This window comes from Rhinopithecus roxellana, chromosome 19 (genome assembly GCF_007565055.1).
Source record: "Rhinopithecus roxellana isolate Shanxi Qingling chromosome 19, ASM756505v1, whole genome shotgun sequence".
NCBI classification, from domain to species: Eukaryota; Metazoa; Chordata; class Mammalia; order Primates; family Cercopithecidae; genus Rhinopithecus; species Rhinopithecus roxellana.
This window is the reverse complement of record NC_044567.1, coordinates 47716195-47788283: the sequence shown is the minus strand read 5'-3', so window position 1 is coordinate 47788283 and position 72089 is coordinate 47716195. Positions and strand designations below refer to the sequence as shown.

The 72089-nt window shown below is 46.3% G+C and overlaps 1 pseudogene; it reads left to right on the top strand.

Moving 5' to 3' along the window:
* Positions 1 to 59526: 59526 nt before the first annotated feature.
* Positions 59527 to 66611, top strand: LOC104678512 (annotated as a pseudogene).
* The last annotated feature ends 5478 nt before the right edge of the window (positions 66612 to 72089 follow it).

Here is a 72089-nt window from a genome sequence, read left to right as displayed (position 1 = left end):
CAGAAAGCCTTTTCTGATAAACTAGCAGAATGAGCTAATTAAACTTGAAGCTTTACAGAAAAGAATTCTCACTTGGGTCTTTATTGAGGATGACAGGCAAGCCTACCTGGCAGTGTTCTCTAGAAATTATAATGGGAGAGTTGAAAGGTGAGCCAGAAAGCCAGTCTATGTGTATAAGTACTTGGCTCGGTATGTTGTATATAGTCATTAATGTGCTTACTTATAGGATGGTACCCAGGGGTGTGCTCAATTACAATGAGGAGAATGCCTTGAAAGAAGTAATTAACAAGAGTATTGAGATATCTCTCCAGACAGATTTTTGAATTAATGAAAAATTACTGTGTGATGGGTACAGCCCTGGGTGAAGTGTGGTTTTAGTTTTACCAGTGTTCTTGTCTGTTTTCATTGTCATTAGTAGTTTTAAAAATATAACATCAAATTCTTTCTCCTTACAAAGACTGCTCTTTTTTTTTGAGACAGGGTCTCACCCTGTCTCCCAGTTTGGAGTGCAATGTTGCAATCTCAGCTCACTGCAACCTCCACCTCCCAGGTTCAAGCGATTCTCCCACCTCAGTCTCCTGAGTAGCTGGAACCACAGGCGTGCACCACCACACCTGGCTAATGTTTTGTATTTTTAGTAGAGATGGGGTTTCACCATGTTGCCCAGGCTGGTCTTGAAGTCCTGGCCTCAAGCGATCCACCTGCCTTGGCCTCCCAAAGTGTTGGGATTACAGGTGTCAGTTATGGCACCCAGCCACAGACTGCTCTTACGGTGTGTGTTTTGAGCGACTGTGGTCCCACTGGCAACTCTCTTGTCATTTTTATTCAATGCCTAGTTTCCCATTTTCTCCCTTATATCTTTCTGGCAAAATGTAATAACCTGTTCAAAGCAAATCAGAGAACTTTTCACAATGCTAACAGGCATAACGGTCAAGTGCTTGAGGTACTTATTGTCTGTCTTCCTCAGTAAAAGAGCACAGAAAATGCGGGACCTCCAGCTTAGTCTGTCAGTTGGCATATTAGTTTCCTATGGCTGCTATAACAAAATGCCACAAATTTAGTGGCTTAAAACAACACAAATGTATATCTTATAGTTACAGAGGTCAGAAGTCCAAAATCAGTTTCACTGAGATTTAGCCAAGTGTTTGCAGAAATGGCTCATTCTGGAGGCTTCAGAAGAGAATACATGTCCTTGCCTTTTTCAGTTTTGCAGGCTGCCTGCAGTCCTTGCCTCATAGCTCCTGCCTCACATCACTCCAACCTCCCGTTTCCGTGGTCACATCTCCTACTAATCATTCCTACCGTCCTGCCCCCGCCCCCGTTATAAGGACCCTTGTGATTACATTGGATTTCAGTCAATCAGGCCCACCTGGATAATCCAGGATCGTCTCGTCATCTCAAGATCCTTAATTTAAATCACATTTTCAAAGTCCCTTTGTCGTATAAGGTGATATTCACAGATTATGGGGATTAGGGATTAGTCAGTCTACTACAGGTGTCAGGAAAGCAAGTTCTAGCTTTGGCAGTCAATGAGGACTTTCTTAGAAGGTTACATAGAGAAATGATTAGGAAATCAATAAAACCAACAGGCATTTGAGATACAAGGCAAATACCTGGTTATCTTGCTGTCCGCTCAGCACAGGTGCCTATTGCTGCAGACTCTAGACTTCTATCTTTATTGTGACTGTCTTCACTTCCTCTCTGACTGATGATTCTAGTATTTCTAGCAGTCAAACTGAGTCAGCCAGAGCCCATCCTGTAGAGGGCGCCCCTTTTCTGCCAGGCTATTTTACAAGGACATCTCATTGGCTGCTGTTTAACCTACAGATGGCAGCTTTTTCATCAGTTCCTAGTCCTTGGTCCGCTCAGCTTTGGCCAGGAAAGCTGGGCCACAAGACACAAAATATGTACAGGAACCACGGGCCTTTGTCTCTGAAAGGCGCTGGGAAGTTGCAACAATTCAGAGACTGTTAGACTCTTCTCCAAAACACTGTCAGTGACAAAAGAGTTTGGGCAAAATTTTTTGCTTCCTGATTTTTGAAACTGGGATGCTTGTAGGTGCTTGTTACAAATGGATTTTGGTTAATATTTACAAAATGTAGTATTCCTAAGAAAACAAATTAGAAAGATCTAAAAGTAAAGAGTGCTTTGGAAAGCTAAAGGCTTGTCATGATGGCCTGTAGTCTAATCATAGACTCTAATTACAGGAAAAGATACACATTCAACAAAGGAAGTCTTCTAGGTCAAAGGTCTTTATGGTACTTCAAATTATATAAAGCAACACACTGGAATTCCCAAGCTCTGAGTCATCCATGAAAAAAATAGCTCATATGGCTTCCAGGACACTGAGTTGAATTCAGAAATCATTTTATAAATGTCTACTCTCTTTCATAGAGGAGATTTAGGAAAGGAGAGAAGTAATCTGGAGTGTAGCAGAGAATTAAACTGAGTTTTCTTTAATGGAGTCATAGAGCCTGTTACACTGTGGATTCTTGGATTGTGTCAGATAATCATAGGTTCAGCCACTGGATTAGTCATATCATGAATTTCATAATCACTATATAATTGACACAGACCTTTAAACAGTTCTTTCTCCTGGAAGCCAGTTTATTGCTGGAATTAAATGAACTGTCCCTCTCTGCAGAAAATGGAACCAACTTTTCACTTGGTTCACCTTGGCAGTAATTAGGAGCTTTCTAGGAGTCAGCACTCTTCCTCGCCAAGCTGTCCAACTGGAAACAAGCAGATTATCCTTAAGAATGCAAAGGCTCAGCCGGGCGCAGTGGCTCACGCCTGTAATCCCAGCACTTTGGGAGGTCGAGGTGGGTGGATCATGAGGTCAGGAGATCGAGACCATCCTGGCCAACATGGTGAAACCCCGTCTCTACTAAAGTACAAAAAAAAAAAGAAAAAAAGCCAGGTGCAATGGTGCGTGCCTGTAGTCCCAGTTACTCGGGAGGCTAAGGCAGGAGAATCACTTGAAGCCAGGAGGCAGAGGTTGCAGTGAGCCGAGATTGTGCCATTGCACTTCAGCCAGGCAACGGGGTGAGACTCCATCTCAAAAAAAAAAAAAAAGAATGCAAAGGTTCTCTCTCCAAGTGGGAGACCAGAGCAAAGGTAAAGGAGAAAATATTTAATGTTCAGCCTGTGAAGAAAAGTAATTAACTGATTGTACTATGTGTATTTCCACTTCGTAAACACCAACAATTAATTAAGCCATTATACAGCTCAGGCACATCTAACTCTAGGTTGGACTCTGGGGCCAGAAGGACTGCTCAAATCCCAGTTTAGCCACTTACTGACAGTGTGATTTTTGGCAGATGGGACCGACAGGGGTGCATGTTCCATGGGAATGTTGTGACAATTAAAAGCAGATGAAATTCACATGGCAAATTATGTGAGTGGGAACCCTCACTAAGCCTTACCTACTTTTTGTTATTCACTGTTCACTCTCACCATTCCAAATCTCTAAGCACTATCCAGAGTCATGTCACACTCAGAAGCCGCCTCAAACCACCAGGCTACCCCTCTCTTCTTTGAAACTCAGTTTTGGAATCTATTTGGATTTATTTGGGCTTTCCAACCCTCCAGTAACACTTTCTAATACCTAAACGTAAGTCTGGAGTTTAGCTTTTGATGATATCTTCTCCTCCCCTATGTTCTAAGCAACTTCCTTTTATTCAAGATTTTCCTTCATTCTTTCCCTCCAATTTTTCATCCCTGGTCTTCTCTTTCCCTAATTTTCTCTCTCCAAGGCCAGAGATTGAGGAGGAAATTCCCATCAAGTTTAAAAAATATGAAATGTGTTCAGGCTGGGGGAAGGAGAAAGGGAAGAAATCATACCCTTATGATTCCTTTATTTCCGCCCCACACACACATAAGTTCAGCCCCTGGTAAATAATTCCCTTCCCTTTCCTGGTCTGCAGTTTCTCAACCTTCTTGGAATCCCCTTTGAAAATATAAATATTTCCTTCCATACCTCACCCCAATTTTATTCAAAACTTCAAAATAAATGTGACATGACTGAAAACATATTAAAACAATGGTCATCTTAGAATATGCCTATCCAGACTACACAAGCACCCTGAGAAATGTGAAATCTCTCCCATGGCCCCCTCTCCACTCCCAGGCAGTTGGCAGTCACCGCCTGGGTTTCATGATCTTCAACAGAATGTGCTCTAAATTGGTGAGTTTCCTGGCCACAGCTGGCTCTTTGGGTGTAAGCTTCCAAAACTGGTGACCATTTCTATCTAATTCTGTTTGTGTTTCATCCAGAATAGTACCTTGTCATAGAAGCACTTAAGTCTGATTCTTGATACAGATTTCTTGGCAAATATTGGGCATGGTTAAGAGAACTTGTTCTGGAGTCATACCACGCACAGGAGAGCTACCTTTCCTGGCCTCTGTGGCAATCATGTTAGGACTAGGTTGACACGGTTCTGGCCATTTGACAGGCGTAGATGTGATGTATGTCACTTATAAACCTGTTTTCAAAATGTCTCAGCCGGGCGCGATGGCTCAAGCCTGTAATCCCAGCACTTTGGGAGGCCGAGACGGGCGGATCACGAGGTCAGGAGATCGAGACCATCCTGGCTAACACTGTGAAACCCCGTCTCTACTAAAAAAAAAATACAAAAAACTAGCCGGGCGAGGTGGCGGGCGCCTGTAGTCCCAGCTACTCGGGAGGCTGAGGCAGGAGAATGGCATAAACCCGGGAGGCGGAGCTTGCAGTGAGCTGAGATCCGGCCACTGCACTCCAGCCCGGGCGACAGAGTGAGACTCCGTCTCAAAAAACAAACAAACAAACAAAAATGTCCCACACTGTCTTCCTTCACTAGTTGGGCAATCACATAGAAAAGATCTAGGAGAGAACTTCAAGAAGGCTCTGGGGGGTTATGGAGCTACAAGATAGAGCCTGGATCCCTGAGTCACAGCTAGAAGGAGATTGCCTGAAAGGGCGGCCCAACTCACATTCACTGTGAGGTGAGGGAGAAATGAATCCTTGTTGCATTAAGCCACAGAGATTTGAGGATTCTTTGCTATAGTAGCTAGTGTTAATTAACCTAACACATTTTAAAAGTTCTTAGAACATAATAAGGGCTAAGAAAAAGTTAGTTTTTACTAGCTTATTATTTGTTCCATCCACTAATATTTATTGTGTATTACTGCATATGTTTCCCACAACACCTTAGAAGGTGGGTGCCCAGGCCTTGCTCTCTCTCACCAGAGGGCCTTTATCTATGTTTTCTCTGGCTTACCTGTTCCATCCTCCCCTCTCCGCATAGTCAAACACTACTCATCACTAAGATCAAAGCTCAGGTGTGCTCCTACTCATCAAAACCCTCCCTAACTCCCTAGACTAGATCAGTGTTCCCTATTACGAGATCTCATAAATCCCTAAATGTCTCCTGCAGGGTACTTAAGACAGTTTGTCATTACATGACTGTAATTCTTTTTTTTTTTTTTTTTGACACAGAGTCTTGCTCTGTTGCCAGGCTGGAGTGCAGTGGCACAATCTTGGCTCACTGCAACCTCTGCCTCTTGGGTTCCAGCGATCCTCCTGCCTCAGCCTCCTGAGTAGCTGGGATTACAGGCATGCGTCACCACGCCCAGCTAATTTTTATATTTTTATTAGTAGAGACGAGGTTTCACCATGTTGGCCAGGATGATCTTGATCTCCTGACCTCGTGATCTGCCCGCCTAGGCCTCCCAAAATGCTAGGATTACAGGCATGAGCCACTACGCCCGGCTGACTATGTAATTATTTGGTAAACATCTCCCTTCCTAGACATAGAGTAAGCACCAAGATAGCAGGGGCCATCCTAGTTGATTCACTGTGATATTCCCTGTGCCTAGCCTGATGCCAGACACACAAGATGTGCTCAAAAAGTATTTAGGTGTATCTGGCAGGATAGGTCTCACAGGCTTTCTGCTTCTTGGTGAGGTCAGCTGTCAGTGTTGGATCTGGTCCTTATCTTTGCAAGTTTAGAAACTTAATTTTTCATGGAAGGCCAGCACCTGGAACAGGATTCCCAATAACTACACTTAGAGGATATCTGCTTCCTGACTGTGAGGTCCCTGAGAAAGTAAATTAGTGAGTATTCAGAAGCCATTTGATGACAAAAGAAAGCTTGGCTTTGAGAGGAATTCGCTTCTTTTAGGCTGGAAAATTAACCTTGTTTTCTTTTAGTGCATATTTCTTCCAGATAAAGTTTTCTTTTCACCATTAGAGACCATTGAAATAATCCTTAGTAAGGTCATGGCATATAATAGGAGCTCAATAAGTATCTGAATACATATCTGTGGGTCGTATTTGTTGAATGACTGACACATGGCCTTATGCTTTGGCTCTCCATTTCTAGACCCCAAGTAGTGATTGCCTTTTGTTACAGTGTCACTTGTCCTTGAATCTCTACCATGGAAGTTTGAAAAGAACTAGTGACTATGAACCAGACCTACAAGATTATAAATTCCTTGAAGTTAAGAATCATCATCAAGGCCGGACACAGTGGCTCACGCCTGTAATCCCAGCGCTTTGGGAGGCCGAGGCGGGTAGATCATTTGAGGTCAGGAGTTCAAGACCATTTAGTAACTCCATTTTACAGATGAGGAAATGAAACCCAGCAATGATAAAAGACCAGGTGAAAGGTCGCCCAGCTAGTAAGTGGCAGAGGCAAGATTTGAACTGAAGCCTGTCTCACACAGAGCCTGTATGCTCATGCGCTGTGTGTAGTGCATTCCAGACTGCATTCATCTTGGTATCCCTACAGCACCTGAAAAATCAGCATTATGTTATGCCTTCCAAACATGTCTATATAGTCAATTGTTGGTTGCAAGCAGCAGAAAACCACTCTGATTATTGTAAGCAGAAAAGCGACTAAGAGGACACTTTGAATTAAATAGTTTCAAGTTTTTATGAGGCCTCAAAATATGTAAGAAGCAACAAACAGATTGTAAGAAGGTGAAGAATGAAGATAGGGATAGGGTGTACAGTATGGGGACTATGATTGATAATAATGTACTGTCTATTTGAAATTTGCCATCACACACACACACACATACAGAGAGAGAGAGAGAGAGAGAGAGAGAGGTAATTATATGGGCCAAAACCCAATAGAGACAGGGGCCCAAGGGGCAGAATACAAGATAATCATCTTTGAGCAGGAACAAACCTACCAGCATGCCTTGGTCAGATCCTTCCAATGCACATGGATTCTTTTTTTTTTTTTTTTTTTGAGACGGAGTCTTGCCCCGTCACCCAGGCTGGAGTTCAGTGGTGCGACCTCGGCTCACTGTAGCCTCTGCCTCCCGGGTTCCAGCAATTCTCCTGCCTCAGTCTCCTGGGTAGCTGGGATTACAGGCGCATGCCACCACGCCCAGTTAATTTTTGTATTTTTAGTAGAGACAGGGTTTCACCATGTTGCCCAGGCTGGTCTTGAACTCCTGACCTCAGGTGATCCGCCAGCCTTGGCCTCCCAAAGTGCTGGGATTACAGGCGTGAGCCACCATACCCAGCCAATGCACATGGATTCTAACTTTCCATTCATCTTTGCCTCACATCACACATTTATTCACAATGTAAAGTCTAGGGTGAGAGCATCTGATTGGCCAGCCTGTCATTTGCCTCTGTGCTAACTAAAAGCATGCTGGGGAAGAGGTTAGTCTCTAGACCTTCCTACTTCCCTAGAGGGAGGCGTAGCTTGCTGTGACTGACACAGTGGGAATATCCCCCAAATGGAGGGCATGGATGCTAGGCTGCTACAAACACTGACAAATGTCCCTCACAACAGGGGTGCGTTAACTCAGGCCTACAGCCATCCCTGAATCGCAATTTATGTCACGTTCTAGTCCCCTTGCTGATACTAGAGAAACCCCAGAAGCACGATTCCAAGTCATCATTTAGCACAGTTTATGCAAATGATTCATTTTCATTTTCATTATTATTTTAGAAGGAGCCATTTTCTGACCCACCTTGGAGATGTGCCCTCTGAGGAGCCTGCAACCTCCTGCACCTGATGAAAGTGGCCCACTCACGAAAACGCCCAGGCTCCCAGTTGGGGAGAACCATCTCCACCTGAGGGGGATCCAGATCCAGTGAGAAGAACTGCTTTTTGATTATTTTTAGATAAACTGTCTTCAAATAGTGCAGCACGGGCACTTCCTGCCTCGATGGAATTTCAGCACACCAAGCCTTCCTGCTGCTCACCCGCCCCATCTGTATTTACCTTCTGCCTAAATCGTGTGAAGGCCAAATGGGTAACGTGAGTGCAGCTGGGTTAGCTGTGACTGGGGGGCAGCAACAGCTCCATGTTTTGAGGGCAGATGGAGGCTGCTGTGGTCTAGCGGGTGGACGGGAGCCAGTGGCTGCTGTAGGCCTCCCTGTGTGGAGTGCGTGGAGCTGCAAGTAGAAGCAGGGCCCAACTTGGGGCGCCACTGGATGAAGTACACCACCCCATCCAAGAGCCTGCTCCTAATGTCCTCAGTGAGCTCTCTTTGTTTCTGTTTCTTCTCTATGTATACATATCAAATGTGTGTGTATTTGTGTGCGTGTGTGTATGAAACAGAAGGAAACAAAGATTTCTTTGCTCTTTTATCAAAGATATTCACTTGTTAGGGACACTAGAGCAGTGACTCTCAATCCAGGCTGCATATAAACATCAGCTGGGAAGCTTTTATAAATTAATGCAACTATAAAATAGTTGCAGAGGGCCATGGAGACCTGTAGTGTAGGTGTCTTACAGGCATTTTCAGGTTTTTATGAGGCCTCAAAATATTTTATATATATTTTACATTTTATATAGTTTGAGGCCTCATAAAAACGTGAAAATGCCTGTAAGACACTAGACTATACGGGTCTCCATGGCTCTGTGCAAAATATGACCAAGCTCAAAAAGACAAGCAAGGTCAGAAGACACCACAGATTTGGCAACAACCCATGATCCTTGGGTTCATCTCTACTCAGAGTGGCTCCTTAAAGTGACACTGGCACTTTTCTGAAACGCTTTCCTGCAGGTTCTTGAGCACATTCTAATGGAACCTCTCTCTCAGAATTATGCACATGAGAGTGTCATTGTGAAATTCTTTTTAGCACATCCACCACAGGTATAATGAAATACAGGCTACGTACTGATAGAAAGGAAGGACCAAATGAAATAAGTCTCTTCATATGCACTTGTGTGTCTCTTTGCATCTGTGGTTTTCAGACTTTGCTGTGCATCAGAATCTCCTGCAGGACTTGTTAAACACAGATTTCTGGGCTGCACCCTCAGAGTTTCAGATTCAGTAGGTCTGAGATGAGGCTCCTGGAGTTGCAGCAAGTACTCAGGTCATGCTACTGCGTCACCTGAGGCCCATTTGTGACAGTCTCTCTGTTCTGTGTAATAAAAAAGATCACATTTTCCTCTTCTCTATGTCTGATGTGAGGCTGGCCTGTCTTACATTGGACACCTCTGGGGAAATATCAGGAAAAAGACGGACAAAGCAGAAGTGCCTGAAATGATATTCATTAATTGGGGTTCTGAGTAGCTAAACTGAAACTTGGTTGTGCCCTTACCTCCAGCTCCTCCTGGGCCTGGAGCAAGGACAGGCTACATCTGAGGCAGCAGGCATTGGAAGGAGTAGGATTGGGTTAGGGTTAGTTTTAGGGCAAATGAGGTACCTCCATCCTCACCACCCAGCTATGTAGTAATGAATTAGCCTCTTCTAGATGGTCTGCAGTCTATTACATTGTTATAAAAGTTTGGCTTATATAAGTGTTTCTAAAAATGTTTTATCAGAAAAAGTGTTAAACACCTGGAAACTTAGAATAGTGCAGTGAACACCTATCTGTACCCAGGAACAAAATTCAATTATTAAAATTTTACCTATTTGTTTCCTTTTGAGACAGAATCACACTGTCACCCAGGCTGAACTGCAGTGGCACAATCTCGGCTCACTGCAATCTCTGCCTCCTGGGTTCAAGCAATTCTCATTCCTCAAGCCTTCTGAGTAGCTGTGATTACAGGTGTGCGCCATCATGCTGGGCTAATTTTTGTTTTTTTTTAAGTAGAAACAGGGTTTCTCCATGTTGGCCAGGCTGGTCTCAAACTCTTGGCCTCAAGTGACCCACCCACCTCAGCCTCCCAAAGTGCTGGGATTACAGGCGGGAGCCACCACCCCCGACCAATTTGCTTCATTTACATATCATCTATATGTTTTGCTGACATCATCTCCAAAAAAGCAAGGACATCTTCTACATAATCACAATGTCATTATTACCTAAACATTAACAGTATTCCCCAATATTGTCATATGCCATTTCTTCCTTTTATCCCCAAAATATCTTTTATGGATATTGTTTCTTTGAGTCACACATAGAACTTAAGCAATGTCAGGGCTAGGATGAGTTAAAAGGGCCCCAGAAAACTCAGTAATCAAGAACAATAATATTGTAATGCAACATTTCAAAAAGTCAGATGAGGCTGGGCGCGGTGGCTCAAGCCTGTAATCCCAGCACTTTGGGAGGCCGAGACGGGCGGATCACGAGGTCAGGAGATCGAGACCATCCTGGCTAACACTGTGAAACCCCGTCTCTACTAAAAAAAAATACAAAAAACTAGCCGGGCGAGGTGGCGGGCGCCTGTAGTCCCAGCTACTCGGGAGGCTGAGGCAGGAGAATGGCGTAAACCCGGGAGGCGGAGCTTGCAGTGAGCTGAGATCCGGCCACTGCACTCCAGCCCGGGCGACAGAGCGAGACTCCGTCTCAAAAAAAAAAAAAAAAAAAAAAAAAAAGTCAGATGAGCTACCTATGCCTGTAAGCCAACTGTGTGTTTTTGCAGGAAAAGTTTTACGGGGCTGGGATTAGCATGAGATGAATGAGGCAGGGTTGTACAAATGTAGGCTCTTTAAACTTCTGATATTTTGTTCACCATGGGTTTTTATATTAATTTTGATTTTTTAAAATATTGCATTAAAATTGTATTGCTCTTGATCAATGAGTTTTTGGGCATTCCCTTAAACTTTGCACTTAAAACAAGTGCCTCACTCACCTCACCTTAGTAGTGCCAGCCTGACTCTTAATGCTCTGTTCATCTCCACTTCATTCACAACTTTGACTTTTTAGATTCTTTTAGTGTCTATAGAGCACACAGCCAGCCAGGCAAAATGCTCTGCAAATTAAATTAGAACCTCTGATCTAAGAAGGATATGTTCTAATATCAAACATGATGACATAATGTACAGAAGAAGCAACAAACGACACAGAACAAGAACAGGGAAAGAAGACAGGGACATTTCCCTCGTCCATGCCTAGCTCAGGATCTTACTGATCCCCAGCTGAGGAAAAACTGGAAATGAAGAACAGAAAAAAGCCTGCCCGTGTCTCCTCTTAGCTCCTACTTCCTCATTTTTCTGCTCCCTTCACGGCCAAACTTCTCAAAAGAGTATAACTTAGACTTGTTTCCAGAGACCACACCAGTTGTCTTCCGGTCTGCCCCAGGCTCTGAGCTTGCAGACTTCTCTCCTCATGGTGTCACAAAACTTCTTCGTTGATCTCCTGTATTCCCCCGAAAATGGAACCTAAAGGCTTAACAAGATTCAAGTTAAACATTTTGGGGATGATTACCTTAGATGTGACATGGTGTGCCTCGTGTTGCATCACCTGAATAGGTATGTGGTGTGTGATTGTCCTGGACTTGTATAGTTTTAATTCCATCAGTTCTGAGTCTATGTGGCTTGGATTCCGAGAAGGAATATTCTATTGACTGCACTATCAAGGCAAAGGGAACTGAAGACTCAGATGAGAACATCATCATACTGTGGAATTTCTAATAGGTAAGAATATTTTGTTTTGTTTTGTTTTTGTTTTTGAGACGGAGTCTCGCTCTGTTGTCAGGCTGGAGTGCAGTGGCGCGATCTTTGCTCACTGCAACCTCCACCTCCCGCGTTCAAGCGATTCCCTTGCCTCAGCCTCCCAAGTAGCTGGGACTACAGGTGCAGCCACCATGCTCAGCTAAGTTTTGTATTTTTAGTAGAGACGGGGTTTCACCATGTTCGCTAGGATGGTCTCGATCTCTTGACCTCATGGTTCGCCCACCCCTGCCTCCCAAAGTGTTGGGATTACAGGCGTGAGCCACTGCGCCCGGCCGGTAAGAACATTTCTTATTCATTTTATGGAACAATGTGGATGTCTTGCACAAAATTAGTTTACGTGTTGAAAACCCTCATGAATTGAACGTCATTTATAAAAGTTATTTATTTAAATGTTTATAATGTAGTTTCCTTATTAAAATAAACTTTTAATTTTGAAACAATTTTAGATTTACAGAAAAGTTGCAATGATAGTAAAGAGTCCCATATACTCACTCAGTTGTGAAGCTGGAGTGCCGTGGCCTGATCATGGCTCATTGCAACCTTGAACTCCTGGGCTCAAGCCATGCTCCCACCTCAGCCTAGTGAGTAGCTGGGACTATTGGCATGCACCACATGCCCAGCCAATTTTTAAACATTCCTGTAGAGATGAGATCTCACTGTGTTACCCTGGCTGTTCTCAAACTCCTGGCCTCAAGCGGTCCTCCTGCCTTGGCCTACCAAAATGCTAGATGCTGGGATTACAGGCATGAGCCCACACTCAGGCCCATATACTCTTTTTTTTTTTTTTTTTCTTTTTCTTTTCTTTTTTTTTTGAGGAGGAGTCTCACTTTGTTGCCCAGGCTGAAGTGCAATGGTGCAATCTCTGCTCACTGCAACTTCTGCCTCCTGGGTTCAAGTGATTCTTCTGCCTCAGCTTCCTGAGTGGCTGGGATTATAGGCATGCACCACCACACCCAGCTAATTTTTGTATTTTAGTAGAGATGGGGTTTTACCATTTTCCCCAGGCTGGTCGTGAACTCCTGACCTCAAGCAGTCCATCCACCTTGGCCTCCCAAAGTGCTGGGATTACAGGCATGAGCCACCACGCCCAGCCTTTTTTTTTTTTTTTTTTTTTTCTGAGACAGTCTTGCTGTGTTCCCCAGGCTGGAGACCGGTGGCACAATCTCTGCTTACTGCAACTTCTGCCTTCCAGGTTCGAGTGATCCTCCTGCCTCAGCCTCTGAGTAGCTGGGATTACAGGCATGTACCACCATGCTCAGCTAATTTTTGTATTTTTAGTAGAAACGGGGTTTCACCATATTGGCCAGGCTGGTCCTGAACTGATCTGAAATGATCCGCCCACCTCAGCCTCCCAGAGTGCTGGGATTACAGGTGTTAGTCACCATGCCCGGCCCCCAGATACTTTGAACTCAGTTTGCCCTAATGTTAAAAATCTTATATAGCTATGACACATTTATCAAAATTAAGACATTAACATTGGTACAATAATATTAACTATAGATCATATTCTTTTCCAGGATACCACATATCATTTAGTAACATTCTCTCTTTCTTAAGGTTGTTGTGATTTTTCAAATTGTGGTAAAATATACGTAACATAAAATTTACCATATTAACTGTTTTTAAATGTATGGTTCAGTGGCATTAAGTACACTCACATTGTTGTGTAACCATTACCACCATCCATCTCCAGAACGTTTTTATCGTTCCAAACTGAAACTCTGAACCATTAGACAAGTTTCTTTTTAAGTATTAATTTTCAAACCTCCAGTACATTAAATTGAAATAATTTAGTCTGGGCCTGGCTTGGTGGCTCACGCCTGTAATTCCAGCACTTCGGGAGGCTGAGATGGGTGGATACTTGAGGCCAGTAGTTCGAGACTAGCCTGGCCAACATAGTGAAACCCCATCACTACTAAAAATGCAAAACTTAGGTGGGTGTGGTGGCACATGCCTCTAATCCTGGCTACTTGAGAGGCTGAGGCAGGAGAATCGCTTGAACCCAGGAGGCAGAGGTTGCTGTGAGCTGAGATCATGCCACTACACTCCAGCCCGGGCAACAGAGCAAGACTCTGTCTCAAGAAAAAAAAAAAAAAAAAAAAAATAGAGACTCTGCCACGTACATGCTCTCAGGCACTTGAGGAACCACATAAGCTGTTTCCTGTCCTTTTCCAGGTACCTTTTGAGAGCGGACTTTAGGATAGAAGCATAGGAACTGTGGCACCAGAAAGATGCTGGTGAGAATCGTGGCTGCTTATTGCACACGTAACCTAGGTAAGTTACTTGGCATCCCTGCACCTCAGTTTCCTCAATGGCAAAATGAAAGATGATGTCTCATGAAGCTGTGAGAGTGGAAGAGATCACATCTGCTGAGAACCTGGAGTGTTGTAGGCATTCACCCTGGTTGCGCCCATTTTTCTCAGACCGTTCTTTGCTACTGAAGCTAGTTCTGCAAAGAAGTTGGGGTGGCTTAGATATTGAACTGACTTGTTTGGCAGGTTATGTTTGGTGCCTATGCATGAGAAGCTGATTGGCCATTCATAGGACACTGAGCAGTTTGGAGACTCAGGACTTCCTGCATCCTATGTCCTTGAATATTTGCATGGTCAACAGTTCAGAAACATGCACATCCTGCTGAGAGCTCCATAGCTCTGTAAGAAGAAAGGATTGGGTCTCTATACCAAATGCAAAGCCTGGCCTGGCGTGGTGGCTCATGCCTGTGATCCCAGCACTTTGGGAGGCCAAGGCAGCAGGGTTGCTTAAAGCCAGGAGTTAGAGACTAGCCTGGGCAACATAGTGAGACCCCCCCCATTTCTACAAAAAAATTAAAAATTAGCTGAGTATGGTGGTACATACCTGTAGTCCCAGTTACTCTGGAGGTTGAGGTGGGAGAATGGCTTGAGCCTGGGAGGTTCAGGTTGCAGTGAGCTGTCATTGCACCACTGCCCTCTAGCCTGGGTGACAGAGCAAGACTCTGTCTCAAAAGCAAAACAAACACAAAGGAACAACAACAACAAAATAAACAAATGCAAAGCCCCAGGAGCTCTTCCAAGACACTCTGGGTCAGTTCCATAAACAATCACTGGAGGTGCAGAGGAGCTGAGCATCTTCGAGGAGTTCATTAGCCTCTGACATGGCTTTATGGGGCCAGTTTCCTGAATAGAGGTTGTTTTTTCATATTTCTGTAAAGTAGGACCCTTCTGCCTGGATACCCTTCTCATCCATAATGGCTCATTGAGTGCAGGGCCATCATTGGAATTGTGCAGTGAACAATCTGCACGACTGTAAACAGCAGCCTTGGGTAAGAGAATGGGCTCCACAGTCAGGAAAAGCTGCATCTATATCTCACTTCTGCTATTTATTATTAGTAAAGATGTAAGCAAGTTGACTTTATGTATTTATTTATTTATTTATTATTACTATTTTTTTGAGACAGTGTCTCACTCTGTCACCCAGGCTGGAGTGCAGTGATGCAATCTCAGCTTAGTGCAACCTCTTCCTCCTGGGTTCAAGTGACTCTCCTTTTTCAGCCTCCTGAGTATCTGGGACTACAGGCATGTGCCACCATGCCCGGCTAATTTTTGTATTTTTAGTAGAGATGGGGTTTCACCATTTTTTTTTTTTTTTTTTTTTTTTTTTTGAGACAGAGTCTTGCTCTGTCACCCAGGCTGGAGTGCAGTGTCGCGATCTCAGCTCACTGCAAGCTCCGCCTCCCGGGTTCATGCCATTCTCCTGCCTCAGCCTCCAGAGTAGCTGGGACTACAGGCGCCTGCCACCACACCCGGTTAATTTTTTTGTATTTTTAGTAGAGACGGGGTTTCACAGTGTTAGCCAGGATGGTCTCAATCTCCTGACCTCGTGATCCTCCCGCCTCAGCCTCCCAAAGTGCTGGGACTACAGGCGTGAGCCACCGCACCTGGCCGGGGTTTCACCATATTGGTCAGGATGGTCTTGAACTCCTGACCTCAAGCAATACACCTGCCTTGGCCTCCCAAAGTGCTGGGATTACGGGTCTGAGTCACCATACCCAGCCTATTTATTTATTTATTTGAGACAGGGTCTTGCTCTGTCACCCAGACTAGAGTAAAATGGCATGATCACAGCTCACTGGAGCCTCAACCTCCCAGGCTCAAGTCATCCTACCACCTCAACCTCCCAAGTAGCTAGGACCACAAGGGCATGCTACCATATCCAGCTTTTTTTTTTTTTTTTTTTTTTTTTTTTTTTGTAGAGACAGGGGACTCACTATGTTGCCCAAGCTGGCCTCGAAGTCCTCAACTCAAGTGATCCTCCTGCCTCAGCTTCTCAAGTCCTGGGATTATAGGTGTGAGCAACCACGCCCCACCAAGGTGACCTTGCTGAATCTCACTTTCTTCATTTGTGAAATTGGAATAATTGCAGTAGTGACCTCTTAGAGTTGTGAAGATTAAAATAAAACAGTATCTATAGGGCGATTTTAGCACAGTGCTTGGCACATAGAAGACGCTTAATAAAAGCTATAATAACTATTATTCTTTCTGGCAAGCTGTTACTCTATTTTAAAGCCTTTTCCAATTCCTCCCAAAGCTGGGTCAAATGCCTCTTCTATGTGCTCCCATTCCCCGCTAGCGGTGCCTCCAGCACTGCTGGGTTCCTTCCAAAAGTGTGACCTCTTGACAGCAGGGATTGTGTCTTTTATACTAGGGTCACCAGTACCAATAACAATGCCGGGAACATAGTAGGAACCCAATAAATGCTAGTTGAAGGAATGAATGCATGAATAAATGTGTATATGTTGTCTTTGATGGGACCAAAGGGAAACTTGCTCTTCTTATTTTCTGTTAGAAGCCAGTAATGGGAGAAAGAGGCAGAGAAATGGGAATGGAGAGTATGGACTGGATATTTGGCAAAGGCAAGCCACTCTTTCCTGTGGTCATTTTTGGGTAGAAAGAAAACTGAGTGAAACCTTGTACTAAGCTGGGTCTGAGAAGATAAACAAGCCAAGAGTTCTACCTAGACAATGGCCTGATTCTCCCTGACGGGGGGAAGGTGGGAGCCGTGGGGAGCCAGACAAATATCCCCTTCCAATTCCCTTCCGTCTGTGCTCAGCTCCTGCAAAGTATCACAGCCCACCTCCCTCACCCCCTGCTAAAGCCTTTCCTTCATAGAAGGTGTCTTCAAATCCAAGCCAGGCTCTTATCCGGTGAGATCTTTGAAGGCTGGAAGGAGCTGCAATGAGTCTGAATCACTACTAACCACAACGGCCTTAGAATGATAGACGGTTTCTGTTTCCAGGGCGTGTTCTAAAGTGGGTTTTTTGGTGGCTCAATTTGCTTCCACATGGCCCCTGCCAACCAGGAGCTGAGATGAGCAGTTTGCATAGATCAAATTATTGAACTTCAAAACATGCATGAAAAATTGTGAAAACAAAACAACAGCAGAAGTACAAAGTATGAAGAGATGAGGTTTCCCAGAAGCACGTGTGAAAAATGACTTTGCAGTCTAGATGCCTGCAGGCCCAGCATGAGTCAGCTGAAGGATGTGGAGGCCAAAAAGCCTCAGACAAGTCTGGACCAAGCGGAGCTTCCAGAAAAAGAAAGGTGACGGCCAACTCCACTCCACACTGGCCGGACCACCCTGGAGGAGGGCTGGCTCCCTCTAGATGCCATCATGTGGCAGGAAAGGGTGTGTACTGAGTGGAGTTACCAAGATTGGGAGGCGGTGGGGGAGGACTCAAAAGTTGGATAAGAGGAGAGGAGATGTGTGTCCTGCGGAAGAAAGGAGTTAATGTCGGGGTGGTCTTCTGCCTATAGCTTCTGCTTGTTATTCCTTCCCCTCCTTTCATCCTGGAGAACTCCTATTCATCCCTTAGGCCTCAGCGCCTGCCACCTCTTCTGAGAAGCTTTCCCTTACCTCTGTAAGCAGAACCAGCCACAGCTGCATTTGGACCTCCTCCTCCCGCACTGGGAGTCAGGTTCCCTTCATTACAGCACCCCTCGTGGAAGAATGTTTTGAGTGTGTGACTAGGCAGGGTCCTCGTCCTACTTATCTTTGCATGCCTACTGCTGGCACAGTGATCACTCTTCAGCAAATGTCTGATGAATTAAATTGTTGGCATGAAAACCAGCACCAAACATTTTGACCATGAGGAAGAGAGATTGTATTTTTTCTAGGTGGCCCAAAAAGATGGAACTGGAAGAGAGAGTGGTGATTACAAGAAAGTGGATTTCAGCTCAAAATCAGGAAGTACTTTATAATAGTAATTACCACAATTTTATCATGTGTTTTAGTCACCTATTGCTGCATAATAAATTGCTCCAAAATGTAGAGGCCTAAAACAACAATAAGTGTTTATGATCTCACACACTGTATATGGGTTAGGAATTCAGGAGCAGCTTAGAAGAGTGGTTCTGGATTAGGATCTGTCATGAGTTTGTAGTCAAGATACTAACTGGGGCTATAGTCATCTGAAGGCTTAATTGGGGCTGGAGGATTGGCTGCAAGATGGCTGGATTGGCTGGGCATGGTGGCTCATCCCTGTAATCCTAGCAATTTGGGACACTGAGGTGGGAGGATCACTTGAGCCCAGGAGTTTGAGACCAGCTTGGACAACATAGGGAGACCCTGTCTCTACAAAAAATACAAAAATCAGCTGGGTGTGGTGGCACATCCTGTAGTCCCAGCTACTCAGGAGGCTGAGGTGGAAGGATCACTTGAGCCTGGGAGATCAAGGCTGCAGTGAGCCATGTGAGCCATGATTGTGCTTCTGTACTCCAGCCTGGGTGACAGAGTGAGCTGAGCCCCTCAAAAAAAAAAAAAAAAAAAAAAAAAGGCAGGCTCAATCACATGGCTGTTGGCAGGAGGCCTCCATTGCTTCCCTGTGGTCCTCTCCATAGAACATCTGAATGACCTCATAACATGGTGACTGGCTTCTCTCAGGGTGAGTGGTGCAAGAAAGAACAAATTGGGGACAACGATGTCTTCTGTGACCTAGCCTCAGAAGTCGTACTGTCACTTCCACAATAATCAATGTCAGAAGAGACCACACAGAGGCATGACTAGCAGGTGGTGGGAATCACTGGGGTCATCCTGGAGATTGGCTGCCAGATTGAGTATCAGTTGTGGACCTGACATCCTGCTGCATGCTTAATACTGGTTCTCTCATGTCATCTTCACAGCCACCTCAGGGGGTTGGTGTTTCTGTTATCCCCATTTTATAGATAAGGAGACCAAATCTCAGAGGTGTTAATTAACTTGTCCACAGTCACACAGCTGGAAAGTCTTTGAGCTTTGGTTTGAACCTAATAACCTGACGTCATTACACTTTCTGCTATATTATATACATTCGGCTGTCTCTTGCGTATTCACTTGTCAGGGACGCTGGAGCAGTGATTCTCAATCCTGGCCACACATAAACATCAGCTGGGAAGCTTTTATAAATTATGATTCCTGAGGCTGAACTCCAGGGTCCTGATCTAATTGGTTTGGAGTTTGATTCTGTCATGCAGCTGGGATTGAGAGCCTTTTTTTTTTTTTTTGAGACGGAGTCTCTCTCTGTCGCCCAGGCTGGAGTGCAGTGGCATCATCTCTGCTCACTGCAAGCTCCACCTCCCGGGTTCACGCCATTCTCCTGCCTCAGCCTCCCGAGTTGCTGAGACTACAGGTGCCCGCCACCACATCTCACTAATTTTTTTGTATTTTTAGTAGAGACGGGGTTTCACCACGTTAGCCAGGCTGTTCTTGATCTCCTGACCTCGTGATCCGCCCGCCTCGGCCTTCCAAAGTGCTGGGATTACAGGCGTGAGCCACCGCGCCGGGCCAAGAATCACTTCTATAGAGAAACTGCCAGTACCAACTGGGGGTCAGGTCGCACCCTCCCTGAGGTCCCCTCCAAATATTTCATGTTATCCCCTAGATAAAATGGAACATATTTTTATTACTCTAGTAGGTAGGGAGTCGAATATAATGTGTAGATGAATTCTTTATTTTTTTAGACGGAGTTTTGCTCTTGTTGCCCAGGCTAGAGTGCAATGGCCTGATCTCGGCTCACCGCAAGCTCTACCTCTCGGGTTCAAGCGATTCTCCTGCCTCAGCCTCCTGAGTAGCTGAGAATACAGGCATGCACCACCACACATGGATAAATTTGCATTTTTAGTAGAGACGGGGTTTCTCCGTGTCAGGCTGTTCTCAAATTCCCAAATTCAGGTGATCTGCCCACCTCGGCCTCCCAAAGTAGATGATTTTTTTTTTTTTTTTTTTTTTTTTTTTTTTTTTGAGACAGAGTCTTACTTTGTCGCTCAGGCTGGAGTGCAGTGGCACGAGCTCAGCTCACTGCAGCCCCGCCCCCTGGGTTCAAGCGATTCTTCTGCCTCACCCTCCCAAGTAGCTGGGACTACAGGCGCATGCCACCATGCCCAGCTAATTTTTGGATTTTTAGTAGAGACAGAGTTTCACCATATTGGCCAGGCTGGTCTTGAGCTCCTGACCTCGTGATCCACCCTCCTCGCCCTCCCAAAGTGCTGGGATTACAGGCGTGAGCCACCGTGCCTGGCCGTAGATGAATTCGTCATTGTTATCTTAGGACTTTGGGGGATGATGTCTAAGCTGCGTCTTGAAAGGCAAGTAGATGTTGAGCATGCTGAGAAGGAGGTATATTCCAGCTAGAAGGAAACACTCAAAACCTAGCGCTGAGGTAGAATTTCAGGAATGAAAATGATTAACAAGAGAGTTTTTACAGAAGTCTTCTCTCAGATTTTCTGACAATTGCTAGCCTAATTTCTCGCCCCCTTCATCTATACCCTAGCTCCTACTCACTGTTCACTCACAGAGACATGTTTTTTTTTTGTTTTTTTTTTTTTTTTTGAGACAGAGGCTGGTGTACAGTGGTGCAATCACAGCTCACTACAGCCTCAAACTCCTGGGTTCAAGGGATCCTCCCACCTCAGCCTCCCAGGTAGCTGGGTCTACAGGCACATGCCACCACTCCCAGCCAAAGAGACACTTTTTTTTTTTCTGGAGATGAAGTTTCGCTCTTGTTGCCAAGGCTGGAGTGCAATGGCACAATATTGGCTCACTCCAACCTCTGCCTCCTGGGTTCAAGCGATTCTCCTGCCTCAGCCTCCCGAGTAGCTGGGGTTATAGGCATGAGCCACCACACCCAGCTAATTTTCTATTTGTAGTAGAGATGAGGTTTCTCCATGTTGGTCAGGTTGGTCTTGAACTCCCGACCTCAGGTGATCCACCTGCCTCGGCCTCCCAAAGTGCTGGGATTACAGGCGTGAGCCACCGTGCCAGGCCAAGAGACACTTTTTTTTTTTTTGGTAGAGATGGATCTTGCTGTGTTACCCAGGCTGGTCTTGAACTCCTGGCCTCAAGTGATCCTCTCACCTTGGCCTCCCAAAGTACTAGGATTACAGGTGTGAGCCACCGTGTCCCGCTGAGACACCTTTCTTAATGCATACAAAGAATAAGTGGGAAAAGACCCAAGCATGCTGAGTTTAGTCCCTGCAGAAAAGGGAGGGATGGGAAGATAATTCCTTTTGAAGTAATTCTTGGTTATTACCCTCTGCTTCTTGAGTGTGATATTGCTCTGCAGTTGATCATAGGATGATGTTCACAGGTGGTCATTGTAAGCTTCATCAGTGTAAGCACACAACTGCCAATAACACTAATCCTGGTGGCAGAATAGTATAGCATCCACTCATCTCAGGAAATGCTGATCAAGACACTGGGCCAGGCACTGATGTAGGCAGTAGAGATGAAGTCCTGAACAAAGCAAAGATCTTGTTTTCATGGAGTTCTCCAGAAAGAAAGCAGCTAATCTTTAGTTGGGCAAGAATTAGGCTGATGTTAGAATCTTCGACAGGATGCAAGAGACACTAGAGGAATGTTTGCAGAGTGCTGAAAGGAATTTTGATCCTAGAGTTTTCGATCCAGCTAGGCTATCTTTTAAATGATGGAGTGAGTTAAAGATAGTGTTAGGTACTCTAGAGATGCACAGAAGATTTGCCACACAGAGACTTGCTTTGAATACACTGTTGGAGGAAGTTCTTCAACAAGGAGAAAAATTAAGCCAGAGAATGTTTTGAAGTAAAGGCACTGAAATTAGTTACTCACGTTCATTGCTATCTAAAGACATGATAACAAAAAAAAGGGCAAAGATTATAATAAGTCATAACCCAAACTCTAGATAACACAAATAGCAGACATAAGAAACCAGAGCTGGGCCGGGCACAGTGGCTCAAGCCTGTAATCCCAGCACTTTGGGAGGCCGAGATGGGCGGATCACGAGGTCAGGAAATCGAGACCATCCTGGCTAACACGGTGAAACCCCATCTCTACTAAAAAAATACAAAAAACGAGCCGGGTAAGGTGGCAGGCGCCTGTAGTCCCAGCTACTCGGGAGGCTGAGGCCGGAGAATGGCATAAACCCGGGGAGCGGAGCTTGCAGTGAGCTGAGATCCGGCCACTGCACTCCAGCCTGGGTGACAGAGCGAGGCTCCATCTCAAAAAAAAAAAAGAAACCAGAGCTGGACAGGCACTGTGGCTCACGCCTGTAATCCCAGCACTTTGGGAGGCCAAGGTGGGCAGGTCACCTGAGGTCAGGAGTTCGAGACCAGCCTGGCCAACATGATGAAACCCCAAAAATACAAAAATTAGCTGGGCGTGGTAACCGGCACCTGTAATCCCAGCTACTTGGGAGGCTGAGGCAGGAGAATCGCTTGAACCTGGGAGGTGGAGGTTGTAGTGAGCTGAGATCACGCCACTCCACTCCTGCTTAGGAGACAAGAGCAAGACTCCATCTAAAAACAAAAGAAAAAGAAAAACACACAAAAAAACAGAGATAGTGAGATATACCTAGGTAGATGCCTCTTTGGAAGAGAACGCATAAATATTGATAAGATTAAGAAGCTGACTAGAGAGAAGTATAGGTATTCATGTGTAAGGGGTAAACCCCAGAAGAATCAAAATAGAATGTATATCTTACGCAAACAGCAGAAGAAAATATGTTCTATCCTATGAAAGGGGAAAAGGAATAAAAAGAAAAGTGTGAAATAGAAAACATGAAATTAAATGAAAACATGAAATTAAATTATATAAAATATTAGAGTTCTAATAGACTGGTGATTAGAATTTATGTAAATGGGTTAAATTCACCAATGAAAAACTACCAAATTGGATTTAAAAAATAGGCTGGGAACGGTGGCTCATGGCTATAATCGCAGCACTGTAGGAGGCTGAGGTGGCCGGATCACTTGAGCTTACGAGTCCAAGACCAGCCTGGGCAACATAGTGAAACCCCATCTCTATCAAAAATATAAAAATTAGCCAGGTATGGTGGTAAGTTGTAGTTCCAGCTACTTGGGAAGCTGAGGTGGGAGGATTGCTTGAGCCTAGGAGGTGGAGTTTGCAGTGACCCAAAATTGTGCCACTGCACTCCAGGCTAAGTGGCAGAGTGAACCCTGTCTAAAACAAAAACAAACAAAAAATTTCTACGAAGGAACTACCATAAAAAATAATCATAGGCTGAATAGGACAGATGTGGTGGCTCATGCTTCTAATCCCAGCACTTTGGGAGGCCAAGTTGGGTGGATTACCTAAGGTCAGGAGTTCGAGACCAACCCAGTCAACATGATGAAACCCTGTCTCTACAAAAATACAAAAATTATCTGGGTGTGGTGGGACATGCCTGTAATCCCATCTACTCAGGAGGCTGAGACAGAAGAATAGCTTGAACCTGGGAGGCGAAGGTTGCAATGAGCTGAGATTGTGCCATTGCACTCCAGCCTGGGCAACAAGAGTGAAACTCTGTCTCGAAATAATAATAATAGTAATAATAAATTTTTAAAAATCTAATATATTTTCTTTTTTTTGTTTTTTTTTGAGACGGAGTCTCGCTCTGCCGCCCAGGCTGGAGTGCAGTGGCCGGATCTCAACTCACTGCAAGCTCCGCCTCCCGGGTTCACGCCATTCTCCTGCCTCAGCCTCCCAAGTAGCTGGGACTACAGGCGCCCGCCACGTCGTCCAGCTAGTTTTTTTTTTTTGTATTTTTAGTAGAGACGGGGTTTCACCATGTTAGCCAGGATGGTCTCGATCTCCTGACCTCGTGATCCGCCCGTCTCGGCCTCCCAAAGTGCTGGGATTACAGGCTTGAGCCACCGTGCCCGGCCATATATTTTCTATAAAAGAGATATTTAAAGCAAAAAGCTTATTTAAAGCAAAAATATATGAAAGGTTAGAAAAATAGAGATGAGAGACACTAGCAAATATGAACCAAAAGGAAGCCAGGAAACAAAGTTCAATAGCCAGTAAAATAAATGAGGCCAGATGCGGTGGCTCACACCTGTAATCCCAGCACTTTGGGAGGCCAAGGAGGGCAGATCACGAGGTCAGAAGATTGACACCATCCTGGCTAACACGGTGAAACCCCGTCTCTACTAAAAAAACAAAAAATTAGCCCAGCGTGGTGGCGGGCCCCTGTAGTACCAGCTGCTCCGGAGGTTGAGGCAAGAGGATCACTTGAGCTCAAGAGATTCACGTTGCAGTGAGCTGTGATTGTGCCACTGCACTCCAGCCTGGCTGGCAGAGTGAGACCCTGTCTCAAAACAATAGAAATACAAAACAAAACAACAAAAAGCAAACAACAAAACAACAAAAAGCAAAACAACAAAAAGAAACAGTAGAATGAACATAAACATCGAGTAAACATGAACACGCACTACATAATATAGGTCCAGACAATAAAAACTAGTAACTGACAGAATTGTGGGTTGAAAAAGATAAATTAACATTTCTAGATATTAAAACACCTCTTTCAAAAGCTATATTTCAAAGAAGCAAAAAGTTAAGCAAAAGAAGATCTGAATTAGCCTGATCTAGTAAGCATAAATAGAATTGATCACTCATCAAAAACTACATTTTTTAAAGTACATGTGAAACATTCATAAAAATTGACCTGAACTAGACTACACAGAAAACCTCAAGGAGGTCCAAAAAATTCATATCATGTTGACTTTCTCTGACTATAATATAATAAAATTAAAGACAAAATTTATTTATTTATTTATTTATTTATTTATTTGAGACGGAGTCTGGCTCTGTCGCCCGGGCTGGAGTGCAGTGGCCGGATCTCAGCTCACTGCAAGTTCCGCCTCCCGGGTTTACGCCATTCTCCTGCCTCAGCCTCCCGAGTAGCTGGGGCTACAGGCGCCCGCCACCTCGCCCGGCTAGATTTTTGTATTTTTTAGTAGAGACGGGGTTTCACTGTGTTAGCCAGGATGGTCTCGATCTCCTGACCTCGTGATCCGCCCGTCTCGGCCTCCCAAAGTGCTGGGATTACAGGCTTGAGCCACCGCACCCGGCCTAAAGACAAAATTTAAAAATTAGTTTTAAGAATCCCTTACAATTATAAACTAAAACGTGTCTAAAAACTATTTACATAAAGAGGAAGTCATAAGGGAAATTCTTAAATATTTAGAACTAAATGAAAGTGAAAGCACTTTGTGTCTTTCTAATGCTATAATTAGAAGGGAATTTATAGATATAGATATATTAATTAAAAAACTAGAAAGTTTTTCTTTAATGAGTTAAGTGTTTAACTGAAAATTTAGAAACAAAATAATAGAGTAAGCCTAAAGAAACAGGATGGAAGAGAATGATCATCAATAACGTAGAGAACAAAATGTTATAGAGATTAATAAAACAAAAAATAATTCTCCAAAAGACTGGTCATGGGGAGGAGAGACAGAGACCAAGGAAACTCAAAGTACTATGACACAGAATGAAAAAGAGATAGTATACAGTCAAAAGGGGGATTTAAAAATTAACAAAAAAATGCTATAAACTATATGCCAGTAGAGTTTAAAATCTAGATAATCATGAACTGCTAGAAAGGTATAAAATGCCAAAATTGACATAGGAAGAAATAGCAAATTTGAATATTGCAATAAAATGAAAAAAAAAATTGGTAGTCTGGGCACAGTGATTTACGCCTATAATTCCAGCACTTTGGGAGGCCAAGGCAGGCAGGTTGCTTGAGCCCAGGAGTTCAAGACCAGCCTGGGCAACATAATAAGACCCCACCTCTACCCAAAAATATAAAAATTAGCTGGGTGTGGTGGCGCACGCCTATAGTTCCAGCTACTAGGAAGGCTGAGGTGGGAGGATCCCCTGAACCTGGGAGTTGGAGACTGCAGTGAGCTGAGATCATGCCACTGCACTCCAGCCTGGGCAACAGAACGGGATGACCTTGCCTCAAAAACAAACAAACAAACACAAAAGCGAAACAAAAAAATGGTCAGGCGCAGTGGCACTCACGCCTGTAATCCCAGCACTTTGGGAGGCAAGGTGGGTGGACTGCTTGAGCTCAGGAGTTTGAGACCAGCCTGAGCAACATAGTGAAACCCCCATCTCTACAAAAACTAGCTGGGTATGGTGGCACGCACCTGTAATCCCAGCTACTTGAGGAGCTGAGGTGGGAGGATTGCTTGAGCCCAGTAGGCAGAGGTTGCTGTGAGCCGAGATCACACCATTGCATTCCAGCCTGGGCAACAGAGCAAAACTTTGCCTCAAAAAAAAAAAAAAAAAAAAAAAGACAAGAAATTAGTAATCAAGATATCCTCCACAACCCTCAAATTCTCTGGTCCTGATAATTCCATAGTTGAGTTTCACCAAACTTGCAAGGAATAAAACCTCATGTCTTGTGCAAGTTGTTCCAGAAAATAAAAATAGAAAGTTACCCAAATCATTCTGTGGACCTGGTATAAACTTGATTCTAAAGTCATATAAAACAGTAAAATAAAATAAAATTAGGCTCATTTTACTTATCAACAAAAATGGGAAAATTCTAAGTAAAATATTAGTAAATCAAATAGAAAAGAGGACAAAAGTCGGGCTCATCAAATAATATGACATTAGAAAATTAATCAGTATAAAAGCAAAACAAGGCCAGGCAAGGTGGCTCGCACCTGTAATCCCAGCACTTTGGGAGTGAGGTGGGCGGATCACCTGAGGTTGGGAATTTGAGACCAGCCTGACCAACATGGAGAAACCCTGTCTTTACTAAAAATAAAAAAGAAATTAGCTGGGTGTGGTGGTGCATGCCTGCAATCCCAGCTACTAGGGAGGCTGAGGCAGGAGAATCGCTTGAACCCAGGAGGCGGAAGTTGTGGTGAGCTGAGATTGCGCCATTGCACTCCAGCCTGGGCAACAAGAGCAAAACTGTGACTCAAAAAAAAAAAAGAAAGAAAGAAAGAAAGAAAAACAAAAAGCAAAACATACAGGTATCTCAGTAAATGCAGAAAAAGCATTTGGCAAAGGTAAACAGCTATTTATGGCTTTTAAAAAACTATCAGAATGTCAGGAATAGAATACCCCTAACTTGACATCTACTAAAAACCTACAGAAAGACATGATGGTTGGATGAGAAATTTCAGACTGATTTTGCTTTGAATTGGGGAAAAAAGGCAAAGATAGCCATTGTCAAAACTACCTTTAATTGTAGTATTGGAGGTCTTTGCCATCATTATAAGGCAAGAAAAATAAATTAGAGTTATAAGCATTATGAGGGAAGCAAAAAATTTATGAATCAGAAAGTTCACCAATGTTGCTGTGTAAATGATCACTTAAAAAATGAATAACCAGGCGTGGTGGCTCACGCCTATAATCCCAGCACTTTGGGAGGCTGAGATGGGCATATCACAAGGTCAAGAGATCAACACCATCCTGGCCAACATGGTGAAACCCCATCTCTACTAAAAATACAAAAATTAGCTGGGTGTGGTGGCACACGCCTATAGTCCCAGCTACTGGGGAGGCTGAGGCAGAAGAATGGTGTGAGCCTGGGAGGCGGAGGTTGCAGTGAGCCGAGATAGCACCACTGCACTCCAGCCTGGGCAACAAAGCGAGACTCTGTCTCAAAAAAAAAAAAAAAAATTAATAGTCAGGGGTCTCTAGAGAAACAGAATCAGTAGGGTGCATTCATTTATTATAAGGAATAAAAAAGGATTTATTAGAAGGAATTGGCTTATGTGATTATGAAGCCTGGCAAATCCAAATCAGCCCAAGTCTGAGTCGATGTCTCAGTTTAAGTCCGAAGTCAGGAAGCTACTGTAGAACCAGGAAGAGCCAATGACTCATTTCAAAGGCCATCAGGCAGGAGAATTCTCCTCCTTGGGGGATGGCCAGCCTTTTGTTCTGATCAGGCCTTCAACTTATTGGATGAGGCCCACCCACATTATGGAGGACAATCTGCTTGACTCAGTTTACCAATTTAAGCTCACCAAAAAACACCCTCACAGAAACACCCAGAATAATGTGTGACCTAATACCTGGGCACCCCGTGGCCCAGTCAAGTTGACACATAAATCTAACCAATACAGTGTTCTTCCTCACTAAGGTAAAACATTAAAAACTATCTCCAGTGAATCATGCCTCTCTGGACCCATCCCTTTGCAATGTGCCTTTGCTCTCCTGCCCACCAGCAGGCCCTTAGACATGTTAATGAAGCCATCTTGAAGCCTCTAAGAAAGTCCATTCACCCTACTGATGTCATGTGGAGCACTGTCTGCAGAGAGCTGCCTGAAACTCTGACCCCCAGAATCATGAGTAATAACATGGTGGGTTTTTTTGTTTGTTTGTTTTTTGTTTTTTTTTTTGAGATGGAGTCTTGCTCTGTCTGTAGCCCAGGCTGGAGTGTAGTGGTGTCATCTTGGCTCACTGCAACCTTCGCCTCCCGAGTTCAAGCAATTCTCCTGCCTCAGCCTCCCAAGTAGTTGGGATTACAGGTGTCTGCCACCACATCTGGCTCATTGTTTTGTACTTTTAGTAGACACGGGGTTTTGCCATGTTGGCCAGGGTGGTCTTGAACTCCTGACCTCAGGTGATCTGCCCGCCTTGGCCTCCCGAAGTGCTGGGATTACAGTTGTGAGCCACTGCACCTGGCCCGGTTGTATTCATTCACTGAGTTTAGGGAGTGCTTTATTATGCAGCCATACATAAGTGATATAACTGATACTGATTCAGTAAGTAATGAGAAAATATGAATTAAGATATGATACAATAGCACCAGAAATTATTGTATATCCTGGAATTAACCTAACACAAATGCACAAAATCTTTTGAGGAAAAATATAAAACTCTTTCAAAGGATGTTTTAAAAGACTCAGATAAAAGGCATGACTTTCTTTTTTTTCTTTTTTTTTTTTTGTGATGGGGTCTCACTGCATCACCCAAGCTGGAATACAAGTGGCACGATCTCTGTTCACTGCAACCTCTGCCTCCCAGGCTCAAGAGATTCTCCCATCTCAGTCTCCCAAGTAGCTGGGACCACAGGTGCACATGACCACACTCGGCTAATTTTTTTGTACTTTTGGCAGTGATGGGGTTTTGCCATGTTGCCCAGGCTGGTCTTGAACTCCTGGGCTCAAGCGATCTGCCCACCTTGGCCTTCCAAAGTGCTGGGATTACAGGTGTGAGCCACTGCACCTGGTGACATGCCATCTTTATACAGTTTTATTGAAGTGTAGCTGATCTACAGTTGGCAGTACATTTTAAAGTGAACAATGTAAGTTTTGACATATGTATATACTTGTGCAGTCACCACTCCTAGAACTACTGAACATATATCCATCATTCCCAAAGGTCTTCTCAAGTGCTTTTGTAACCCTTCCCTCTTACCTCTTCCTGAACCCTTGTCCCTGTCCCCAAGCAGCTACTAACCTTTCTGTATCACTATAGATTAATTTTCATTTCTAGAATTTTATACAAATAGAATGATCCAGCAATCTTTTTGTCTGGCTTCTTTAGCTCAGCATAATTATTTGAGATTCATTCCCGGGGTTGTGTGTATCAATAATTTATTCCTTTTTACTGCCGAGTAGTGTTATTTCATGGTTTGTATATACCATAATTTATTCATTCACCTATCGATGCACATTTGGATTGTCTCCAATTTTGAACTAATATAAATGAAGCTGCCATGAATATTCATATCCAAGTCTTTATATTGACTTACACTTACACTTTCATATCTCTTGGATAAATACTTAGGAGTGGAATGGCTGGGTCTTTCAGGAGGTATTCCAGAAGAAGGGATTGTTAACACAGGAGAGGACAGCTCCATGCGTGTTATTTCCCCTGAAGTCCTTCCAGTGGGACAAGACGTGGAGGTGGAAGACAGTGATATTAGTGATATTGATGATCCTGAGTATTTGTAGGCCCAGGCTAATGTGTGTGTTTGTGTCTTAGTTTTGGACAAAAAAGTTAAAAAGTAAAACAACAACAACAACAACAACAACAAAAAACTTTTTAATAGACAAATGCTTATAGAATAACGATACAAAGAAAGAAAATAATTTTGTGCAGTTTTACGATGTGTTTTCCACTAAGTGTTATCCCTAAAAAGTCAAAAATTTAAAAATATTAAGAAAACAAGTTAAAAATTTACAATAAGCTAAGGTTAATTTATTATTGAAGAAAGAAAAATATTTAAAAAATAGGCTAGTGCAGTGGGTGGCTCACGCCTGTAATCCCAGCACTTTGGGAGGCCGAGGTGGGCAGATCACCTGAGGTCAGGAGTTTGAGACCAGCCTGGCCAACATGGCGAAACCCCAGCTCTACTAAAAACAGAAAAATTGGCCGGGCGTGGTGGCTCACGCCTGTAATCCCAGCACTTTGGATTAGTGCTGAGGCACAGGCTGAGGCTGGTAGATCATGAGGTCAGGAATTTGAGACCAGCTTGGCCAATATGTCACTGTCAAGAGACAGTGAAACCCTGTCTCTACTAAAAATACAAAAATTAGCCCAGCGTGGTGATGTGCACCTGTAATCCCAGCTATTCGGGAGGCTGAGGCAGGAGAATTGCTTGAACACAGGAGGTGGAGGTTGCAGTGAGCCGAGATCGCACCACTGCACTCCAGTCTGGGCGACAGAGCAAGACTCCGTCCCAAAGAAAAAAAAGTAGCTGGGCGTGGTTGCAGGCGCCTGTAATCCCAGCTACTCGGGAGGCTGAGACAGGGAGAACTGCTTGAATCTTGGAGGTGGAGGTTGCAGTGAGCCTAGATCATGCCATTGCACTCCAGCCTGGAGTACAATGACAGCCTGACAGAGTGAGACACCATCTCAAAATAAATAAATAAATAAATAAATAAATAAATAAATTTAGTATAGCCTAAGTGTACAGTGTTTATGAAGTCTACGGTAGTTACAGTAATGTCCTAGGCCTTCACAGTGATTAACCCTCATTCACTGACTCACTCAGAGCAACTTCCAGTCCTGCAAGCTCCATTGATGGGTAAATGCCCTATCCAGGTGTACTATTTTCTATGTTGTATACCATATTTTTACTGTACCACTTCTATGTTTAGATACACAAATACTTCCCATTGTGTTACAGTTGCCTACAGTATTCAAGACAGTAACATGCTGTACAAGTTTGTAGCCCATCCAATAGGCTATCCCATACATCCTAGGTGTATAGTAGGTCATACCATCTAGGTTTGCATAGTACACTCTACGATGTTTGCACAGTGATAGAATCATCTGACAATACATTTCTCAGAACATATCTCTGTTGCTAAGTGACACATGACTGTACTTATTTGCCATCTACATGTCTTCTTTGGTCAAATATCTGTTCAAATATTTTGCCGATTTAGAAGAATTGAGTTCTTACTATGGAGTGTTGAGAGTTCTGGGTGTATTCTGGATCCAAGTCCTTTATTAAATATATGATTTTCAAATATTTACTGCAGTCTCTGGGCTGTCTTTTTATTGTCTTACCAAGATCTTTCAAAGAGCAGAGATTCTTAATTTTGCTGAAGTCCAGTTTATCAATTTCTTCTTTTATGGATTATGTTTTTGGTGTAGATAAGAAATCATTGCCTAATGCAAGGTCACAAAAATTTTCTTCTGTATTTCTTCTGGAAATTTTAGTGTTTTAGATTTTACCTTTGGGTCTATGATATATTTGAGTTAATTTTTGAATATGTTGTGAGATAGGAATCAAAATCCATTTATTTGGATGTGAACGTCCAATCATTCTTGTACCATTTATTTAAAAGACTGTCCTTTGTCCACTGAGTTGTCTTTGCACTTCTATAAAAAACCAGTTGTCCATATTATGCAGGTCTATTTCTGGACTCTGTTGGAGTCCATTGATCTATTTTTCTCATGTCAATGTTGTCAGTCTCCACCTTAAGATTCTTTTTTTTTTTCTGAGATGGAGTCTTACTCTGTCGCCCAGGCTGGAGTGCAGTGGCGCGATCTCGGTTCACTGCAAGCTCCGCCTCCCAGGTTCACGCCATTCTGTAGCCTCTGGGACTACAGGCGCCCGCCACCACGCCCGGCTAATTTTGTTTCTGTATTTTTAGTAGAGACAGGGTTTCACCGTGTTAGCCAAGATGGTCTCCATCTTCTGACCTCGTGATCCGCCAGCCTCGGCCTCCCAAAGTGCTGGGATTACAGACCTGAACCACCGCACCTGGCCCACCTTAAGATTCTTAAAAAGGAAGAGCAAATTAAATCCAAAGTAATCAGAAGAAAGGAAATAGCAAAGATTAGAGTGGAAATCAACACACTAGACAACAGAAAAACAATATAAAAAAATTCAGTGAAACAAAAAGCTCTTTGTTTGAGAAGATCAATAAGATTGAAAACCTCTAGCCACACTAATCAGGAAAGAAAGGGAGGATACAAATTAGCGATATCAGGGATGAGACAGCCAACATCCCCACAGACTCTCAGATATTAGGGGATGATAAGGAAATTCTATGAACAATTTTATGACTTTCTTTTGAGATAAGATCTCACTCTGTCACCCAGGCTAACTGCAGTGGCATGATCATAGCTCATTGCAGCCTCAAACTCCTAGACTCAAGTGATCCGCCCACCTCAGACCCCTGAGTAGCTGGGACTACAGGCATGTACCATCACACCCAGCTAATTTTAAAAAATGTTTTGAAGCGACAGGGTCTTGTGATGTTGCTCAGGCTGGTCTCAAACTCCAAACCTCTGACGATCTCCCACCTCTCTGGGATTACAAGTGTGAGCCACCATGCCTAACCTTAGGAGAATTTATATGACAACTTAGATGAAATGGAAAAATTTCTTGAAAGACACAAACTGCCAAAAGTTATTTAATAAGAAATAGATAACCTGAATAGCCTTTACTATTAAAGAAATAGAATCTGAAGTTAAAAATCCTTCCAGAGAAAAATTCAGGCTCAGGTAGCTTCTCTGGTGAATTCTATCACATTTAAGGAATAAATAACGCCAATTCTACACAAACTTTTTCAGAAAATTGAAGAGGAGTTAATACCCCCCGACTCGTTCTATGAGGCCAACATTACACTGATACTAAATCCAGAAAAAGAGTTTGCAAGGAAGAAGAAAATAAACAATTCCAAACCAAACAGCTACAGACCAATATCCCTCATGACAAATATCTCTCTTAAAATTTTAGCTGCTGGGCGTGGTGGCTCAGGCCTGTAATCCCAGGACTTTGGGAGGCCAAAGTGGACAGAACACCTGAGGTCAGGAGTTCGAGACCATCCTGGCCAACATGGTGAAACCCTGTCTCTACTAAAACTACAATAATTAGCCGGGCATGGTGGTGAAAGCTTGTAATCCCAGTTACGTGGGAGGCTGAGGCAGGATAATTGCTTGAACCCAGGAGGCAGAAGTTGCAGTGAGCCAAGATCACGCCACTGCAGTCCAGTCTGGGCAACAGAGCAAGACTCTGTCTCAAAGAAAAAAAAAAAATTAGCAACAAGTTCATGGATAAGATGACCTTAACAATTGTAAGATGTCAATTATCTCCCCAATTCATTGACAAATTTATGCAAGTCCATTCAAAATTCCAACAGGACTTTTTCAAGTAAAATTTGAAATGAAGTATATACAATGTAGAGAAATCTACACCAATCATAAGTATACAGCACAATAGATTTTTGCAAAATGAATAACTCGTATAAACATGACTCAGATTAAAAAAACAAAACAAACAACAAAACCAAAAAAAACTACAGTATTATCTGCACCTCAGGAACACCCCCAGTATCCCCAACCCTGGTAACTAGAGAATAGCTTTGCCTATTTTGTACCTCATATAAATGGAGTGTAGGCTAGCCGCTGTGGCTCATGCCTGTAATCCCAACACTTTGGGAGGCCAAGGTGGAATTACTGGGCTCAGATCACTTGAGCCCAGGAATTCCAGGCTAGCCTAGGCAACATGGTGAAACCCCATCTCTACAAAAAATACAAAAAAATTAGCTGGGTCTGGTGGCACGCACCTGTAGTCCCAGCTACTCAGGAGGCTGAGGCAGGCAGATCGATTGAGCCCGGGAGGTTGAGGCTATAGTAAGCTGTGATTGCACCACTGCATTCCAGCCTGGGCAACAGAGTGAGACCTTGTCTCAAAAAAAAAAAGCCGGGCGCGGTGGCTCAAGCCTGTAATCCCAGCACTTTGGGAGGCCGAGACGGGCGGATCACGAGGTCAGGAGATCAAAACCATCCTGGCTAACACGTTGAAACCCCGTCTCTACTAAAAAAAAAAACTACAAAAAACTAGCCGGGCGAGGTAGCGGCGCCTGTAGTCCCAGCTACCCGGGAGGCTGAGGCAGGAGAATGGCGTGAACCCGGGAGGCGGAGCTTGCAGTGAGCTGAGATCCGGCCACAGCACTCCAGCCCGGGTGACAGAGCAAGACTCCGTCTCAAAAAAAAAAAAAAAAAAAAAAAAAAAAAAAAAAAAAAAAAAAAAAAGACTGCAGATAGTGTAAAAAAGGAAAGTGCATAATTGAATAAAGCAAGAGCAGTTCCTTGGTGATGATAATGTACCATTAATTGAGAGGTATGATGAATTCAGCCGTCTCCACCTGAGAGATCTCCAAAAACCTACAAAACTAGCAGAAAACAAAGTCTTCTGGTAAGCCTACCTTACCAAGTCGAAACATGTCTGAATTCCAGTGGTAGACACAGTTTAGGTTCTTCCTGCTTCCATCTCCCCCACCCCGACCAGCTCCAAATAGAATGAAGTACTTTTGGGACTGATAACACCCTAGACTGGGTGGGTGTTAGGTGCTCCTCATTCTTGTAGTTGGGCTCTTCTCATCGCTCAGTTTCTTCATCTGCTAAATGGGTTTACTTGTCCTATCTAATTCACAAGCATTTGAGGATGAAGATCAAAATAGGATAAGATATCTGAGAACAACTAGTTAACTGTAAAAGTATTGTTAAAATAAAAACCATTGTAATTATTTATAAAGAAAAGTGGCCGGAGTTCGAGGCCAGCCTGGGCAATACGATGAAACTCTATCTCTACTGAAATACAAAAAATTAGCTGGGTGTGGCAGTGTGCGCCTGTAGTCCCAGCTACTGGGGAGCCTGAGGCAAGAGAATTGCTTGAACCTGGGAGGCGGAGGTTACAGTGAGCAGAGATCACGCCACTGCACTCCAGCCTGGGCAATAGAGTGAGACACTGTCTCAAAAAAACACCAGAAAAGTTTCAGGCCTATGTAACAGTTCTGCACATCCTGTACCCCTGAATTTAAAATAAAAGTTGAAGAAAAAAAAAAGGTTCAAACAACTCCAGCCTGGATTAAAAAAAAAAAAAAAAAAAAAAAAAAAAAAAAAAAAAAAAACTTCTTTATTTTATAATGTGAAATATTTTAAGACAATATAAGTATTTTGACTTGTGGGAGAAAATGAGCCTCTAAATTGAACTCTTAAGTGCTATGGTTTGTGTATATTGCTTATTTATTTATGTGTTAAACTTCAGATTACTTGCAATAAACTGTGGTGCAATGCTATTGATTTCCCTGCATTAGAAGCTGAATTAAATGTGCATTACTCTGGGGCTGGTCATCATAGGGGAAGCTTAAAAGTGTTGACCAAAAATAAGTGAAGAACATTAAGGCTTGCTAGGCCCCACCTCCCGTTGATCCCTACCACCCTAGGGAAGTTTTACTGCTATTTGGTCGTGTGGACATCCTTGTTTTAATGCTTCCTTTAATGGTATCTAATGGCTGCTTGGCTACATCACTTACTTTATAAAGACAAGGCTGCCTTCTCCAACCTTGTCTTGGGCACATTCTAGAAAAAAGTGGCACTTTTGAGTATATCCTGTATGAAATACAAAATTCCATGCTGAGTCTCTTTTGTTTCATGTGTTCATTTGCTCATTCATTCATTCAACTAACACTTACTGCATATTTACATTGTTCTAGGCATTTGGCCCGTTGGTCTTCATCACCAAATTTATCATCACATAGACAAATAATACTTGTCTCTGTGATCAGTACTTGGAAATGAATTACTACTCACTCGTCCTTGGAGAATGTTAGATTTTTGGGAAAAGCAAAGAGGTGGAGTCCTGGATTAAGATCCCACCTCCCTTCCCACCCAGGTGGACTGCCTTGGTCAAGTTACTTTTCAGAATTGAGATCTTCCTTGCAGCCTAGTATATAATCAGTTTCTATAAATACTGATTATATGTTTGGAGAAAATGATATTTACTGTGTATGGGGTACAAAGTTTAGTATGGAGACATTAAATCGATACAGTAAATTGTTCATTAGAATTTTCCAAATTCGTATAGTGTTTTTTCTTATTTTTCAAATTTAAAATGTGATCAGACTGCATTTAAACCTTGTTTAAATTAATTCAGCCCAACACCCTGTGACCGTTTGAGCTTCAAAGTTTGCTATATTCACTTGAATGTTTTCCCCTGCTTGACTCTTTAATTGCTCTTATTTTTATTTTACTTTAATTAATTAATTAATTTTAGAGAGACAGAGTTTTGCTCTGTTGCCTAGGCTGGAGTGCAGTGGCATGATCATAGCTCACTGCAGCCTCAAACTCATGAGTTGAAGGGCTCCTCCTGTCTCAACTTCCCTAGTAACTGGTACTGCAGGCATGTGCTTCCACACCCAGTTATTTAAAAATATTTTTTGTAGAGATAGGGTCTCGTATGTTGCCCAGGCTGATCTTGAACTCCTGTCCTCAAGCAATCCTCCTGCTACAGGCTATTGCTTCTATTTTATCTGCCCTGTGCCTTTCTTCTGGGATTTCTATTACAGGTGCCTTTAGCCACAATTCCAAAATTCTAAAGTCTGAAAACCCAAAATGTTCCCATGAGTTGGCAACACGTATTTGGCAGTAAACCCTGACCGAACGTGATGTGAGACTGTCGTCTTTATTTCCCTCTGTGTTTTCCTACAAAAGTGTTGATGGTTTTGATTACAGGGTACTGACCTAGACTCTGCTGAGAGGTGTATATAATATCAGCACAAGCCCCACACCATCTTTCTAAAATCCTCTAGTGCTGAATTTTGGAACACACCTGACTCCAGGGGTTTTGCATAAAGGATTGTTGGTCTGTACGTATGTCTACATTGGATCTCTTGAACAAATCTTCCACACATCACTCTTGATTTTGTAGTTTTCATATTTCTTCTCTACATTCTAGGTGAATTTCTTGTGTGTCTACACTAAATTAGTGTTTGGCATTTCTGCCTCTATGTAGTTTCCTTCTCCATGAAAATCTTTTTGGATCTAGAGTGATTCCTCCTTTGGACTTCTTGCTCTGTATCGGTCAATGGTCCCTTCCATTTGACTGGAAGAAAACATGAAGCAGAAGCTCCGCTTGCCAGAACACGTCAAATGCAAGAAATAAAAACCCAGCTGGAAGTGGCTTTAGGAGAAAGGGAACGTTACCGGGAAGATACTGGGGAAGGTGATGAAACCAGGACATCTCCAGGAAGCTCAGAGAGAGACTGGAACCAGGTGCTTTTCTGTCTCTCTCTCTTTCTCTTTCTCATCTGTCCCTGGCTTCACTGGCTTCATTTCCTCCCTCTGCAGTTAGATTTGTGTCCCTTGGTTAGAAACAGGAACACTAGTAGCGTCAAATTCACCTCCTTTCAATTCTGGATAGAGTTTCTCTTTTCCAGCTTCAGGGAAACATTTCAGGAGAGGCTGATTGGCCTAGCCTCGGTGTCATTCCCAGAACTGTGTCCAATGGATGAGGCCAATTATTATTAGAATTTTTTTTTTGAGACAGAATTTTTTTTTGAGACAGAGTCTCACTCTGTCATCCAGGCTGGAGTGCAGTGGTGTGATCTTGGCTCACTGCAACCTCCGCTTCCTGGGTTCAAGCGATTCTCCTGCCTCAGCCTCCCAAGTAGCTGGGATTACAGGTGTGCACCACCACGCCCAGCTAATTTTTGTATTTTTAGTAGAGACGAGGTTTTCCAGTGTTGGTCAGGCTGGTCTGGAATTCCTGAGATCACCTGTCTCAACCTCCCAAAGTGCTGGGATTATAGATGTGAGCCACCCACCCTGCTGAGGCCAATTATCAAAAGAGGTAGGGGAGGGATGCTGAGCAGATTAAACAGCAACATCCACTTTCTACTTTTTCTGAAATGTTGATACATTCACTTCAAGTTGGGGAGTTTCTCCTGCTTCTCCCTGATGGTCGTCTTTGATTTGCAGCGTCCTTTCCTGCATTTGCTCACGTGGGAGGAAGCCCCGTGGGGTGGATCCGCTGCCCGGTTCAGCAGAAGGCTGTGCGGTGCAGGCCTCCTGCAGTGCTGGGTCGGCCCGCCCCCGGCCCTCCAAGACAGGAGAGGAGAAGGGCTCTGTCAGGGTTCCCCTGTGCTGGTGGCAAGGTGACTGCCACAATTCTAAGCCTCACCTGACAACATCCCCAGGAAGACAGCCTCTTTCGGCAGCGATCTCTTCAGCACCAGGGTGAAATGTCCCAGAAGCTGCCAGCAGACTTCTCCTTACAACTCAGTGACTCCAACCCCTTTGTGAACCCATCCCTGTGTCCAGGGAGATGTCATGTGCGAATTCGCTCAGGCCTGGATTCCTGAAACAATCAATGGTTGGGGATAGAAATCCGCTTAGGCCAATTGGACCAATCCCTGGTGCTGGCAGTGAGGTCAGTCTTGAAGCACACGGGTTCCGTGAGGGAAGGTGGGAATCTGAATAAAAGCTGGGATACTGTAGGGCAGAAGGAAATGGGTGCTGGGTAGGAAACCCCTTAAGGAGCACTCTGCCTCCTTTCCTTTCCGTGTCTGAGCCAAGTCCCTGCCATCCCAAACTCTGTTGGAAATTCCCCCGTGAGAATCCAGGAGGGGAGATAAACTAGATGTTCACACTCACCTTGCCATTTTATCCCCCAAACCCTTAGCCACCACCCAATTCAAACCCCTCATTTCACAGATAATGAGGCTCAGAGAGGAAAGTGACTGCCCAAGGTCATGCTGTGGCTACAGTTGGCTGAAAAGTCATTCAAACCTTTCCAGGTCTTTTTCTGAGACCTGTCTGTGATGGGTCGTTTTATGTGTTAACTTGGCTAGGCCACAATACCCGGATATTTGAGCAAACATTATTTTAGATGTTTCTATAAAGGTATTTTTTAGATGAGATTAACATTTAAATCAATAGACTTTGACTAAAGCAGATGATCTTTGATAAGGTAGGTGGGCTTCAGCCAATCAGTTGAAGGCCTCAATAGGAAAATGATTACCTGCCCAGAAGAAGAGGGAATCCTGTGAGTGGACTGCCTTTGGGCTCAGCTGCACCTCTTCCGTGGGTCTCCAGCCTGCCTGCTGACCCTGCACATTTTGGACTTTGCCAGCCTCCACAATGGCGTGAGTCAATTTGTAAAATTAAATCCCTCTCCCTGAGCGTATATATTCCATTGGTTTTGTTTCTCCAGAGAACTCTGACTTCCCTAAAGGCCCAACCTATTCTTTATCCTGACTTTGGACCTACACCTATGTTTAAAAAAGTAATATTCTAAACGAGTGGCTGCTCAGCAATGGGTATAGGATTATTGAATAACTAGTTTTCAGTTAGTGATGAGCTGGTGGAGTGTATAGAGACTAATGTTAGGGTTCTCACAACTGTAGCAATAATGTAACTGAAGAAAAGAGGCTTACCCTGTTGATGTTCAACATCAGCAAAGATCCTTTTCTCCCTGCTGCAGCTCTTCCTGTTTGAGACAAAGTGTCCATATTATCGGGATCTGCTCTGGGCCATCAGGCTCCCTTTAGTTGCCCTTTGGGCTGCCCACATCCCTTTCCCCTTCCAAAATTCCTTTTGGGGCGTTACCCTTCCCTAGTGTGAGTGGCTAATTGTGGCTGGTGGTCCTACTAAGGATGCTTAAGGGGCCAGACCTGTCTCTCCTGGCTCCAGTTCAGCCAGAGTGTGAGCACGTAACTTCAGCCCAGCCAATCACGGACTCTCTCCTGGGACTTTAAATCAAGTGACACTAGAATAAGACTGTATTAGTCCATTCTCATGCTGCTGTGAAGAAATACCCGTGTCTGGGTAATTTATAAAGCAAAAAGGTTTAATTGACTCAGTTCCACAGGGCTGGCAGACCTCAGGAAACTTCCAATCACGGCAGAAGGGAAAGCAAGCGTGTCCTTCTTAACATGGTGGCAGCAGAGAGAAGTGCAGAGTGAAGGGGAAAAGCCTCTTATGAAACCATCGGATCTTGTGAGAACTCACTTGCTATCACGAGAACAGCATGGAGGTAACTGCCTCCAGGATTCCATTACCTTCCATCAGGTCTCTCCCACCACACATAAGGACTCTTGGAACTACAATTCAAGATGAGATTTGGGTGGAGACACAGTCAAACCATATAAGAAGGTTGGTGCCATGCATTGCAGAAGAGGCAGTAGAGGCATCAACCTTTCAAACTGGCTTCTCTGATTATGAGATGATTTACGTACTTTCTGTGAACTCTCTCCAGCTTCTTGGCCTTCCAGCGTGCTCGTGGTTCCAGCCATTTCCAAGCCTGACTATCGGGCTCCTGTCAATTCTGCAAGCCCCTATGAGTCTTTACTTTGGTTATCCAGAATTGGCATCTAACCAGCAACCAAGTTCCCCGACTGAAACAGATCGTTGAGTACTGTTTCCAGCTCTGCTTTAACTTAGTGATGTCATTTCACTTCCCCAGGCCTCAGTTTTCTCATATGTAAATTAGGGAATGAGCCTAGATCTGTGTTCAGCAAATATGTTTCAGCCACAAGAAATTTCATGCAAACAAATTTTCCTTATGGGAGCAGAAAAGTAAAACTGGTCCACGCAGTGCTTCTCTGGTTAAAGGGAATCCTGTCCTCTTGGCACTTTCTCAATAGTGCCCTGCTGTGACTCCTGTAGGGTTCCATAGAGCACACTGGACTAGACAATCTCTAATACCATAAAGGGACAGGGGTGTACTCTCCCTCCCCCATGGCAACGAAAAATAGTCTGGGTTGATTTCATTAACTCAGGGAGGCATCATATCCACAGTTTCTTATTGACAAAAACTTGTTTCTTCTCTTCTTGAAGGAAATGTGCCTAGCAAATGTTTATGAAATGTTTACACACACACAACCTCGCCCCCCCGATTTAGCTGGCAAGTTTTAAGAGCACTTTTTATCATGGAGAAGGCACAGCAAAACCACAAAAAGCAAACAACAACAACAAAATAGTGGAGTGGGGATGTTTTAAAACATTTAAAGTGTCTCTTTTTAACATTTTTATTTTTTAATGAATTAATTAATTTTGAGACTGTATTATAAGACTGGCTAATTTTTTTATTTTAGTAGAGATGGAGTTTTGCCATGTTGCCCAGGCTGGTCTCAAACTCCTGGGGTCAAGCAATCCACCTGCTTCAGCCTCCCAAAGTGCTGGGATTATAGATGTGAGCCATTGTGCCTGGCCTAAAGTGTCTCTTTAAGGCATTTGTGAATAGAGTCTTGTCCGTTTTAGATTATTTTATTGGGTCTTTGAGATATGGAATTGAGTATTTCTCCATGATAAATGTATAAATCAGCACTTTTTTTTTGGTGAGAAAAACAGAACTAGCGTAACTTCCACCATTAAGATCTGCTGTAGGGGCTGGGCGTGGTGGCTCATGCCTATAATCCCAGCACTTTGGAAGGCCAAGATGGCTGGATCACTTGAGCCCACGAGTTTGAGACAAGCCTGGGCAACATGGCAAAAGCCATCTTTACAAAAAATACAAAAAATTAGCTGAGGTGGTGGTGCCTGTGGTCCCAGATACTTGGGAGGCTGAGATGGGAGGATTGCTTGAGTCTAGGAGGTTGAGGCTGCAATGAGCCAAGATTAAGCCATTGCACTCCAGCCTGGGCAGCAGAGTGAGACCTTGTCTCAATTTTTTTTTTTTTTAATCTGGTTTAGGCCTGGCGTGGTGGCTCACACACCTGTAATCCCAGTGCTTTGCTGGGCTAAGGTAGGAGGCAGGAGGATCACTTGAGGCCAGGAGTTTGAGATCAGCTTGAGCAACATAGCAAGATTCTGTTTCTACAAAAAATTAAAAGAAAAAATAATTAGTTAGTCATGGTGGCGTGTGCCTGTAGTTCCAGCTACTCAGGAGGCTGAGGTGGAAGGATCACTTCAATGCTGCAGTAAGCTGTTACTGTGCCACTGCACTCCAGCTTGGGTAACAAAATGAGACCCAGTCTTTAAAAAAAATCTGGTGTATATTTAATTTCATGTAAGAAATCAAACACTATCACTCCCCTTGGCCTATAGCACCAGGTACTATGCTGAGGATTTTCACACACACACACTCTCATGTATTCTCAAACAACTCTCTGGAAAACTACCAAAATGATTCCTATTTTATTGTTGAGGACACTGAAGCTCAGAGAGGTTAAGTCATTTACTTAAGCTCCCACAGCTAGTAAGCAGCCACTAACTGCATGGCTGCAAAGCTTATGTTCTTTCAAATATAACACTCTATACTCCTTTAGTTAACACTGTGCATTTGGAGATATTAAAGTGTGGAATAATTTGACTACATATTTCAGTGGTCTTTCAGCTTTCTCTTCTAGATACAGCCTCAATAGGGAGACCTGAAACTCCCGGCTGAAGAAGCATCAGAGACCTTTGGGTGCCTCCCTTGGGTTCCATGTGTCTCTGCAGGGACACTGGCAGAGTTCGTTCTTGAAAGAAACGGTCCTTTTAACCCTGGGCAGTCTTATTTCTTTTAATCCAAAGAGTATTTATTCATTCCAATGAAGTTAATCAACATTTGCATTTGTGGTTTTTTGGGCAATAATACATTTCTAGGTACTGGTCCTAGTACCTAGGTACTAGGTACTAGTACTTCATAAGTACTGGTCCTAGTACCTAGGTACTAGTACTTCATAAGTACTGGTCCTAGTACCTAGGTACTAGGTACTAGTACTTCATAAGTACTGGTCCTAGTACCTAGGTACTAGTACTTCCTAAGTACTGGTCCTAGTACCTAGGTACTAGGTACTAGTACTTCATAAGTAACTGTGTGCTCTTTGGTAGGTCACATAAGCTCATTGAATCTTACTGTCTTAATCTCTGAAATGAGGGATTTAGATGAGGCATTCTGTAAATTTTTTTTTTTTTTTTGAGACGGAGTCTCGCTCTGTCACCTAGGCTAGAGTGCAGTGGTGCGATCTCAGCTCACTGCAAGCTCCGCCTCCCAGGTTCACGCCATTCTCCTGCCTCAGCCTCCCCAGTAGCTGGGACTACAAGCGCCCACCACCTCGCCCGGCTAATTCTTGAATTTTTTAGTAGGTTCTTATTTTGCTGGTTACTTTCAAGGACCTGGGAGCTATGCAATCCTAACTGTGTCCAGCAGAGGTCAGGCGATATCGCTAAAAGCTCTGAGGTCTACTTTAATCCCAGTTAGCTGTGTAAATGATTTTATGGTAGTCCCTATTCTCTGTGTTTCTTATCTGATTTTTAAAGTTTGGGCAGGCTTTTTTCTTGAAAACTTAAAGTAGAGATGCATTGTGTGCTTTAGGCCTCTGTCAAATGTGAACCATTTCTCCACTGGCCAATGCCTAGTGAGCAAAGGTAAATTGCCCAGCAAAACGTGATACGTGGGAACAGTGTAACCTTTGGTAAATGTAAGCAAGTATGGATGCTACAGAAAATTCCATTTCATCAAAACTCTCTCTTTATGACGAAGGATTTCTAAACTGTAGCTAGTGATCTAATATTTTGAAAAATTTTCAGGATCCCACCACTGCACTCCAGCCTGCGCAACAGAGTGAGACTCTGTTTCATAAATCAATCAATCAATCAATCAATCAATCAATCAATAAAAAATAAAAAGAAAAGAGAAAAGAAACATATTTATCCAGCAAAATTCTTGTCACAATATGGGCTTCAATCAATATTTAACTTTTTCTCTCTCTTCTGGGTTTCATCAGAAAAATTATCCGGGAAACATACCATTGCAGAGATAGAGACTCTTAATAAATATTTAAATATTATAAACATTGGTTTTTTTGGCAGAAACAGGAGGACTGATTTAAATGTGGATTGAATCGAAAGAATTGGGAATCAGAGGAAGACCCTGCAGCAAGGTCAATCCCGTCCCAAAGAGCTGTTTAAAGAAAATGTAGAGACAGTCTGGTGGTTAAACTTGACTCTGGGTAAGACCTCCATTTAAACCTTGGTCAAGTTATTTGGTAAAGTTTTTAACTTCCCTGGAGATAAACTCCTTATCTACATAGTGATGACAGTGAAAAGACCTCATAAATGAATTAATACACATATAAATGATTAAATGAACTAATACACATATGAAAAGAATTTAGCAAAAGACCTGCCACACATTAAATGAGCAATAAGTGAGAGCTATTGTCATACATCAATTAGAGAGGAATGTTTTTGGAAAAAGCAAACAGGAAACAAAATCACTATGTCTTTTTCTAAATCTGTTTCATGACTATCTCAGACTAGGTTTGATGATGCTGTTGTGTGTTTCAGCCACTGGAGCTGACAGACCCCGACCCGGCCACCTGGCCTGTTGATGGCCATGCAGACCTGACTGACACCATCATCCCTGGCTCACAGGAGCAGCAGAGGCAGCTGGATGCCCATTCCTGCCAGCCAGTCCTTATCCATCTGCCAGCCCGTCAGCCACAGTCAGAGGCTGCCTTCCCCATGGAGCAGGGATGGTCGGTGGCCTTTCCCCTCTCTCAGCCCCATGTGGAGCCTAGGCTGGTGCTGGGTTGTCTGCTCCCTGCTTGGAGGTCAACTTCCACCCAGCGCTTCACCTTTGGCCTCCGAGGCTTTTCTTTTTTTCTTTTAATTAAGTACTCAGGCCGGGTGAAGGTGGCTCATGCTTGTAATCTCAGTACTTTGGGAGGCTGAGGCTGGTGGATCGCTTGAGCCCAGGAGTTCAAGACCAGCCTGGGCAACAAGACAAAACCCTGTCTCTACAGAAAATAAAAAAATTAGCTAGCAGTGGTGGCGCACACCTGTAGTCCCAGCTACTTGAGAGGCTGAGGTGGGAGGATCTCTGGAGCCCGGGGAGGTTGAGGTTGCAGTGAGCTGAGATCGCGCCACTGCACTACAGCCTGAGCAATAGAGTGAGACTGTCTCAATAAATAAATAAATAAATAAATAAATAAATAAGCACTTGATTTATTTATCGTCATTATTTCTTCCCCTGCTCTGGCAGGCTCCTCTAGAACAGGTCTGCACTGATCTCTCCCACCATGGTAGGATGAACTGGGCTCTGAGAGAGCTGAGAACACTGGACCAAGCAGGGCAGGGAGGCTTATGTGTGTCCTGCAGGAGAGAGAGCTGGGTCATGCTGTGCTCTGATGATGAGGGGTGTGAGCTGGGCGGCAGGAAGCATGGACCAAGTGGAATGGCTCCCACAAAGGTTGGAGAGGGGCTGGCAGGGGGGCAGTTGAGCAGAACTTTCCAGATCAGCTGTGGCATCCATCGCCCAGCCTGGGCTGTCCTGCAGGGTGGGGGCCAGAGCGGGATTGCTACAACCTGCTCACATCCCTGAGACCCTTCCAAAGACCCAAGCCAGTCACCGAGGGATCTCCCAGGGACTCAAGTTCAAAACCAAATATGAAAAGGGAGATGGCTGTCTCCTTACACTCACCATAGCTCCAAACTCTCTGAAAAAGACTTCAGCTCTTAAGGCTTCTGCTTACTCAAATGGAAAGAAAGTGCAAGGAAGTGTCAATTCAAAGAGAAACTTTCTGTTTCCATCTGAAGATGACTGCAGCCTAATTCTGGCTCTGAGACTGTCTTGTCCAGACACAGCCAAGCTCCTGGCTCCTCTGGGCCTTGCTTTTGGTGCCTGTAAGGCAGCTCCGGAATAATGGGGGCAAGCCTCGCCTGCGAGGAGTCAGGGAAGGCATGAGTGTGATTTGTGATTGCCAGTACGTGATGCCCACACACCCCATACATGGCATGTATTGCTGTCGGTGTAATTTAAGATATTTTTATAAGACCAAAAAAGTTTTTAGAAATTTAGTGTCTATCTTGTTGGAATACTCCTTTGGGAAAGTGCTAATACTCACTATTGAACATATATCCATTGTGTTTATAATAATCCTAATAATAGCTGCCATTGATTTAGAAAAAGTACGTAGAACGCCATGGTGCAGTAGCACCATTCTTCCCATTTTACAGATAGGGATGTTGAGCCTTAGGGAGTTGAAGCAATCTGCCAAAATGCAGGCCGCTAGGAACCAGTGGGCCCCAGGCATGCATGAGCTCAGAGCTGGCGCTCTTAAACCCTTCTGGGTCTCTCTGTGCACAGTGAGTTCCTGCTTGGCCCACCCTTGGGGCTCTGGGGACAGGCCTGCCTCGGGACCTTTGCAGGTGCTGCTCTCTCCCTCCTGGGATTCCTCCTCTTCCGCCCTCCCGCCTCCCACCCTTCCTTCAGGCCTCTGCCCCATGCCCGCTATTACTGAGCCTCTCCCTCCCACATGAACGGGTCCACCTTTTCCCCCTTTCCCTTTCTTGCTTGCCTTCCTCCCTTCCTCGTTTGATCATTCTCTGTCTCCCCAACTAGAATGAAGGCGTGTGGGGTCTTTGTTTCATCTTTGTTTTATCCGTGGCTGTATATTTAACTTCTAGGAGAAGGTGCTCCTTCACTATTAATTCAACAAACTAGTGAATGAATGAGTGGCTGCCAGGATTGGCGGGGCTGGTGGGCAGAGCAGAAGCGGTCTGGATGCTGGGATTTGAGGGAAAGCCCCCTCCAAGCCCTCAGGACTCTCTGTGGAGTTAACTGCTCCACAGGGCCCAGCTCTGGCACCGCACAGTTCAACAGCCAGGAATGAGCCCAGCTCCCTTCCCCACTCCCCGCTTCATCAGAAGACTGACCAGCTTTTCCCCACCACCCTGCATCCAGCAATACTCCCCTTGGCTCGGAGCAGTGACTCACGCCTGTAATCCCAGCACTTTGGGAGGCTGAGGCAGGCAGATCACGAGGTCAGGAGATTGAGACCTTCCTGGATAACATAGTGAAACCCCGTCTCTACTAATAATACAAAAAAATTAGCCAGGTGTGGTGGCGGGCACCTGTAGTCCCAGCTGCTGGGGAGGCTGAGGGAGGAGAATGGCATGAACCCAGGAGGCAGAGCTTGCAGGAAGCTGAGATCGCGCCACTGCACTCCAGCCTGGGAGACAGAGCAAGACTCTGTCACAAAACATAGCAAAACAAAACAAAAAACTTCCCCTTGGGGCCTTTTCTGTTTATTCTCCCTTGGGAGGTACTGTGGGAGTTCTGGGGTTGGGGTGGGGGGCAACCGTGAGGGTCTCTGGGAAGGGAGATCTGTAAACACTTCCGTTTTAGCCCTGAAATCTCACTGCAATCTCTTCCCTCTGGCTGGTTTGTTCAGCCTGAATAAACTTTCTTTTGGGGTGAGCAGCTTGGCTGGCTTTTCAAGACCCAGTTCAGACATCTTTGCTGCCTGTCTTCCATGTTAGTGCCCTCCTTGCTGTCCTCAGGACCGTTTCAGCCCTCTCCTTGCTTCTCACAGCAGCGTTGCCTCTGTCTGCTTCTCAGAGAACACTCACGGTCTGGGGTCGTGCCTTTCTTCCTCTGGGGCCCAGGCCCAGAACAGCAGGGCCTCAAATCAATGTTTGCTAAGTAAATGAAGTGGGATGGGGAGGGTACTCCAAGACAAAGGCAACCAATGTTACCATCTGAAAACCAGCACTGCGCATCCTCAGTGTTTGCATGCCTTCTCCAGCTGCAAGTGCCAGGGCCAGCCACGAATCCAGAGGGGACCACTTTTTATTTAGGACATAGGACTGACTCAAGACAAACCAGTGTTGCTGGTAGCAGGCTGCCCTGCAGTTAGTCCCTATCCAGCTCAGAGAATGAAGACACTAGCACCACATGCATCTCCCTCCCTCCTCCCCTCCCTCAAGCTCCAACAGCTTCTTGCCTGCATCCTCAGGCTAACTGTAGAGTGAGGGCTGAGGAGTGGGGAGTTCTCATTTATAGGGGGAAAGACATCCTGGGTTGAGGGAGAAAGGGGAGGAGCAGTAGAGGAAGCCCTGAGGAACAGTGAGCACCCCTAGAAGCCCAGAGACCTCGTGAGTTTCCGTTCTGACTTGTCGGTCTTCCAGTTCTTTCTAGCTTCTTTTTGTTGAAATGGAGTTTCACTCTTGTCACCCAGGCTGGATCTGTGATGGCATGATCTCAGCTCACTGCTACCTCCACCTCCTGGGTTCAAGTGATTTTACTGCCTCAGCCTCCCAAGTAGCTGGGATTACAGGCACCTGCCACGGCTAATTTTTGTATTTTTAGTAAAGACGAGGTTTCACCATGTTGGCCAGGCTGGTCTCGAACTCCTGACTTCAGGTGATCCACCCACCTCAGCCTTCTAAAGTGCTGGGATTACAGGTGCGAGCCACTGCACCCAGTCTTTAGCTTCTTGGCAAGGACAGAGGCCCCTACTGAGAGGGCTTCAGGAATGGCAGAAGTCTGAGATTGGTGCAGTCTCAGTCACACCCAGAAAGAACTTGGATGAGTCTGTCTTGCCATTTTTCAGTTTTTGTTTGCACCTCCTGGGTAGGACTAGCCCGCCTTCATTCCAGCCCCACCAAACTGACAGGTTAGAGTGACCCAGGGACCACTCCCTTTGTCAGGCAGCTCCCTCACTTGGTGGACTGATTGTGATTCCACAGTGTGGGTGGACCCTCTGCATACAACTTTAGCCAGCAACTACATTAGAGAACTCTGTGTCTAGACTAAAGCCACATTTCCCAAAGTCGTCAGATTAAAGACATCACCTGGAAGTTCTGATTGGGTCTGTCTGGGGATGCCCTGAAATCGATGTCTGAAGTGCATCGATGATTTATAAAATAGCTCATTAAAAACCAACCTCATAGGGAGTGACAGAAAATGTGAAAAGACAAACCTCATGAACGCCTGGCCGTTTCCTAGCTCTCAAGCCTAAATTCCTGCGCATGCGCCCTGAGCTTCCTCCTGCGGTTCACTCTGCCTGGAAGGCCCTTTCCCGCCTTTGCCTGTCTGGAGAGCTCTGAGTCTGGGTTTTCAGCCTGCGAAGGCTTTTTCCATCACCCTCTTGCGGGCTCTTACAGAGTTAGGGGTGTCCCCTGCTCCCATAGCTCTGTGAGTGTTTCCCATCTGGAGCCTGCAGCAGGCTGGAACGAGAGGTGGCAGTAGGAAACCAGCCCTCTTTATGAGTAAATGCGTATTTGATAACTGATACAGCTGAGGTGCTGGTTAAGTCTTGCTTTCCCCGGAACAATGCTGCTGATTTGTACAGTTGATGACTCTTGTTCACCAGCCCCAGATTATTTCAATGGCTCCTCATTATGCCTGGGATCGAGTCCAAGATTCAAGTGCCTAGTGTCCTGCAAGAGCCCTAAACGACCTGTGGGTCCCTCTGGCCTCATCTCCACCCATCCCACCTCTACCCTCCTTGCATTTCCTCACAAGGGCCACACTTCATTCATGATGTTCCCCCTGCTTGGAATACTTTATCCTCATGTCCTACCCTGCCTCATCTGACTCCTACTCATCTGTCAGAAGTCACCTCCTCTGGGAAGCCTTCCCAGGTGAATGAGAGGTGAGTCAACTTCCCCTAGCAAGATGGAGAAATCAGGATGCCCCTAAATAGAGGGTTGAATAAATCCAGGATTCTACCTCCACAAAATGAAATAAAAACAGAGATGTGAATTTTCTTATTTCTTTATTAGGCAGTTTTAAAAATACTATTATGTTCATGGCAATATATTCAAGAATGTGAAGTGAAGAGTAAGTCCCCTCCTCCTGGTTTCCATCTTCCCTGAGCCACTCACTGTTGTCAGTTCCTTGGGTGGGTCTTACAGAGATGTTCCACCCCTACACAGGTATACACGTATGTCAAGGTGAGCGAGGGGTAAAGACGGGGGGATGTGAAATGTATTTAAGGCATGGCCCCTGCACCTGAGAAACTCATAACTTCTTGGGAAGGTTAAGTCAGCCCTACCCCATGAGTTAGAGTATTAAACAGCATGTGGGAACCTGAATGAGGTCACTCACTCAAGGCCACTCAAAGTCACTCAGAGCCAGGATTCAAGTCCCAAAGAGATTGAATGGGCTTGTTCTATAAACCACCCACCTGCCATCAGTAAAAGGGACACCTTTCATAACTGGTATCAAGACAGAATTCCTTTTTTTTTTTTTTTTTCTTTTTTTTTTTTGAGGCGGAGTCTCGCTCTGTCGCCCAGACTGGAGTGCAGTGGCCGGATCTCAGCTCACTGCAAGCTCCACCTCCCGGGTTTACGCCATTCTCCTGCCTCAGCCTCCCGAGTAGCTGGGACTACAGGCGCCCGCCACCTCGCCCGGCTAGTTTTTGTATTTTTAGTAGAGACAGGGTTTCACCGTGTTAGCCAGGACGGTCTCGATCTCCTGACCTCGTGATCCGCCCGTCTCGGCCTCCCAAAGTGCTGGGATTACAGGCTTGAGCCACCGCGCCCGGCCTTCAAGACAGAATTCCTAAGCCCCAGTCCCCAGGTATAGTTTGAATGCACATTATTGTAATCCCTCTATTGCAAAGTCCTGGTTCTTGGACTTTGAAAGCTGGGACATAGCTGAGTCTGGGGCTGGAAACCAGGACTGGCAGGTGCAATAAAAGTAATAGTCCATCAAGCTTTGTTGCTTGAACTATGGTTACCACAAGTTATTACAGGAAAACCAAACAAAAACACTCCATGAAGCTGAAGTAGTAAAATGAGACTCCAGCTTCCAGAACAGAAATGGTATTAAAATTGGGGCATCTTTTGGTCTGGCATCTCCACCCAGGCCATTTGACATGCGAGAAAATCTCAAGAGGTAAAGAGACTTGCCTGAGGTCACTGGGTTGGTTTTGACAAAATGAAGACCAATATGCCTGGTTCCTATTCTGAGTTAGTCACTGTCCACAGCACCGCCTTCCCCACCACCAAGGGGAAGAAAGGCTGCAGGACAAGGTGGGTGCGCCCCTGTACTTCCTGAGAGGCAGCCTGCGCACTCTTGAAGTATTCTCTTACTTCAAGGGAGAACCGATGGAAACGTCAGGCTTGAAAGACCAAGTCAGGGACTCAATTACTTGCTCACTGTCATTGTTCCCAGCTACAAACCATAGACACCGACTGCCTGCATGAAGAAAATGTATCGTAAGGTAAACAGGCAGCTCACAGAACCACCACAAGACCCTAAAACTAGGTTTAAAGCTGCACAGTCGGGCCGGCGCGGTGGCTCACGCTTGTAATCCCAGCACTCTGGGAAGCCGAGGCCGACGGATCACGAGGTCAGGAGATGGAGACCATCCTGGCTAACACTGTGAAACCCCGTCTCTACTAAAAATACAAAAAATTAGCCGGGCGAGGTGGCGGGCGCCTGTAGTCCCAGCTACTTGGGAGGCTGAGGCAGGAGAATGGCGCGAACCAAGGAGGCAGAACTTGCAGTAAGCTGCGATCGCACCACTGCACTCCAGCCTGGGCGACAGAGTGAGACTCCGTCTCAAAAAAAAAAAAAAAAAAAAAAGGCCGGGCGCGGTGGCTCAAGCCTGTAATCCCAGCACTTTGGGAGGCCGAGACGGGCGGATCACGAGGTCAGGAGATCGAGACCATCCTGGCTAACATGGTGAAACCCCGTCTCTACTAAAAATACAAAAAAAAAAAAAAACTAGCCGGGCGCGGTGGCGGGAGCCTGTAGTCCCAGCTACTCGGGAGGCTGAGGCAGGAGAATGGCGGGAACCCGGGAGGCGGAGCTTGCAGTGAGCTGAGATCTGGCCACAGCACTCCAGCCCGGGCAACAGAGCGAGACTCCGTCTCAAAAAAAAAAAAAAAAAAAAAAAAATCTGCACTATCAGGGACAACACCCCCAACGCAACCCAAGCCCTATGTGCCTAGAAACCTCAATGCGTCCCCAGCCGGCTCAGCGGCCCCTCTTGTGCCAGGAATTCAGATGTGCTGCACTGCCCACCATCCACGGTGCACATTCTCGGGAGTACTGGCCTCCCTCAGACCCCACCAGGCTCCCCCAAGGTCTGGCACAGGCCCCTCTGGTTGACCAGCCCTGGTCACATGCGCTGGCTGTAGTTGCAAAAGGGAGGCTGAGAAAGGGGAAACAGAACATTTCCTTTTCTCTAGTAGAAGGTGAGGACCTCCTCCCTATCAAACCATAAAGTGGGAGTCCCCCAAACATGAGAAAGAGGTTCAAATGCCCGGTGGCTCCAAAAAAGAAGATACATGTCCTCTACCTGTTGGAAGTGGAGCATAAGGAAAGTGGATGAGTCCTGGAGCAGGGAGGGAGAGGAGAGCCTCCACAGGGGCAGCTGGGTCTGTTAACTGCAATTTGACTTCGTGGTGCAGGAATGTGACACGTGAGGCGTAACTCCACTATCCCAATATCACAGGGCCGCCAGGGTTGCCTGATGAAAGTCACTTGCTCGGGGAATTGCAACACAGGAAGAGAAACTGAGCAATCCTGGGGAGAAAAGAAGTCTAAGTACGTTAAAGAGGAGGGGAAGGCTAATCTCTTCCTACCCTGGTTAAGAAAGAATTTGAATGGAGAAGAGGAGGAAAGGAGGCTGAGTTGTATTAAGCACCTACTATTTTTGAGCACCAGGCCTGAAATGTGCCTGGCACATTCTCCTTTAATATGGAGAAAGATTAACAGTACAATCTTGATAATTTGGGCGTTCGAGAAAAGACTCCTTTCTGTGTGTTTCTTCCATTAGTGTCACAGCCTCCTGGCCTGTCTCCCCTTCCCGCAAGCCCCTCTTGGAAGGAGGAGGTGGCTGTGAGCTGCAGAGGACGGTGTAAGCCTAGCTCTGCCTGCCTCCTGCTTGCCCTTGGGTGGGGCCTCCCATCGGCAGCTGGTGAACACAGCCATCCTGCAGCCAGCCCTGCAGTGAGGCCTGCGTGTCTCAGTCCTGCCTATGACCAGGCAGGTGGATTTAATTCTGGGTATGACATTAGGAAGTTGATTGTTGCCTGGTTCATCTAAGCCACACCCTCAATCCGGGCCTTCATCAGCAATGAGGGTGATACTGCAATCCATATCTATTTTACTCCTTTATGTCTCAATAGTTTAGAACTCACACTGAGGAAAAGGGATGCTCCTTACTGATCCCCCTCCTCAAATCTCACCAGTAATTTCTGATAGCATTAGCACAGCATTTGACAAATATAAAAGGATTCCATTGTTAACCATCCTAGGAAGCAGGGCTACTAACGTAGGGGTTTCGGGATGAACTTCAGAGCATAGGGCATTCATTTATTCATTCCTTTTTTTTTTTTTTGAGACAGGGTCTTACTCTGTCAAACAGACTGGAGTGCAATGGCATGATCTCGGCTCACTGCAACCTCCAGCTCCCAGGTTCAAGCGATTCTCCTGCCTCTGCACCCCCCCAGGTAGCTGGGACTATAGGCGCGCACCACCACGCCTGGCTGATTTTTGTATTTTTAGTAGATATGGGGTTTTGCCATATTGGTCAGGCTGGTCTCAAACTCCTGACCTCAGGTGATCTGTCCACCACGGCCTCCCAAAGTGCTGGGATTACAGGCGTGTGCCACCATGCTTTCCCCCTCTACCCCAGAGTCTGAGGGAAAAATACTTTCTCTCCCAGATAGTCTTGCAGGTGAGAGTCTCACATAACATAGTTGGCCAGTGAAGTATAAGCTGAAGAATTCTGGGAGCTTCTAGGAAAATTTTGCTTCCTTGATTGCAGCTGTGATTCTTAAAACTATGGTGGCCACACCGGGCGCAGTGGCTCACACCTGTTATCCAAGCACTTTGGAAGGCTGAGACGGGTTGATCATGAGGTCAGGAGTTCAAGACTAGCCTGGCCAAAATGGTGAAACCCCATCTCTACTAAAAATACAAAGATTAGCAGGGCAGGATGGTGGGCGCCTGTAATCCCAGGTACTCGGGAGGCTAGGCAGAGAATTGCTTGCGCCAGGTAGGCAGAGGTTGCAGTAAGCCGAGATTGCACCACCACTGCAGTCCAACCTGGGCAACAGAGTGAGACTCCATCTCCAAAAAAAAAAAAAAAAAAAAAATTATGGCGGCCACTTTAGAGGTTAAGAGGCAACATAGAGGCCTCAAAGGTAGCTTGATAAAGATGATGAAAGAGGAAGACAGACGTTGTCTGAATTCCTGTTGGCATTGTTTGGATGACTCCAGTCTTCAGAAAAGGCACAAAATAATTTTTCAATGAAATGAATCAGGTGGGAACCAATTTGTGGAACCTTGAGAAGACAAATAATACATAAAATAGAAAAACAACTGTAAAAATTAATTACTATTTCAACTAGGTGAGGGAAGATCCTGCAATTGCAAAATGAGATTAGCATGCTCTAAAAAAGGAACAATTGGCCGGGCGCAGTGGCTCACGCCTGTAATCCCAGCACTTTGGGAGGCCGAGGCGGGCGGATCACAAGGTCAGGAGATCAAGACCACAGTGAAACCCCGTCTCTACTAAAAATACAAAAAATTAGCTGGGTGCGGTGGCGGGCGCCTGTAGTCCCAGCTACTCGGGAGGCTGAAGCAGGAGAATGGCATGAACCCGGGAGGCGGAGCTTGCAGTGAGCTGAGATCCGGCCACTGCACTCCAGCCTGGATGACAGAGCGAGACTCTATCTCAAAAAAAAAAAAAAAAAAAAAAAAGGAACAATCAGAGAACAAGTTTCCTGAAAAATTTAACGTATGATAGAATACATAAAACATTCCAAAGAATCACTGGAAGATCAAGAAAATCTTCCTGAAGGTAGAAAAATAAGAAGAAAAAGGCCAGGCGCCATGGCTTGTGACTAATCTGAGCAGTTTGGGAGGTCGAGGCAGGGGGACCGCTTGAGCCCAGGATTTTGAGACCAGCCTAGGCAACAAAGTGAGACCTCGTCTCTACAAAAAAGCAAAAGCTAAATATTATCTGGATGTGGTGGCACGTGTCTGTAATCCCGGCTACTTGGGATACTGAGGCAGGAGGATCTCTTGAGCCCAGGAATGGTGTTTGTACCACTGCAACACCAGCCTGGGTAACACAGCAAGACCCTGTTAAACAAAAAAAAAAAAAAGAAAAAGAAAGAAAGGAAGGAAGGAAGGAAGGAAGGAAGGAAGGAAGGAGGAAGGAAGGAAAGAAAGAGAGAGAGAAAGAAAGAAAAAAGAAAAGAGATTTATGGGACCAGTCCAAATACAAACAATTCCCTGCTCACCAGCTTATGATGGTTCAAGTTTATGGTGGAAGAAAGCAATAGAGTACCCACAAAACCATTCCATTTTTCATTTTCAGTACAGTATTCAATAAATCATATGAGAATTCAACATTTTATTATAAAATGGGCTTTATGTTAGATGATCTTGTCCAACTGTAGGCTAATAGAAGTGTTCTAAACATATTTGAAGTAGGTTTAACTAAGCTATGATTTTGTTTTGTTTTTCTTTTTTTGAGACAGTCTCACTCTGTCTCTCAGGATGGAGTGCAGTGGCGTGATCTCGGCTCACTGCAAGCTCCGCCTCCCGGGTTCATGCCATTCTCCTGCCTCAGCCTCCCGAGTAGCTGGGACTACAGGTGCCCACCACCACGCCCGGCTAATTTTTTTGCATTTTTAGTAGAGACGGGGTTTCACCGTGTTGGCCAGGATGGTCCCGATCTCCTGACCTTGTGATCCACCCGCCTCAGCCTCCCAAAGTGCTGGGATTACAGGTGTGAGCCACCACGCCCGGCCAGCTATGATTTTTGATAGGTTAGGTGCATTAAATGCATTTTGGATTGACACTATTTTCAACTCACAGTGGGTTTATCTGGATGTAGCCCCATGACAAGGTGAGGAGCAACTGTATTCTGAAGCTCCCTCTGTCCCCTGAAGTGCAATGGGAGACCCTGGCCATGGTCTTTGGGAGACAGTGACACATGGACTTTTTTTGTTCTTTCTTTCTGTTTTATCTTTTGAAGCAGGGTCTTGCTTTGTTGCCGAGGCTGGAGAGTAGTAGTGCAAACATGGCTCACTGCGGCTTTGACCTCCTGGGCTCAAGTGATCCTCCAGCCTCAGCCTCCTGAGCAGCTGGGACCATAGGTGTGCCACCATGCCCAGGTAATTTTTTAATCTTTTGTACAGACAAGATCTGGCCATGTTGCCCAGGATTGTCTGAAACTCCTGGACTCCAGTGATCCTCCCTCCTCAGCCTCCCTAAGTTCCAAAATTACAGGAATGAGCCACCACACCTGGCCAACACATGGACTTTCCAGTCCACTTGGAAGTGGGGTCACTCAGAGTAGTGGTGACCTGTGCCTTGTAGTGGAGAAGAAAAGAAGCTGCAGGGACCAGAAGCCCTAGGAGTCAGCCTGAATTATGAAGATCACACTCTAGGCCTCTTTGATTTAATTAAATTAATTTATTTAAAAAATAGAGATGGGCCGGGCGCGGTGGCTCACGCCTGTAATCCCAGCACTTTGGGAGGCCGAGACGGGCGGATCACAAGGTCAGGAGATCGAGACCATGGTGAAAACCCGTCTCTACTAAAAATACAAAAAATTAGCCGGGCGTGGTGGCGGGCGCCTGTAGTCCCAGCTACTCAGGAGGCTGAGGCAGGAGAATGGCGTGAACCCGGGAGGCGGAGCTTGCAGTGAGCCGAGATCGTGCCACTGCACTCCAGCCTGGGTGACAGAGTGAGACTCCATCTCAAAAAAAAAAAAAAAAAAATAGAGATGGGATCTCACTCTGTTGTCCTGGCTGGAGTACAGTGGCTATTCAAAGGGGCAATCACAGTGCACTACAAGCCTTGAACTCCAGGGCTCAAGCAATCCTCTTACCTCAGCTGCCCAAGGAGCACTACAGGCATGTGACACAATGTCCAGCTTTCTAGAGCCTTATTTTTAAAATTATTATTTGTATATCATCAATGTAGTTTTTTCATATAGATAATACTCTAGGCCGGGCGCGGTGGCTCAAGCCTGTAATCCCAGCACTTTGGGAGGCCGAGATGGGCAGATCACAAGGTCAGGAGATCGAGACCATCCTGGCTAACATGGTGAAACCCCGTCTCTACTAAAAAATACAAAAAACTAGCCGGGCGCGGTGGCGGGCGCCTGTAGTCCCAGCTACTCAGAAGTCTGAGGCAGGAGAATGGCATGAACCTGGGAGGCGGAGCTTGCAGTGAGCCAAGGTCGCGCCACTGCGCTCCAGCCTGGGCAACAGAGCGAGACTCCGTCTCAAAAAAAAAAGAAAAGAAAAAAATACTCTAAATATTCAAAAAATTTAAAGTGAAAAATCTCCTTCCCACCTAGCGCTCCAGTTCCCCTAACTGGATCCCCTTTCGCTCAGTTTCCAATAACATTTTTCTTTAAGTCCTCAGTCTGTCCAAATGCCATCAGGCTTGTGCAAAGGGCCTGGCATCTTAGACTTACACAAACACTCTCCTCAAAGTCCTTCCAGTTTCCATTCCCTGCCCAATTCCAAAGCCACTTCCACTTCCATATTTTTAGGTATTTGTTATGACAGCACTTCATCAAAATCTATGTTAATTATCTATAGCTGCACAACACATTAACCTAAATTTTAGCAGCTTAAAAGATATAAAAATATCTATTTATTAGATTAGGAATTTGGGTACCTCTTCCTTAGTGGGATGGTTCTGTCTTCGGATCTCTCGTAAGCTTGCAGTCAAATGTCAGCTGAGGTCACAGTCATCTGAAGGGTTTTCTTTGTTTTGTTTTTGAGACGGAGTCTCGCTGTGTCGCCCAGGCTGGAGTGCAGTGGCGTGATCTCCGCTCACTGCAAGCTCCGCCTCCCAGGTTCACACCATTCTTCTGCCTCAGCTTCCCAAGTAGATGGGACTACAGGCGCCCGCCACCACACCCAGCAATTTTTTTGTATTTTTAGTAGAGACGGGGTTTCACCGGCTTAGCCAGGATGGTCTCCATCTCCTGATTTCGTGATCCACCCACCTCGGCCTCCCAAAGTGCTGGGATTACAGGCGTGAGCCACCACGCCTGGCCTGTCATCTGAAGGTTTGACTGGTCCCCCATTTCCCTAGAGCTACAGTCCTCACTGTCCCCATGGGGAAGTGGGAAAGGCATGGACAGTGGAGGCTGTGGTCCTAGAAGAATGGGGGAGAAGACGGGCAGGGCCCCATTCTGGGCATCTCACAGTGAGGCCAGGGAGGCAGAAGGGCTTGCAGCTAAAGACCCTGGGTCTGGTGCTGGGAAGGGATCTGGGGCCAGGTAAGAGGAGCCCATCCCTCAGGGATCATAGGATGGAGAGACAGGATCCCAGGGGAAGTAGAGTGGGAGTGAGCTTATGAGTTGTGCCACTTCTGAAACGCAGGGTGTGTGGTTCACATGCAGGGAGAGGCAGGTGGACACTGGGAGGTCAGACCCTACAAGGGCCTTGGGGCTGTCAGTGGAATGGGCCCCTGGTGCACCCAGGGTGCACCAGGCAGGTCTCAGGGCAGGCTCCCTTGACCCTGGTAGCATAATGTGGTCACTCCCTGAGGGACTCCTGTCAGGGCCCGGTCACCCACCCTGGGTGGCCCCCATCCAATCTCAGGGCCAACCTTTCTCAGCTCCAGCAGAAAGCACCACCTCCAGTACAGGAGGGGCAGACTTATTGTGCAGCCTGACTGCCCCCACACCAGGGGCTCCAGTAACCCCTCCAGGCTGGCCCCACACTCCCTCTTCTCCCAGGTCCTGTCCCTCCTGGGAGTCAGCCCCACATGAAGGCCCTTGTCCTCACTTCCCTGTTCCTTCTCCCGGGCTGAGCCCTGAGCTGGATGGGGACACAGCCAGTCCTTTCTGGGGGTCAGTCGGCTCTCAGACTGGGGCAGCTCCAGGCCCTGTGCATGTCCTCAGCTTTGCCTATGTTGCCTTACAGGGAGATGGAGCTGCCCTCCTGTCACTGCCCGGGAAGCGAAAGTAAGAGCCTGATGCATGGGGGGGCTGGTCCAGGGATGTGGGCGACAGGGCGGGTGGTCCGTGAGGCAGAGGAGGCAGCTGGCCTGTGCAGTGGCAGCTGAGGGCCACATGCTGTCACTGGGAGGGGCAGCAGTCCCTGCTGTACTTGACCCCAGGTTGCTGTAACTTTGGCAGTTTGATAAAATTCCAAAGTGAGAAGCACAGTCCTGACTTGGGGGTGGCTGCCCACTTGTGTCAGGACCCCACCTAGAGGCTGGGACCTGACCTAAGACTGGTCTGTCTGTGGCCTGAGGATGGCACGTCCCGGGGTCCCAAAGCCAGCCCACTGGCGCTCATTTGCTCAAAGGCTCTCAACCCTTAGGGTCTGCCCTTCCCTGGCTCCTTCCAACTGGGTCCCACCAGGGCTCTAGAGCCCAGGACCCAGCATCCACGGGCGGCTCTGGGAAGCCTGGCAGCTCTGCTAACTCCAACATTCCTCATTTGACAGCAAATTCGGTAGCAGATGAGATGAAAGAGCAAGTGGATAGAAATGCTGGGACAGTGGGAGACACAGAAGAACAGTAAAAAAGTAATGTGTAGAGGGAGAGGCCCCCGGAACCACTCTCTGGAGAGACAGGGGACAGGTACCCATGACTGTGACCTGGTACCATCAGCCTCTCAGAGGGCAGGTGGCACACTGTCTTCACCCAGGGGACTGTAGGCCTGATCGCCAGATTTCCTGCCTATTTATGGAAGCATCACCTTGCTGGGAGGGAATCTGAATCTAGGGCTGGGACCACCCGGAGCTCAAGGCTAGGGATGCCCCAGTGACCTGAAGGAAGAAAAAGGTTCAGATCAGAGTTCTGACTCTGAGTGCCCGTCTACTCTTTCAGTCCTGGGAAGGGAGACCCTGTCCCCGCTTGATCTCACCTCTACCTAGGGGTCGTGGGACCAAAACCAATGATTTCCAGAATCCTCAGGCTCTGGCCCTCACTGGGGTCACCCCGTGGCCTGTGACACCAGGTTATTTTCTGCCCACAGCAGATAGATCGAGTATATAAGGGCATTCCCATGAACATCCGGGGCCAAGTGTGGTCAGTCCTCCTTAACATACAGGAAGTCAAGTCAAAAAACCCCAGAACATACAAGGTACGCTCAGCCAGAGCACAACAAACAGGACAGGCCGTGGCAGGGGCCCAGGTCTCCAGCTGGAGGGAGCATCAAGCCCCGCCTGGGGGTGGGTGGGATGGTCAGATGCACATCCTGGGCACGGACGGTGACATAGTCACCACAGACAACCTCGGCTCTGGTGACCCTCCCTGGCTTCAGTAACAAGCCAAAAAGCAGCTTTGTGCAGAAGGAAACCTCCCTGCTTCCCTCCTTCCCGGAGTGCTGAGTGTGTGCTGACTGCCATTTGGGGCAGGGAGTCTTCCACCTGTTCTGAGGCTGCTTCCTCCTCTTGGCCCTGCCCTACAGGTCATGAAGGAGAAGGGCAAGAGGTCATCTGAACACATCCACCAGATCGACCTGGACGTGAGCGGGACACTAAGGACTCACATCTTCTTCAGGGATCGATACGGAGCCAAGTAAGCCTATGGGAGCCACAGGGTCCCAGCAGAGATGGCATGAATGAAAGGGATGGGGGCTTCCTCAGAGTAGAAGCCAGGGTCAGCCAGAAGGGATGACAAAGCTACCAAGAGCTCTCCTGGCTCAGGGAGCAGCCGGCACCATGAACCGAGCAACTCCCTGCTTCCAAGCCCTGGGCCAGACTGGAACATGTGGGACCAGAACCCAGGAGATCCTGAGGAGACAGAAGGCAGCAAACAAAATCATGCACAATGGTGAAAGGTGCTCTCCCTGACCCACGGGGACCCATGGCAGGACCCACGGGAGGGTAGCAGGATGGAGGGCCTATGAGCCTCTCCAGGCAACACTGACAGTACCAAAAGCTGGGGGGATTAGGGGTCCTGGAAACTGTCATCCTTGTCTGCTGGGCACATGACATAGCACAGCCACTTTGGCAGCCAGTTGGGCAGTGGCTCACAAAGCTCAATGGACTGGAACCACGCGTCGCCAGAGTGTCACAGATATTGAACCCACTGATGTGAAAACTGACATCCACATGAGACCTGCATGCCACGTTCACTGGTTGATTCATCGTCACTCACACATGGAGCCTTCAGGGACAGCCTTCAACAGGGAAAGGGGAGAGCAAGGCTAGTCTTCCCTTCAAACGAAAGACCCAGTGAGAAAAGGGAAGGAGCCAGTGATGCCCGGACGAACGTGGGTGGATCCTAGATGCATTTTGCTGAGGGAAAGAAGTCAGATCCAATAAGCCACCACGTAGGATTCCCATTCCTGGGCCATTCTGGAAAAGGCCAAACCATAGGGACTGAGAAACAGTCTGGGTGGCCAGGGGCTGACGGATCGGGGAGACGCTGGGTGCATAGGGGCCACTCTGGAGACTTGGAAGATGAAGGAGTCGCTCCAGGAGGGGCTGGGGCAGTGGCCGGGAGACTCTGCACATTGGTTTAGAACCACGGAGGAACTGTACATCCAAAGACTGAGCTGGCGTGTGTGCAAACTGAAAATAAATAAAGAAAATCATTCAGAGTGAAAAGGATCAGGCAAGTCACTGTGCAGCTGGGCTATTTGCATTTCACAGATGTGGATTTTACTGAAACATTTCCTCAAAGTCAAAGACCCTGAAGAGCTCACTGCTTATCTGGTGAATCATCTGAACCTGAAATGGGATTTGTTGTTAGGCTTTGTAGACAAACTGAAACTAACGGCATCTGCACAAAACAAACCAAAGTCCCCTCTCTCTGTCTCCTAGGCAGCAGAAACTATTCTACATCCTCCTGGCATATTCGGAGTATAACCCGGTGAGTATTCCCAGTAGTGACGTTCCCGGGCAGTATTTCCCTATTCACAGGAGTGGGTGTCTGGTGGGGGTGCCATCGCTTCTTTTAAAGTTAGTATTTGTGACCCACCAGGATATAGGAGGTAGGACTCCAGCTCACCACTGGCATAAAACTCCAAGCAAGGGGGTGGTCTCAAGGAGTCAAGCTGAGACACAAAGGAGTCGGGGCCTGGACTCCCAGTGTCACCTGAGTCTGACCATCACTTCTCAGAACAAGAAATGACGCCCTCCTCCTGGGGCTGCCCCAAAGCCCAGGAGCTTGGCAGCATCGCACAAAGGGTGGTGCTATCAGGAGACATTTTGGACAAGGTGCCGAAGTGCCTGATGGACTTGGCTCTTGTCATGAAATGAATTTGCACCCTGAGGAAGCCTCTTCTTCAGAGGAAGCCTCCCCAGTCACCTCTGCCCTCTCCAATGACATGAGTCCTCCCAGGTGACCTCAGTCCTCCCAGGTGATGTCCTTTCACGGTGACTCTGGCTCTTGCAGGAGGTGGGCTACTGCAGGGACCTGAGCCACATCGCGGCCTTGTTCCTCCTTTATCTGTCTGAAGAGGATGCATTCTGGGCACTGGCGCAGCTGCTGGCCAGTGGAAGGCACTCCTTGCAGGGTAGGTGGACAGCGTCCCTGGGACCTCATGCAGCCAGACCCTGGGATGGCCACCCTGGCCAGACAATCTCGGCTTTCAGCCAAGACACCTTCCTTGTGTCGCCAGCTTGTTGGGAACCTTTAGGATGTCTCTGCTGAGGGTCCCACAGGAGTCTGCGGCTGACCCCCAAAGCCCAAGTCAGACGCCTTTCATCCCCATCAGGGGAGGGCATCTCATCCTCCCTGTGGCTGCCCTCTGTGTCCTGCTGTCACAGCCTCTGGCTCTGATTCTGTGTAGCTGACTCTCCCCTCCCTGAGAGTCCTCCTGCCCCACAGCTGCCCGGGCTTCAACTACCCTTGGTGCCCACAAATGGGCCGACCAAGCCCAGGTGGCAGCATCTCCCCATCCCGTGTCCCCTGGCCCAACCCCACTTTTAGGAGATGTCCAGGAAACCCGGCACCCACCCTGTTGTGGCCGTCCTGTCGTGGCCTCAAAGTCAGGCTTGCCCTTTTTGCACTGTGGTTCATGAGGCCTCCAGGGGAACCTCCCGCCAGGCTCCAGGGGATGTTCCTGCCCCACCTCCCCAGGGCAAAGGCCACATGGTGGGGTCACCAGATGTGAGGGTGGGAGGCCTTGGGATTTGGGGGTCTCTCCAGCTGCCCAGCTCTTCCAGCTGATGGCTCCACAACTTGGGGGAAGGCTCTGATTTCATGATGGGCTGGGGGCTTCTCAGGATTCCACAGCCCAAATGGTGGGACAGTCCAGGGGTTCCAAGACCATCAGGAGCATGTGGTCCCCACGTCACAACCCAAGACCCTGTGGCATCTGGTGAGTTTATGGTCCCCTTGGTCTTCCCCAGAGGCCCTGCATCCCGTGGGGCTGGAGGAATGGAGACTGGAGCCCCTCATGGGGCTGGTGACTGGCTGAGTCCCAGCCAGGGCCTAACCTGGGACATCGGGTTCTCCATGGGCTGGGAGTTGGTTTCCTTTCCTGCCCTGGAGGAGACAGAGGCACAGGGATGGGGGCCCAGCTCCCGCAGAGCAGGGCAAAGGGCAGTGTGTCCACCGGGAGGGTGGGAAGGGGAGGGTGTTGTGGGGAGCCCTGGACACCACCCAGTGTTCTGCACTAGGGGAAGCGTCTTCAGGGGCCCTGGAAGAGGGAGGAATTTTTAGGGCAGCCCAGGGGGCCCTGAGCACCTCTGTTCCTCCCATCAGGACAAGGAAGGTCTATGCGCGCAGGGCTCCTCTTTAAGCTGGCTTCTCTGGATGTTGAATGATGGGGTAAGGAGGCACAGGGAGACCCTGGCTCTGGGACCCTCCTTGCCCTGCAGTGCCCTGCTTCCCCAGCCCGGGGATCTGGCTCACCCACAGCCCACAGGAGGCTCAGGCAGGTCCCCGAAGTACACACAAGCAAAACCCTCTGCCCACGAGGGGTCATCCCAGGGCAATGACTGGGGCTCAGGCCCCGCCTCATGGGCAGACTGGGCCAGAACTCAACTTGGGAGAGCTCAGGGAAGCCTCAAGCCCTGGGCAAGCCCCTCTCTGCAGGAGCCACATCCCCACTCCAATGAGTGTCCCCCATGAGGAGCTGCAGGGCCTTGTCTGACCCAGCGCCCTGGAGGGCTCACAAACCCTCCTGGAGAAGGTCACTGACTCTGGGGACTGTGCCCCAATGTGTGCAGCTCAAGCCACCAGCCCCAGCCTGGAAGGGCCAGGTTCTCCCACACCTGCTGTCCCCACAGATCTCTCTTGGGCTCATCCTGCGCCTGTGGGATGTGTATTTGCTGGAAGGAGAACAGGTGTTGATGCTGATCACAAGCATTGCCTTTAAAGTTAAGAGGAGTAAGTCTCCATGTGCCCAGTGGGGCCTGGGGAGCCCTTGGGTCAGATCCCAACTGGCCCGAGGGCAGCTTCTTCACACTGTCCTCATGATCCTCTGTTCTGACCCAGAGGGAGGTCTGGCCAGGTGGGCTGGGCAGGGCACAGTGACACCGAGCCCATCCCCCACTTGACCCAGATGAAAGTCGGGAGTGTGGTGAGCACTTCCCTGCCCAGGTCGTCCCCCAGCCACAGCCTCCTGTGCACATCTGGGCCCCTGGGGTGGACACAAAAGGATCCGGCACTGCCCGGTGGGAGACTGAAGTGGTCGTGGGGTATGGGCTGTGCCCCCTCCCAGGGAATTCTCCTGGCCTGATGTCCACCCTGTCTCTCCCTAGGTGGGACATGAAGACGTCCAGGTCTGGCCTGTGGGCACGTTTTCAGAACCAGTTCTTCCAGACCTGGACACTGGATGATGACACTGTTCTCAAGCATCTTAGGGCCTCTACGAAGAAACTAACAAGGAAGCAAGGGGACCTGCCACCCCCAGGTGGGCTCCAGTGCCACGTCCCCTCCCATGTCACCCTCTGGGGCAGTCAATAGTGGGGGAGTGCCCGGGACCCACAACCCTACTACCTGGGCCTTCCTCTTCACCTTTTCCTCCTCCTCTTCCTCCTGGACTCTACGAAGTACAGGAGGCCCACCCGTCCTCAGGGCAGGCGCTCAGTGCGTGTGTACTGGATGTGTTGTGCATGCAAGCCCCCTCCCACTTTCCACGGTGTCTCGCTCTCCCCCTCACAGGGCCCTCAAGGGCACTGGAAGAGCCAGACCCATTTGTGGGAGACCCCGCCCCTTCCTGCAAGCACTGACTGTCTCAGAGAGCAGCAGAGGCCCCTCACTGCTGCAGCCTCCTCCAAGGTTGCCAGGACAAAAAGCCTTGAGCCAGGGAGACAAGGGAATCGGGTGTCCCTGACCCCAAGAGCATTCAGTGAGAGGGCACAGGCGGGACCCCAGGCCCAGAGCCAGAGTCAAGAGTTCAGCCAGATGTGGGAACAGTCAGTCCTAGCATGGACTGGGCAGCCCAGGAGGGCAGAGGGTGACCCACATCCGGGCCCAATCACCCACTTCGGAGATGGATCCCCATGTGAGGTGGCAAGGGGCTGGGTGACATCCAAGGCCCCTCCCACCTGAGTTCGAACTGGGGGCTGTATCCCAGGCCCAACAGCCCTGGGACGAGGGTGAGTGGTGGGAAGCCCCCAGCCAGTCTGAACCCTGGCGGGCAGTCCCAGGAGCCACCTGCCACGCCCTGACAGTTCCCCCATGCCAGGCAGCACACACCCCTCCCTCTGGGATCAGCAGACTCTAGGTGTGTCCTCAGTGTCAGACCACGGGGGCCACACAGAGACTCCGAGGACTCCAGAGACGCAGGCAGGTGGAGCCCAGCCCAGAAAGGACTGCCTGGGCTCACTAGGGACGCTGACCATATCTGTTTTCCTTTCAGCCAAACCTGAGCAAGGGTCCTCAGCACCCAAGCCTGTTCCGGCTTCACGTGGCAAGAAGACCCTCTGCAAGGGGGACAGGCAGACCCTTCCTGGTCCACCAGCCCAGTCCCAGTGGCTCATTTTGTTAGCTTCCCTGCCACAGGCACCTGGTTCTTTCACATTCTGTCTTATTGAGGCTGTCTGGGAAGATACTTCTCCTGTGGGCACTCAGGGTGAGCCCAGCCCGGCCCTGGCTCAGGGAAGACCTCAGGGTTCCTGGAGATTCCTGGAGTGGAACTCGATGCCCCGTCTCCCGACGGACCTGGATGTGGGGGACCCTTGGTTCCCCCATTATGATTTCGAACAGAGCTGCTGGGTCCGTGTCCCTTCTGAATGTGTCCTGGACAGCTTCGGGACTATGGGACAGGGTCAGCCTGGGAAGCCCATGGGGACCCTGACACCAGGCCCTGCCCAGGCCCATCAGGACTGAGGGAGGTTGGGAGACATCCCACTGCAACAGGTCACCCCATCTGCGGACAAGAGACTTGCACCTAATTTCTAGAATGGCACCGTATCCCAGGAAGACCAGCTGGCCACCTGCTGGCAGGCGGAACACCCTGAGGAGGGGGTGAGATTGGCTTTCACTGCACTGAGCCACAATGTGGACATGGACTTCCAGCCCTGCACTGCACCCAGCACTGATTCCGACCAGGACACCTCCTTCACAGCTAAGGATGAGCAGCAGTGCGCTCCCACCTCAGGGCCTTGCCTCTGCCACCTTGGAAAGTTCTCAGTTCCCTCCAGGCTTCTAGAAGCATCTGGGCCAGGGCTCGTGGCTGGATAAGTTCCCGAGGCTTAACAACCCAAGCAAGCTTCACGTATTTGCTTTATTTTTTGTTAAACTTACAAAAACTTATTAATAAAGTGCACAGCTTGAAAGACATTCTCAGATGGAACACACCAGCCCCCAGGTCACAAAGCCAACCATGCCCAGCCCCTCCCAGCACCCCCAGCCCTACGACCAGCGTTCTGAATTCTGACGACACCGTGAACCTGCCTTTGTACTTTAAACTCATGGAAGGTTAACCACATTCGTATTTTAAATAAATGTTTCCTATTGAAATGATTTAAGATATACAGAAAAATTGAAAAGGCACTATAGTGTATTCCTACACGTTCCATCTAGCTGCCCATAATAATGACGTTTTGTAGTCTCATGGCACATAAGAAATTTAGGCCGGGTGTGGTGGCTCACACTTATAATCCCAGCAATTTGAGAGGTCAAGGCGGGAGGTTCAGGTTCACTTGAGTCTAGAACTCTGAGATCAGCCTGGGAACCATAGGTGGACCCTGGCTCTAGAGAAAAGTCAAAGAAATTCGCCAGGCGTGGTGGCGTGTGCCTATAGTCCCACGTAGTCAGGAGCCCCAGATAATAGTCAATGGCAGAACCACAGTCAAACTCCAAAGACAGTGGTCTAAACTAGTACACATTACTGTCAGGCTACATCCACATTCTTAGAAAATAATTTAGACTTATCCCTGGGTACAGATAAATGAGCTTTCAAGGTCAGAGAATTCTGCTTCGTCGAGTGTGGCACTTGTAATCACAATTTCATTAGCGTAGAATAACTGCTTTGAACTAGGCAACTCACTCTAGAGGCTTCGGAGTGCTCAATCAGATTAAAAATAGGTGCCATCTGGAGGAAGCAGAGAAGGGTACTCTTCTTCCCCCTTAAGAGAATTTCTCAGAAGTCTACACAAATGTCTGATCACCTTTCATTGGCTAGAATTTAACCACATGGACACATCTGGCCACAAGGAAAGCTAGGGTGTGTATTCTTTTGATAAGTAGTAGTGTTCATTAGTCCTATTGTTTTGAAAAAGAAGTGGATAGGAAGTAGGCAGCTAGCAGTTTCTGCTTCCAGTCATTTATATTCTGTTATTCTAACAACAATGCTTCAATAAGCATCTTTTAACAAGAAGGATCAGTAAAAATATCCCCAGCCAATTAGGACAGACCCTGTAGCCAGAAGAGGGTCCCTCTGTGCCAGTCATTAACTCTAGTTGCTGGATCACAGAAAAGTGCAGGGCTAAGGGTAAGGGATGGAAGCAGTCCAGGGAGTGAGGGTCAAGGGCACTTAAACGACCTGAGGTTGGGGCTATCTACCAACCAAAGGAGAAGCATTTCGATATTCTAGAAACTGGTAGAGGCCTGCTTATATTTTCCTTACAGTGTACACATGGCAGTGTGTCTCTGAAGAAGAGTCACTGGGTCACAGGGTATACATATTTTTAATTTTAATAGATTCTCCCACATTTTCTTCCAAGTTACCTATGCTAATCCACACCACCCCAGCAATACCACCCCAACCTCAACAATTCTACATATTAAGGAATCATATCTTAAAAATAATTTTGCTTAATCGTATGGAAGAAAAATGATATCAAATTTTTGTTTTTATTTGAATTTCCTTATCACTGAGGGTGAGAATCTTTTTATATATTTCATGACCATACTTGATTTCTGGTTTGTCAATTGACTCTTCACAGACTTTACCCATTTTCCTGGAGTTTACTTTTGTTTATAATCTGAAGTAGTGCACTAAGTTTTTTCCAATTGGATAAGTAATTGTCCAAAATCAATTACTGAATGATCTTCTCTTTTCTCGCTGATATAAAATGCTATGTTTCTAAGCTCTGGACTCTCTCTTTGATTCCATAGATCCATTTGTCAACATTTACAAATAATATGGTCTTAACATGCTTCAATTTTGTAATGTTTTTGTAAGATTTTTTAGAAATAATATTTATGTAAGAAGAATCATAAAGAATAGACAAAATGCTTTTGAAAATAAAAGGAAGAATGTTAAAAAAAAAAAAAAAAGTAGGTGCCATCCACCCAAAACTGTTACTTTGGTTTTAAGTGAGTTGAGGAAGAGCATGTGGCCCTTATTGCTGGCTGTTTACTAAGGTCGTTTCGAGCTTGTGAAAATAAGCCTGATCCAAGTATAGCACAGCGGCTGAGAGTGAGGACCCCGGAGCGTGACAGGTCTGGTTTGCATCTGGCTCCACTACTTGCTAGCTGTGTGACCTTGGGAAAATTAACTTCCCTTTCTGAGCCTCACTTCTCTTTTCTGTAAAGGGAGGATTATAATTCCTACTTCAAAGTTGGGCAGACAAAATTACAATCTATGTACACATACATACCCCTGGCACAGAGCCCTCAACACTAGCAGCTACTATTCTTGTGGATTTCTGTGAAAAGGGATGTGTGTCTTTCTATTCCCTAGAGCGGGGCACCTACAGACAGCTCATGCAAAGTGTATCATTTCATTAAGGAAATATTTCCAGATAAAGAAAACTCAGAACCTGCCCCTATTTTATTCAGCTGGATGTTGTAAACCATGAAGAGACTCCAAGGCCGAAGCCGGTATTACTGTCACTTCCATGGCTCTATGTGGGCTCGTGATTCCCATATGGAGGTCAGGAAGCTTCGTATGTGACCAGTTCTGCCTCAAGAGTCATTAGCCAGGGAAGGGTCAACAAAATCACTGTCTTATGTAATTTCCTCATGAGGTGACAAAGAGCATCGCGATTGTCTACAGGGGACAGTCGCCACCCAAACGGCTCCTGCTCCCAGTGAGAGCCTTTACAACATGAGAGGGCCATTATCAGCCATGGCTTGTGAGTCCTCAGCTCTTCCAAGTATCAACTCCACTGCTCCCCATGCTCTGAAACTAGAGCATGAAACCAAGGCCTGGGTAGCTGGGAGGGGCCTGCGAGAGACAGCTGGCCACCATGACAAGCACGCGTCCTTCCACCTCCACTTCTTCAGCTTGTACCAGACCTAGAGAGTGTAGCGAGTCAACCTAAGAATCTGAGCTCAGGACCAGATCACCTGGACTCAAATCCTGACTCCAACTTAGTAGCTGCGTGACCGAGGACACGTTATTTAACCCCAACATCATGTTGCTGGGGGAAGTTTCCTCTGATGACAACATAGATGGGCAGAGATGGGCTGAGATTTCCATCTTCCCTCCCAGCCTGTGCGTCCTGGCTCATGACACAGGTATTTGGAAGCTTAAGCCCCAACAGGAAGCTGACCTTTCTGGATTCTACAGACCTGTGTTTAGCATTAAGTATTTTCTTTCTTTTTTTTTTTTTTTTTTTTTTCTTTTCTTTTTTTTATGATACTTTAAGTTCTAGGGTACATGTGCATAACGTGCAGGTTTGTTACATATGTATACTTATGCCATGTTGGTGTGCTGCACCCATCAACTCGTCAGCACCCATCAATTCATCATTTATATCATGTATAACTCCCCAATGCAATCCCTCCCTCCTCCCCCCTCCCCATGATAGGCCCCAGTGTGTGATGTTCCCCTTCCCGAGTCCAAGTGATCTGATTGTTCAGTTCCCACCTATGAGTGAGAACATGCAGTGTTTGGTTTTCTCTTCTTGTGATAGTTTGCTAAGAATGATGGTTTCCAGCTGCATCCATGTCCCTACAAAGGACGCAAACTCATCCTTTTTTATGGCTGCATAGTATTCCATGGTGTATATGTGCCACATTTTCTTAATCCAGTCTGTCACAGATGGACATTTGGGTTGATTCCAAGTCTTTGCTATTGTGAATAGTGCCGCAATAAACATACGTGTGCATGTGTCTTTGTAGCAGCATGACTTATAATCCCTTGGGTATATACCCAGTAGTGGGATGGCTGGGTCGTGTGGTACATCTAGTTCTAGATCCTTGAGGAATCGCCATACTGTTTTCCATAATGGTTGAACTAGTTTACAATCCCACCAACAGTGTAAAAGTGTTCCTATTTCTCCACATCCTCTCCAACACCTGTTGTTTCCTGACTTCTTAATGATTACCATTCTAACTGGTGTGAGATGGTATCTCATTGTGGTTTTGATTTGCATTTCTCTGATGGCGAGTGATGATGAGCATTTTTTCATGTGTCTGTTGGCTGTATGAATGTCTTCTTTTGAGAAATGTCTGTTCATATCCTTTCCCCACTTTTTAATGGGGTTGTTTGTTTTTTTCTTGTATATTTGTTTGAGTTCTTTGTAGATTCTGGATATTAGCCCTTTGTCAGATGAGTAGGTTGCAAAAATTTTCTCCCATTCTGTACGTTGCCTGTTCACTCTGATGGTAGTTTCTTTTGCTGTGCAAAAGCTCCTTAGTTTGATTAGATCCCATTTGTCAATTTTGGCTTTTGCTGCTGTTGCTTTTGGTGTTTTAGACATGAAGTCCTTGCCCATGCCTATGTCCTGAATGGTACTACCTAGATTTTCTTCTAGGGTTTTTATGGTATTAGGTCTAACATTTAAGTCTCTAATCCATCTTGAATTAATCTTCGTATAAGGGGTAAGGAAAGGATCCAGTTTCAGCTTTCTACTTATGGCTAGCCAATTTTCCCCGCACCATTTATTAAATACGGAATCCTTTCCCCATTTCTTGTTTCTCTCAGGTTTGTCAAAGATCAGATGGCTGTAGATGTGTGGTATTATTTCTGAGGACTCTGTTCTGTTCCATTGGTCTATAGCTCTGTTTTGGTACCAGTACCATGCTGTTTTGATTACTGTAGCCTTGTAGTGTAGTTTGAAGTCAGGTAGCGTGACGCCTCAACATTAGACAGATCAACGAGACAGAAAGTTAACAAGGATATCCAGGAATTGAACTCATCTCTGCACCAAGTGGACCTAATAGACATCTATAGAACTCTCCACCCCAAATCAACAGAATATACATTCTTCTCAGCACCACATCACACTTATTCCAAAATTGACCACATAATTGGAAGTAAAGCACTCCTCAGCAAATGTACAAGAACAGAAATTATAACAAACTGTCTCACAGACCACAGTGCAATCAAACTAGAACTCAGGACTAAGAAACTCAATCAAAACCGCTCAACTACATGGAAACTGAACAACCTGCTCCTGAATGACTACTGGGTACATAATGAAATGAAAGCAGAAATAAAGATGTTCTTTGAAACCAATGAGAACAAAGATACAACATACCAGAATCTCTGGGACACATTTAAAGCAGTGTGTAGAGGGAAATTTATAGCACTAAATGCCCACAAGAGAAAGCAGGAAAGATCTAAAATTGACACTCTAACATCACAATTAAAAGAACTAGAGAGGCAAGAGCAAACACATTCAAAAGCTAGCAGAAGGCAAGAAATAACTAAGATCAGAGCAGAACTGAAGGAGATAGAGACACAAAAAACCCTCCAAAAAATCAATGAATCCAGGAGTTGGTTTTTTGAAAA